General features: G+C 39.2%; 1 protein-coding gene across 1 annotated transcript; it reads right to left on the bottom strand.

Moving 5' to 3' along the window:
- Positions 1-46,466: 46,466 nt before the first annotated feature.
- LOC100618782 (mas-related G-protein coupled receptor member X1-like) lies at positions 46,467-47,447 on the bottom strand. The gene has a single exon (XM_003340793.1). It carries the CDS (start codon positions 47,445-47,447, stop codon positions 46,467-46,469), a length of 981 nt encoding a protein of 326 aa, XP_003340841.1.
- Between the last annotated feature and the right edge of the window lie 24,642 nt (positions 47,448-72,089).

The raw sequence follows: 72,089 nt of genomic DNA, 5'->3' as shown, positions 1-72,089 counted from the left end.
GAAGGTTCTTTCATGGGAAAGAGGAGTTTAGTGAACCATGAAACCCCCTTCCTACTCTATAGGACAGATTTCCATAGAGGATATAAAAGAAACCTACAAAACTTAAAGATTTCAGTGAAAACCAGTGGTGACTGTAGGAGTCATAGAAAATGCCACCAGATGACAATCCATCCTCTCTCCTACAAGACCTGTTCAATCCAAGTCAGAGGCAGGAACAGAGTACTTGCTCATCACTGCTTAGCTTTTGCTCACAGCTAACAAAGAAGAAACTTTCTATCTTTTTACCCCAAGTGTATTAATTTCCCAAAATTCAACTTCAAGATAACTGATGCCAGGAAATAACTCCTAAAAGGTGTGGGCATTGCACTTAATTCCCTTGAAACACCTCCTTCAGTTCAGAGATATCAGAAGGGAGCCTCAGTAATACACTGGTCCATTATACTCATTCTACTTGCCTTTCCCAGAATCTTTGGCTACCTCTGAATGTGCTCTGTCCTTCCATTGAGACAGAAGAAAAGTGTGTTGCTCGTGAGCCCCATTCTCTGTTAGTTCAGATTCCTGATCCTCACACAGCATTTCTGGAAATAAAAGTAAGCATTTTCAGGCTCTCCTGGAGAAATTGTGTGATCTTAGGTTCTGTTATTCTGAATGCAGATGAGGAGAGAAGGCCTTCACTACTGAATCATGCTAAAATGAATGGGGAGAATTTAAAGGTACACATTCAAGTTTCAGTTCTTGGAAAGTCAAGGTTCCTTCATCTTGTCTAGATGCCCAGGTTCGATGTCTTGTCTGACAGTCCAGACTTCAGCTCATCTTTCCTTCTCTTCCTTCCCATTAGGATTGACAGATTATAAAGCACTGATGTCCTCCAGACCCTTCTTTACCCATTTATGCTTTAAAATTTTCTGGATAACAATGACCCTTCCTTCTCTTCCTCCACAGTGACTTTCATAGACTTTCTGGCATGGCACCAGGTGTCTTAAGTATATCCATTACATAAACAAGGGAAAGGATGATGGTTATTGTCATTGCACAGGCCCTGGCAAGCAGGTGCATCCTTGTCACTCACTCTGACTCCTTCACCCAAGGTTACTCTTAAAGGTATTTTTTCTTTCATGTGAGAAGGGAGGAAATCTGACATTTTGTATATTATATTAATTCAAAATAAAATGAGATAAAGAAACTGATGTGCCATTGTTCCCCCTTAGGCCATGGGAGACTCATTATCAGAAAGCAATCCTTTACCCCTTAATAATGTCACAATAATAAGAGATCTTTCTCACATAGTTTAACATGGAAGGAAGATTATATCACCCTGAGTAGTCTTTTGAAAGCTGATATGGGGAAGGCAGGTCTCACTGGAGTGTACATTTTTCTAAACTGTTCAACAGTCCTTAGAGTGCATATATCTATTATCATTCTGTATTTCCTGCCTTCTTGGTCTATATTCTGGCAAGAAAACGGGGGGGCAGGGGGGCTGGCCCTAATCCCATTCCTTTTTACTTCAATTTTCCCAATCCTACTTTGGGTGTTAGCTCTATTATCTTCTGGGTAATCTTTGAGATCTGTCTAGCGGTTTCTCAGAGGGGGAGGGCGTATTCCATCTAAGTGTGAAGATCCAGTCAAGTAAAGGAAATGGAAAGTGCTATGTGCTCAGTCCCACATGCATAGACATCATGTATCATTCTGCCATTGCACAGTGGCTGATTTTTCATATAGTGTAGTAGCAGGGACAATAGGTTGATTACTACATATTTCTTTGGCACACAATCAATTTTATATATATATATATATATATATATATATATATATATATATATATATATATATGATTCCATGAAACTTAACAACAGACACATAACCAAAGAGATAGTCAACAAAACATGAATGATATGATGACTTAAGTTATCTAGTGGTTAGTTCCCCTTGACGTAGGAGAAATATTGTTACTTTTGGTCAGCATTCACAATCATTCACAATGACTCAGGAGATGTATAATAAAACATTTAGTAGCTAGGTACATGGTTAGAGGGCAATTAAATGACAGAGCAGATTTGGGATTTCCCTCAATTTTCAAGTTCTTATTTTTCTTGTGTTATTTTAAACCAGGCAATGTTGTCTGGTTTCTGTCTTCATTGGATTGTGTCTTGAAGGTGATTGATGTTCGTGGCTTGCCCAGCTTATGATGGGAGTGAATGTAAGTCTGTGGAGAGGGAAAGTAGGGGGTAGGGTGGGTAATGATCTTTAGGTTTTAATTTTGTGAATATAATCATTTAGGGAAACAATCTGGGGGCAATGCGATGAGATATGTGTGTGTTATCACTTTAAGTCTTTGCTCTCATATTATTTCTCTGATATTTGAGAGGGAACAATAATCAAAACAAGTCCATTAGTAAGAGAAGTTGGAGAGAGAGAGAGAAGTCCCAGAAGGGGATCAGTGGAAGCCCACAATTTCTGGGGGCTGCCTTGCAGCTCCCATTTCCCAAACTGTGACTTTGTCTGCCAGTAAGAGTTTGATGGCTCTGAACAGGTAATGAACATGGCTCAGTCTGATAACATGAGAGCATAACATGGTTGCCTATGGGCTCCTCTCATGTAAGTGCCTGGAATCTATTATGATATGGCTTGTATCAGGAGAATGAATTATAAAAACCCATCTCTGTGGTCAATCCAGCCTTCATGGAAGATTTTCTCATTTCTGTGATCTACCATGGTATACATGCTCCTTAAACAATGACCTATCAAATCCTGATTCTTCACCCTGCTGCAGTACTGGGGAAAGGAAAGACAAGAGAATAAATACATATGTGCTTCTCACTATGTGTCAGGCACTGAGCTAAGTCTTATTCAAATGTTATCTATATTTTATTGGAAGACCAAGAACATAAGTTTGGCAAAGGCATTTAACATGATGTTTAAATTTTCTGGGTAGGACCTGTCTTTGTTTACATTCTCTTCCATGGTGACTTTTCTACACATTTCAGGAAAGACTGTGGATATCCTCACTATACCCATGATGTAGACAAGTGGCAGAATGATGGTTTTTGGCACTGCACAGGCCATTTCATGCAGCTGAATCCTTGCCAATAACACTGGCTCCTTTAAACAAGGACCTCCCTAAAGGATTTTGTTTTGTTTTATTTTCTATGTACAAAAGTCACAGGGGGGTAGGTTTGTAATTAGAAAATATTGAAACCTTGCACTACATTTTCCAGCATCCTTTTCCTTTTGTTCACATAGCTTCCTTACTATATTTTTATATAATTGGGTGTGACTTCACTAGCTTTCTCTCTCTTCCATAGTGACAGAGGTGGGGTTCACTCCCTCTTTACTGTAGCTTTCTACTTTCCTTTTGCTTTAAGTTATTATTAATGAATTTTGTAAAATACAATATTTGGAGAATTTGGATATTAATTTTTAATATTATAGAATGTAATCCCAAAATAATATTTGAGTTATAATTTCAATTATATGTATTGCTAAGTATATGAATTAATTATAAACAAGTTACTATGTTAATCCTAAGTGGGTGGATCCACTTTATAATGTAATTTATATCAAATAAATTCTTTCTAGAAGTAAAAGGGACTGGAATGTCATCTAAAGGTCAAGAGGTTTAGAAATATTCTAGAAATAGTCTTGGGGACCAGAAGGTCTGTATATGATCTTAGAGATCTCTCAGAAACCTCTTGTGGGGGTGGGTTGTGGACAGACATGAAATTATATGTGTGAATATTTTACAAGATGGGGAATCCAGCAATCCTTTGGCCCTGTGATTTCTTTGTCACAAAAGACCCAGTTCTTCATCCAGAAGGGTCTCCCAGTCTTGTTTTTAATAGTATATAGTAGTTAAAAGTTAATATGATGACATGGACTGTGAATTTTAAAAGTACTCCACCCTACTCAGGCCATAGTTTAGAAGTTCTGATTTAGCTTTTTCCTGATTTGTAATAATGGTGATACTTAATCAAGCCTTAGGAACTCTATATTTTTCCTCCCTACTCAGTTTAACAAGGTCAGGATGCCTGCACCATACTCAAATATTTAATTATCTGACAAGGTGGCCTTTAACAGACATGTGCAGAAACAGCTGACAGACCCCTGGGCTGTCCTAAATCAAGCTAAACTTTCATTGAAACAAATGAGATGTAGGAAAGTGACATGAAACTGTCTATATAAGGCATGTCACTTCCTTTCTCTCCCTCTTTCCCCGGAGAGGCAACTCTGGCTGGCAGCGTGCTAAGCATTCAGGTATCTTGGCGTGGTGGCAGCTATTGTCTGGGTTTTGGTGGTGAGTTTGCCCTTGAGTTAATTCAGGTTCAGGTATCTTGGCTGAACCCTCTTGTAGTTCAGGCTGATTCCTTCCTCCTTCACACTCCAAATCCTTACTTTCTAGATCCCCTAATCTTCCTGCCTGGTTCAAGCCAGCCGGGAGAAATCCTTCACCCTTTCCTTCTCCCTTCTTCTTAATTACTTTCCATTATATTAATGAAATCACCATAAAATTGAAGACTGACTTGGGTATTTTATTTTATTGATTGATTATTGATAGAAACCAAAAATTAATATAATTTAGGTCACAATGCTAAAATTATCCTTTACAGTTTTGGCTGACCACATCATTTGTAAGAAAATACCCTCAATCTTCTTAGCATTCCTAAACCATTTCTCTACTGTGACTATCCCTTTTAATAGCTTATTTTGATAAGCTGTATAGGTAAGCATATTTTATTATTGTTTTTCCCCCTCTCTCCTTAAATTAGGTAGAATCAGCTGTTTTTCTTTTATTTAAATCCAAAGCTGCAGGACTGGGAAAATTGTTTAGTTAGGAATCACCTTTCCCTCAAAGAACAACTGCTTAAATTATTCTTAATTAGGAGTGAGGGGACCTTAATAGAGTTTTGGCCTTGTCCTTCTCCCCACATGTTTTGTGAACTCCGCTAGAAAAATAATTTATATATATATATATATATATGCATATATATATATATAAATGAATACTACAGTCTTCGACATTCATATGGTGGTTGAAGAATTAGGGACATTGAGAAATTAAACATACCTCCAATTTTTTTATATTATTAGTTAATTTCATTTTGTACTTCTCAATACTGTGGTTAGAGATGCTAAGATAAAAAAATATTTGAATCAATTTGATCAATTGGCAAATATCCACACCACCAGAAACAGGTCTGGACCTGACAGACCTGTTTCTAAACTTCTAAATGAGGAAATTTCTTTCTCTGAAATAGAGATGGAAAACACCTTCCCTATAGCTCATTTAAGACTTGTTCGCTCATGCTCTGCAAGTCTTGGCTGAACTTAATCCCCAAGACCCTTCCCCTGCAATCCCAGTTTCTCATGTTCCTTCTCCTACACAAAACCAAATTCCAACGCAAGGGAGATCTTGTCCTCCTAGAGAAACCTGTCCTTGTCAAACTGACCCACAGGTACCAAATTCAACTAGAGGACTGTTTACTCTAAGAGAAGTACCTGAAATAGGATGGAACGGGAATGTGGTGACTTTAAGGCACAATAAACCTTTTACTCCCCAGGAAACAAATGAATTTACAAGAAATATCCCCACATATAAACAAGATACCTTTCTAGTAACAGAAAATATGACAGACATATTTTTTTCAGGATAATCCATCTTACAAGGATGTTGAAAACTTGCCACCAGCTTTTTTAACTGAATGTGAGAAAAATAAAATAATTGATGATGTCAACAAAACCCAGGGGTGCAATGCAGCACTTTGGCCATCTCAAGATCGTGAATGGGACTATAATGATGCTGAGGATCTTTTACAACTATAACATTGGAGAGAGGCCTTCCTAACAGCAATGAGAGAGTTTGCAGACAGTACAGTTAAGTGGGCAGAATTTGAAAAAATTTAAGCAAAATGAGGAAGAGACACCCTCCAGATTCATGAACAGAATAATCAAGTTTGTAGGTAGATACTTGGATTTTGACCTATCTAAAGAAAATTGCATAAGACAAGCTAGAAGGTTCTCTGTCAATAACTCTTGCAAAGTGATTAGGGATTCTTTTATAACACATTGCTCAAGATGGCCAGAGATGGACCTTGAAGCATTGTGGAAAAAAAGCTCTATATATTTTGAAGGCAAAGAAAGAAAAGGAGGAAGAGAATAATGATCTCATGGGGAAAATGGAGAAACAATTGACACATTTAAGAGATAAGATTACCAAACTAGAAAGAGGGCATGATTCTCAACTAATGGCACTTGCCCCTCTCCAGGAATCTAATTATCCATCCAATACCTCCCAATTCTATTAGAAGAAGGGCCACAGAATGGTAGAGTGTAGAACTTTATTCAAGAACCTAAGAAGGAACCTGGAGTTTAATAGCAACTATAGAAGTGATCATTATAGAAATAACTATAATAATGATAATGGAAATCACACCTTTAGGAATGATAACTATAGGAATAGATATTGGGAAAATGATAACTCAAAACAAATGACTCCACAACAATAAAACTTAAGTAGTACTCATCTAAAAAACACTATGGGTGCTAATGCCCCTCAGGGGGGTGCCATTCAGGGGGAAGACCAATGAACATCCCAAATACAATAAAGGTGTCTGGGGGTGGGGCTGGGGCACAGGAATCAGAGGTTACGAAATTTAGTTTTCCAGATCCTGATATCCTACTACCTATTGTCCTTATCTACTGCCCCCTTATACTAATGAACCCCATGTCACCTTAAAGATGGGTAACACCTATTATGATTTTCTTTTAAACATTGGAGATTCCAGGTCTGTATTAAAGAGTACACCTGATTTACATTGTGATTCTGTTGGCTCAGAGAATGTAATGGGAGTGTCAGGAATACCCCAAAGGGTTAAAAAACTTTCCCCTAGAATGGTGTCTGTAGGATCCCTAGAGGTACAACATTCCTTCCTTTTGATGTCGGACTCCCTTTTAAATTTGCTGGGACAGTACCTTCTATGCAAACTCAGAGCCACAATAACTTTATCCCCAGATGGTTCTTTATCATTGGAAGTACCAGAGGAATCTTTAAATTTACTCCCTGTAATTCTCTCAGAGATTAGGAAGGGAAAGAGCACCCCACCTTTGTAATACCTGAAGATATACCAGAGTCTCTTTGGGCCACATCTTCTTTCCATGTAGGCTTAATTAAGTCGGATGTTTCTGTGCAGATAAAAACTAAATCTAGCCCACCTCCTTCCATTTCTCACTATCCCCTCTAAAAAAGAGTATTATATAAATAAATATAAATAAAGGGTATTACCTGAGTAATAAACTCATTAATTGACCAGGGGATAATAATATCTTGAAAATCTGAATACAACATGCCCTTCCTGCCAGTAAAAAAAACAAAAAGGGGGCACGATGACAAGCACCTCTATAGATTCATACAGGATTTGAAGTCTGTGAACAAAAACATTATAAAGACACACTCCATAGTTTCCAACATCAATACTATTATTCCTTCTATTCCTAGCACAGCCACATACTTTACAGTAGTGGAATTGTGCTCAACCTTCTTTTCCATACCCATACATGACAACTCCTGGCATATATTCACTTTCACCTGGAAGGATTTCAAGGATTCCTGGAGTCATCTGCCACAGGGTTTCATAAAAAGTCTGAGTATACTTGCACAAGTTTTGAGCCAAGATACAGCTAATATAAAATTTAAAAATAGCAAATTAATCAAATATGTAGATGATCAACTCTTGACTTCAACAGATGCAGAAGCATGTCAGGAAGATAGTAAACACCTTCTTTTGGAATTGGATAAAAGAGGGAATACGATCTCAAAGGATAAGTTTCAGTAGTGCCTCCCTAAAGTAGAATATTTGAGATTCTTCCTGACTTTAGGTGCCCACTTTATTTCTCCCAAACGAATTGAGAATATTTAAAATTTAAATGCTCCTACCACTAAGAATATTTGAGAGCAATTTTAGCAAAAACAGGGTTTTGTATTGTAAACCTTAAAATTTCCCAGACCCTACTTTATAAGATTGGATTAAGACCATTCCCCATTTGGGTAGTGAACTCTACTTAAAGCAGGAATGTGAGAAGTCTATTTTACCTACTTGGGTCTACCCTAGGGGAAGATAAAGTTGTAAACTCTTTTCTGAACAATGAAAAGTACTTAAACCCATACTTTTCTTAAGCTAAGTACCTATAAAGGTCAAGCAACTTATGAATTTACAAGGAACAAAGAACTGGAAAACTTACTCAGAGCTTTCCTGGTGTGAATTACTCAAAAATCCACACCTTCTTAGGTGTGGACTAAGAATGGGCGGTCCTTTAGAAACATCTACAGTGATTGGTAGATGTAAGGACTTAGGGGAGGTGACAGAGTAGATTTTGCCCTTAAAAATAAGAGCTCAGGGAAGAGCTGGAAGTCATTCTGAAACATTCAGATTGGAGAGACTCATTCTGAGGAGACTGATTCTGAAACATTCAGATGGAGGAGGGATCTGGTGAAAGCAGCTGAGATGCTGCTGGCCTGGTATCATTAGAAATCCTTACTTAGAGAGATCTTACAGTGAGTTATAAAAAAGTGACTGATTTTCTCTTTTAAGACTCAGGTCAAAACCATATTGGCTTGAGGCCCTTCATACTTATTCCTTTCTTACTCTCTCTCTCTTTCTTTGATTACTCATTGTATTGTTAATTAAAATCTCTATAAAACCCAATTGACTTGGGTATTTGAATAATTGGGAATATTCCCTGGTGACCACCTTATATTTGATTTTAAAACCCAAGACACATTTCTGCGGTCAAATTTCTTTTATCTATCACAATTTATATCTTCCACTATTTTAATCACTACAGTTTAAGACCTCAACCATTTTAAATCTCACAGTTTACAATGGATTCCTTGCTATGGGGAAATTATTAAAACCCTTATACCACTAACAAGGGATTCGGTCCCCGAGCCCCTAAAATTAGAGCCAGAACACTTGTCATCTCTATCAGATCTAAAAAAGGCTATCCTGTCTGCCCCTGTTCTAGGCATCCCAGATTACAACAAGCCATTTACTTTGTATGTACATGGGCAAAGTGGGGTAGCTTCAGGTGTTTGAACTCAGACTTTGTGGCCTTCTTAGTGCCCAATTGCTTATTATTCTGCCCAATTGGAGCCAGTAGCATCAGGAGAAACACCATGTCTTAGAGGAATTGCTGCTACAGCCCTACTAATGACAAAAACTGTTGATCTAGTATTAGGATGCCAATTAACAATTATGTGCCCACATGAGGTAGAAGCATTGTTGCTAAGACATAGAACACAAGCATTTTCTGATCAGCACGTTACAAGGAAAAAATAAACCTATTCAAACAATGAACATATTACCTTGAAATGGTTTTCAACCCTTAACCCTGCCACCTTGCTTCCACATTTACCAACTTCAGGAGAACTATTACATAGTTGTGAAACATTAGTGTCCATAGTAGAAAAGCCTCGAGATGATCTCTTGGACACTCCCTCAAACAACTCAGATCCGGTCTTATTTATTGATGGTTCTTCTTTTATGAGAGATGGCATATGCTACACTGGAGCTGCTGTAGTCACAGAATTTGCCACTGAGTTGTCAGCTTCACTGCCCTCTTACATTAGCGCTCAAGGGACAGAACTCATAGCTCTGAAACATGCTTGTATAATTGACAAGGATAAAAGGGCAATAATTTATATTGATTCTAGGTATGCTTTTGGCATTAGTCACTCTGTTGGGATGCTATGGCTCCAGAGAGGATTTTTAATCTCAGCTGGAAAGTCCATAGCTAATGCAGAAATTATTAATGAAGTTCTTTCTGCTCTCCAGCTGCCTGAACCTGTAGTTCATTGCTCTGCCCATACAGGTGGCACTGAACCTGTCTCTAGGGGAAATGATCAAGTAGATACTGCTACAAAACTAGCATCTATAGAAGGGCCTGAATTATTTTTAACATTAACAACCACTAATGACTTAAATTTGTCACTTTCCTGTAATGAAAATAAAGTGGAAAAATGGAAGCAAAAATTCAAAGCACAACAGATTAATGGAGTTTGGGTGTCATCTGAAGGAAAACCCCTGCTCCCTAGAAGTTTCTAGCACCAAATTTGCCAAATTTTTCATAAAAATGGTCACTTTGGTACCCAGGGCATCGTGGACTCTGTTAAGAGAGTATGGATATCCCCTGGTATAACTACCATAGCCTCTAAAGTGTGTTCAGCTTGCTCTACCTGTCAGGCATTTAACTAACATGCTTTTCATGGCAAAGACTTTGGTGGGCATCATCTGGCTTACACACCTTTTGAGCATCTATAGAGAGATTTCATATCAGTGCCAAAGGCCAGACATTATAAATTTTGTCTAGTCATATTAGATCAACTGAGCAGATGGCTGGAAGCATTTCTTGCGACCCGAGTGACAGTGGCTTTTGTTGCTAATGTGTTTTCAAAAGAAATTATTCCTCGCTTTGCCCTGCCAGCACATATTGATTCAGATAGAGGAAGTAATTTTACTGATTCTGTCCTAAATCAGATATATGCTTGCTTGGGGATAACTCCCAAATTCTGTGTTCCATATCATCCCCAGAGCTCAAGCGTAGTTGAGAGAATGAACAAAGAACTTAAAACAATGACTTGAAAATTATGTATTGAGACCCATTTAAAATGGTCTGAAATTCTCCCTCTGGCCCTATTTTATCTTAGAAGCAGTTCTAGAGGATACCTACACATCTCAGAATTTGAGATGCTCTTTGGACATCCACCTATACAGGCTAAGCCTTCCTTCCCCACATAAACATCACTATTAGGGGGAGATACTACTATTGCTTCCTATATACAAGAATTACAGCACAATATGCATGAACTCCATGAATCCAGAGCTGCAGTACAAGCCGGACCATTAGAGTTTTCACTTCATGACCTTAGCCCAGGAGACAAGGTGTATATTAAGAATTTCCAGAGTACTTGAGCAACTCAGCCTTCCTAGGAAGGACTATTCCAAATATTGTTAACTACTCCAATATCTATAAAGATTTGAGAGGAGGACTCTTAGAATCATTAGTCACATATATAGAGAGCATCTTCTGTTGAGACTTATTGATCCTATCCTATCACATGAATTGGAGATAATAATCCATTGATAAGTGGATACTGTTTTTTCGAGAACACATTAAATTCCTGATTTTTTTATTATTGCTTTTCTTTTATTTTGATTAGAATATTTGATTTTTTCCTATTTACACCTTTCTTCTATTAAAGGTACATACAATTAATATTTTTTTCTGCAGTAATATAAGTTAAATATATATATATATATGTGCATATATATACTTGCTATAATATCAATACATACCCAAAAGCTTTAAACTATGGGAACCTGCCACTTCTTGATAAAATGTTATGGGACTGTGATAAATGTTTGTGTCTGATTCCAGAAAAAGGGATAAAAACAAGGAACAAAGACTTAACCTGGATAGTGCCAAAAAGATCACACAAGAAAAACTAGTGTGAGACTCGAGGTTGTGACGCTTGACATAAGTTTAGTTGTAGGACTTCCTTGCATCTACACTCTTTGTGAAGTACTCAGACAAGTATGAAAATCTGATTATCATGCTGATTCTCTATATCCCTGAGAATGATAAAAATCAGACCAGGGAATCAGACTTCCATGTCAAAACAGAATTCTAGTTCCTTTCCTTCCGATAGTATGGTAAATTCCTGTAGTCTTGGCTGCAAATAAGTAAGTGAAATCTGCATTCTGTCCTACAGACTTGTGGGATAGAGATTACTTTAAATTGGACCTATACAAAGGCCTGTTATGAATTTATTTTTGCTTACTCAACTTTTTTATACATAGATTCTGGTATTTTGATTCTGATTTTGAATTTTTTTTCTCCCAAAAGTTTGAATTTCTTCCATTTTTCCTTTATATTTTTCTGTTCATTTGTTTTGGGTTTGTTGTTTTTTCAATCTTTTAATAATTGACTCATATACCCCCATAATTCAGCAATGCATCCTGAGGCTATCAGGGACACCAAAGGAGCACTCAGGTTCCACTGTGTCACTTTCTTTGCTCACAAGCTCATTAATTACATTTCCTTTCTCTGGGGCTGGAAAGCAGCCAACCAGGATTCTGGTTTTGCTCTGATTTTGTCAAATGATAGAGAATATCTCTTTAATTGGCTTGCTTTCACATCATCTACAGAAACATGAAAGAAATACACCTTTTGTGATAAGTTACCTTTGCTAAATTTTGAATATGATCTGGTCAAGTCAGGAACAAACATCTAATTGACCAACATTATCAAACTGCAGACAAAATGCAGGCAGATGTTCAAACAAATTTTATTATGACCTTCAGCAAGCTTTATTTCTTCTTTCCCTCTTTACCTCCCAGATGTCTTTTTCCTAAGCTATAGGGATGAAGGTGAGTGGGGGGTCAGACAAATCACTTAATCACTATCTTCATTTTCCCCAACTGTAAAATTGAGAATATAATAGCATATACTTCATACATTTATTGAAATGATATTTAATGGTAGCTAATATTAATTGACATTCATGTGGGGGTGTAAACCTTAAAATTTCTTAGACTTATAAATGTTGGAAATTTCACAATTGGGAAATGTCATACTTGAAAAATTTCCTATTGAGAGTGGGAACTCTATTGGAATGTGAACCCCATTGGCATGGGAGGTTCCTCCTCCTCCCTTCTTAAGATTACTTTAGGACAGAAACCTTTTGCTGAAAAATGGAAAGGGCTTTGAACTATGGTTAAGCATAGAACAGGAATTTCTTTGAGTCATGATTGATTTTAGAATTGATACAATAGAGATACTTGGAATGACAGAACCAGGTCTTGGAAATTACAATCTCCACCCTACTCAGGGTAACAGGATTTAGGAAGGGCTGCAGCAAAGGATCAAGATTTAATTATTTGAGAATATGACCTCCAACAGACATGTGCAAAGCCACAGACCTCTGGGCGGTCCTGGGTTAAGCTAGAGCCACCATTGGCACAGGGAAGACATGGACAGTGATTGGTAGATGTGAGAACTGAGGGGAGGGAACTTGGATGGTTTCCTTAAAGAGAGAAGATATTTAGAAACAGCTCTTCCAGCTGCGTAGCTCAGCGGATTGAGAGCCAGGCCTAGAGACAGAAGGTCATGGGTTCAAATTGGACCTCGGATACTTCCCAGCTGTGTGACTCTGATAGACAGAAAATAGCTGTTTTGAATCTCAGCAACAGGACCCTAAAGTCCTGGCTGGAAGAGCTGTTTCTAACTGTCATTCCAAGTATCTCTGTTGTATCAATTCTAAAATCAATCATGACTCAAAGAAATTCCTGTTCTATGCTTAACCATAGTTCAAAGCCCTTTCCATTGTTCAGCAAAAGGTTTCTGTCCTAAATTAATCTTAAGCAGGGAGGAGGAGGAACCTCCCATGCCAGTGGGGTTCACATTCCAATAGAGTTCCCACTATCAATAGGAAATTTTTCAAGTATGAAATTTCCCAATGGTGAAATTTCCAACATTTATAAGTCTAAGAAATTTTAAGGTTTACAATCACCCCTGATGATCATTGGGAGACTAGTCTCCCCATTGATCATTTAACATAATCATTTTGTAGTTCTAAATTCACTTCTAACTAAAGATATACACAATATTCAATTTTCTAAGAGAAATTAGAATAGTGAGAGAGGAAATAGAAAAGAAAAGAAAGCAAAACCAATGTTTGCTAGGCGCATTGACAGAAAGCCAAATTAGGGGCAGTCCCTTTTGGCATAAATGTGTACAGTTACAATAAATGTTCAATCAAAAGTTCAGTCCAATCAATCACATCCAAAGTTCATTCTTGATCTTCTTGATGAAGTGTAGCTTCTTGGCATCTTTCTGCAACAGTTCATTCTTTGGGTATAAAAGTTTCAAGCTTCTTTCTTGAAGATCTTTTCTCAAATAGAATCAAAATCTTTGAATTTTTTTTATAAAAGTAAAATCTTAAACAAAATTCTTGGATTTTTATAAAAATACAATCTCAAACAAAAAAAAAATTCAAAAATAAAAAAAATTCTTAGATTTTAAATTAAAATACAATCCCCCTTGAAGTAAGTATTTAAAAAAATATCAAGTGTAGCTCAGAATGCAATGTTCAGTTATGGGGGTGTATATGTCAATTATCAAAAGAATAGAAAAATAATCAAAAACATAAGAAAAATTCAAAATAGGCCTTGTATAGGTCCAGTTTAAAGTAATTTCTATCCCACAAGTATGTAGGACAGAATGCAGTAATATTTCACTTAGCCATTTGTAGCCAAGACTACAGGAAGTTGCCATAATATAAGAAGAAAAGAATTAGAATTCTATTTTGATGGGGAAATGTCATTCCCTTGTCTGATTTTTTTTCCTTCAGGGATATAGGGAGCCAGCATGATAGTCAAGCTTTGTACTTGTTTGAGTACTTCACAAAAAGTGTAGATACAAGGAAGTCCTACGACTTAAACATAAGTTAAGCGTCGCAAACTCGAGTCTCACTTTAATATTTCTTGTGTGCTCTATTGGCACTATTCAGGTTTAGTCTGTGCTCCTTGTTTTTATTCCTTTTCCTGGAATCAGACACAAACATTAATCACAGTCCTATAATATTTTATCAATAAATGGCAGGTTCCCATAGTTTAAAGCTTTTAGGCATATATTGATATTATAGCAAGAGTATATATATTAACTTGTATTACTGCATGGAAAAAATAATATTAATATTAATTATGTGTACCTTCTGTACAAAAAATGAGAAAAAATCAAATATTCTGATCAAAAAATAAAAGAAAAGAAATAAGAAAAAATAAGAAAAAAATCAGTAATTCAATATATTCTTGAAAAAAAACAGCATCCATTTGTCTATGGATTATTATCTCCAATTCATATGATAAGATAGAGTCACAATTCATATGATAGGATAGAGTCAATCAGTCTCAGCAGAAGATGCTTTCTTCACATGTGAGCAGTGAATCCAAGAGTCTCTTTCTCCAATCTTTATAGATGTTGGAGTAGTTAATAATATTTGGAATGGTCCTTCCCATGAAGGTTCAGTTGCTCCAGTTCGCTTGAAATTCTTGATATAAACTTTATCTCCTGGGTTCAGGTCATGCAGAGAAAAGTCTAATGGTCCAGCTTGTACTGCAGCTCCGGATTCATGAAGTTCACGTAGTTTGTGCTGTAACTCCTGTATATAGGAAGCAATAGTAATATCTCCCCCTAATAGCGATGTATAAGCCGGGGAGAAAGGCTTAGCCTGTATAGGCAGATGTCCAAAAAGCATCTCAAATGGTGAAATATGTAAGTCTCCTCTAGGCCTGCTTCTAAGATAAAATAGGGCCAGAGGGAGAATTTCAGGCCATTTTAAATGGGTCTCAGTGCATAATTTGCCAATCATAGTCTTAAGTTCTTTATTCATCCTCTCTACTTGGTCTGAGGACTGGAGGTGGTTGGTTGGAGAGGTTTTTGGTCTGAGAGGTGGTGCTTTGAGGGTCGGCTCTGAAGGAAGCTGGAGGTGGAGGCCCCTGAGACTGTTTCTCCATTTTGGTCACGTGAGTAATAGGGACTGATCTCCTTTCTTTGCCTCAGCTATCTAAGGGCTTGGGCCTTTTGGCCCAGCCTAAACAGAGGGGGTATTTAAGCCCTATTCCCTTCTCTCCCCTTTCTCTCTCCCTCTCTCTCTCTATCTCTAATACCTTTCTTCATCCTGTTTGTAATTAAACTCCATAAAAGGCTGACGGCTGACTTGAGTTTTCATTTAGGAATTACATAGCTGAATTCCTTGGTGACCTTAAGTTAATATATATCAGTCTTTTAAAGTGATTTCCTTGTCACAGGGGTTGCTTTGTGCCACACATTGGGTAACTAACTGCCTTTGCCAATCTTATATTCTTGGTCTTCCAATAAAAGTAAATAATATTTGAATAAGACTTAGCTCAGTGCCTGACACCTAGTGAGAAACACCTAAGAATTTATTCTCTTCTCTTTCCCTTCTCCAGAATAGCAGCAGGGTGAAGAATCAGGGTTTGATAGGTCATTGTTTATGGAGAATGTATGCCATGGTAGATCCAGTCACAGAAATGAGAGAATCTTTCATAAGGCCTGCAATGACCACAGAGATGAGATTTTATACTTCATTCTTCTGAGACAAGCCATATCATAATAGATTCCAGGCACTGTAAAGAATGGATTTGATCTCTGGACTTCACTCCCCACAATTCCTTGGTCTACTTCCCCAAAATGCTTTGTAATCTCACTGAATTCTCATATGGGCCGAGATCGAGAAGATATTTAACCTGATTGCAAAAGCTTTTGGGTCTCTTTTTGGACTTCTGTTTTGGAGCAGAGGCTTCTCTTCCATGATGTGGGGTTATCTTGTCTAGGCCTCATAAAAATATAATACTCCTTGCAGAGAGAAACTCATTTTTACCTGCCTCTGTCTCCCCTAAAGTTTAATCTTTACAGTTTTGGCGTAACCACTTTGGGAAAATGAAATATCTCAATCTTGTGATTCTTTTCTGATATTTAGTTAATCTTTAATAGCTAGCGCCTAGAAAAAGATTTTTTTTTGAACCACGTTTCTCTGGAAGAGGTTTTTTTTTTTTTTTTTTTAGCCCTGCAAAGCTGCTGCTCTTTCCAGCCATTAGCTCCCAGCCCTGCCTGCCTGCCTGCTGCCACCATCCTCTTTGGACGGCCGCTTCTCCCTTCCTGTGTTCCTGTTGTTCCTGGCCTACTCCACTGCACACGATCCTTGTTCAACCCAGATCCTTGGAGCAGATCGCTCAGGACTCATTTCTACCAGCTGGTAACACTATTCGCCACATGGGCGGAGTGGATCAGAGGAGGGGAAGAGACTAGAGAGAAGAAACAGATTTTTTAAACAGGAACTTAAAAAGCAATGGGCTATTTAAAAGGATACATTTTGACTGTTCTGGTAATTTTATTGACATCACCTGCATGTCAGGGAGAAGATTCAGCTAACTTTGGGGAGGCAAATGGGTGGCTCAGTGAACTGAGAGCCAGGCCTAAAGACATGTGGTCCTGGGTTAAAATCTGGCCTCAGATACTCCCCAGCTCTGGGGCCCTGAGCAGATCCCTTAACCCCCTGTGCTTAGCCCTTACCACTCTGCCCTGGGACAATAGACATTTAAATGGATAATTAATAACTTAAAAAAACACCTAAAGAACTTTAAAGAGACTAAAGGCTATATTTTAAGGAATTTCAGACTCCAATGGTTTATTAAAAATCTCTGTATTTCTATTGCATTTCCTGATTGTTTTGTTTAAGATATAACTTTGTGATTTTAAATTCCAGTATTATTCTGTTATGCTGTTCATTTTAATGTACTGAGTTTTAACTATTGTTAAATTCGGTTGCTTTTCCCCTATAAGGATATTGAAAAACTTCATAGGTTAATTAAGCCCACATATGAAAAAAAACAGCTTTTTTCTATTTTGCCTTTGTAAATTGTCCCATAGAGGATAGATGGACTTCAGAACTGGTTACGATTGTTTAACAACCTTTGGAAAATTTAATGTGCTAAATATCTCAAATGATTTTAAGGGTTTTTGAAACATGATTTTGGAATTTTTTTTAATAATCTCTGGTTATTTTTGCCTTCCCCTACCACGAGGTAAGGCCCATAGCTGAAGTGAAATATATTTTATAAACCCCAACCTTCCCACATGTGAATGGAAGTTGGAGCAGTTAAACTCAGGGCATCTGTGCCCCTAAAAAGCCTCCAAAAAAGGAGCATCCCTTTAGTTATACTCTTAGCTCACTATTTTACTTCCACCAGAATGATATATAGATTTCTTGATTATGTTCTTAACCAAAAAATGAGTTTTACTTTGTTTAAAAATATGTTTATTACCAAGGTTGAATGATTTGCTATGATTGTAAAACTTGTTACAAATATCTATCCATTCATAGGTTTTAAAAAATGCCATTCAGCAACTTATGTGAAATGTGAAAAGGTTTATTTTCTATTGTAATTAATTGGGCTATTGAGAATTTTAGGGATATTGATACCTACATATTTGTACTACTGCTAAACTCATTTGCTTGGATCATGGCCAGATATTGAAGAGGAAATGGATCTCGTTTTTGGTGAAAAAGCCTTGTATTTTATATTCTCTTATCTGACACAGAGTGTCAATGATTATAAGCTACATTTTTATTTTTAAAGCTCTTTTATTATTATATTTTTCTCGCATGTGCAATATACATGTTCAGGTTCTTTTATATATATTTCTCTCTTTTTTATATTTGAAGCACATGTCACCAGCATTAAGATTTTCTTTAACCTTTTGATTTTTCAGTAATATAAGTTTAAGATACTTTTGCTAATGCATGCCCCCAAAAGGTTGCGACTATAAAAACGATGCCACTAATTATTTAAATAAATTATGGGACTTTGCTTAATGATTCTGTCTGATTCCAGGACAAGAGATACACACAAGAGCCATTGCACAGGGCAAAAGAAAAGCCAATCCAGGATGAATTGATACACTTTTAGGCCAATACAAGGTTTGAACCTAGTGTGAGATTTGGGGTTGCTACACTTGACTTATGTTAAGATGTAGGCCTTCCTTGTGTCTACACTCACTCTGAAAATACTCACAGACGAGTATCTCAACCTTGGCTCATATAATCTGGTCCCTTTTCTGCCTCTCATAGTGTGGTACCTTTCTGTATTCCTGGCTACTGACTGGGTAAATGCATCATTGCTTAGATCATTTTTATTGGGCCCTGATTCAAGGACCTGTTATAGATTTATTTTTCTTTTACTTAGAATTTTTTCACATAAGACTTTGATAGTATATATTTTCATCCAGAGTTTTTTCTTTTTTTCTTTAGATTTTTTCTGATATCTTTTTAATATCTCTTGCCATTTGATTCATATACCTCATACCTCAGCCATGCATCCCTAAGTTATCCTGTTTTTTTAATCACCCTCTTAATGGAGGGGATGTAAATTTATTTATTTATTTATTTAATTGCAATTATTTAAATTGCAAAGTTTAAAATTCCTTTTGAGAAGAATTTTAGGTAAAGAAAGATGATACCTCTCTGAATCCAGAAACTGAACTGTTGCAGAAACCACCATGAAGAAGCCTCCAGACTACAAGCTGCACAAGATCAAAATGAACTATTGGTGTAGTTGATTGAACGTTTATTTGTATGTATACTTTCATGCCAAAGGGGACTGCCCCCCTAACTGGATTTCTGTCAATGCATCCAGCAATTATTGGTTTTGTTCTTTTTTTCTATTATCCTCACATTATTGTAATCTTTAAGTTGATTGTGTTTTTATGATCCTTTTGGGGAAAAATTAATTATTTTTCCAAAAATCAATCAAAGGGGAGATTGTAAAAAATGGATTTGAACTCTGGACTTCAATCCCCACAATTCCTTGGTCCACTTCCCCAAAATTCTTTGTAATCTCACTGAATTCTCACGTGGGCCAAGATTGAGAAGGTATTTACCCTGATTGCAAATCTTTTGGGTTTCTTTTTGGACTTCCGTTTTGGAGCAGATGTGGCTCTTTTCAAAATGTAGGTGAGGTCTTGTCTAGGCCTCTCTGACCTAGGCACATGTTTCTTATTGTGTATTTTCTTTAATCCTTCATCTTTAATAAACCTCATAAAATATAATACTCCTTGCAGAGAGAAACTCATTTCTACCTGCCTCAATCTCCCCTAAATTTTAATCTTTACAGTACTGACATGAGAGGAATTCATGGGAAACCTAAAATCTATGCTCTCTTGTTATCAGACTGGGACATATTCATTACCTGTTGAGAGCTATCAAACCATTATTGGCTGACAAAGTCACAGTTTGGGAAATGGGAGTTGCAAGGCAGCCCCCAGAAATTGAAGCTTCCACTGATCCCCTTCTGTGAATTCTCTCTCTCTCCAATTTCCCTTAGTAATGGATTGGTTATGATTATTGTTCCCTCCCCAATATCAAGAGAAATAAAACGAAAGCAAAGAATTATAAGGTTAACACACATATCCCATCTTAATCCTCCAGATTATTCCCCTATGTGATTATATTCACAGAATTAAAATCTAAAGATCATTACCCACCCTACACCCTGCTTTCCATCTCCACAGAGTTACATTCACTTCCATTGCAAGCCAGGCAAACCAAGAACATCAATAACCTTCAAGACACATTCCACTGCAGACAGAAACCAGGTAACATTACCTGGTTTAAAGTAACACAAGAAAAATAGAACTTGCAAATTGAGGAAAATCCGAAATCTGGTCTGTCATTTAATTGTCCTCTAACCATGTACCCAGCTATGAAATATTTTATTATATATCTCCTGAGTCTTTTTATGTCATTCAACTATAGCAACAATGTTTTGATGACTATCTCTTTGGTAATGGGTCCATTGTTAAGTTCCATGGAAACATATATGTAGAAAATTGATTGTGTGCCAAAGAAGTATGTAATAACCAACTAATTGTCCCTGCTACTACACTATATGATCAATGAGCCACCGTCGGATAGCATGATGCCTATGCATGTGGGACTGAGCACACAGCACTTCCCATCTCCATTACTTTACTGGATCTTTACACTTAGACAGAGAATGCCCTCACCCTCTGAGAGACCACCGGATGGATCTCAAAGATTATCCAGAAGAGTATAGAGCCCATATTAGGATTGGGAAAATTGAAGTAAAAGGAATCTGACTACAGGCAGCCTCCCTTTTTCTTTGCCAGAATATAGACCAAGTAGACTGGAAATAGAGAATATTATTAGATATGCACTCTAAGCAGTGTTGAACAGTTTAGAATCATGTACACAGCAATGAGACCTTTCTTCCCCATATCAGCTTTCCATGACTACTCAGGGTTATAGAACTTTCCTTCCATGTCACATTATGTGAGAAACATCTCTTATTATTATTGTGACAATTTTACTGGGTAAATGATTGCTTTCTGATAATGAGTCTCCTATGGCCTGAGGGGGAACAATGGAATATCAGTTTCTTGATCTAATTTTATTTTGAATTAGTATAATTTATGAAATGCCAAATGTCCTCCATTCTCACATGAAAGAAAAAAGGACCTTTAAGGGTAACCTTGGGTGAAGGAGCCAGTGTGAGTGACAAGGATACATCTGCTTGCCATGGTCTATGCAATTCCAATAATCCTTATCCTATCCTTTGTTTATATCACGGATATACTTAAGATACCTGGTGCCATGCCTGAAAGTGTACAAAAGTCATTATGGGTAGAGGGTAGAGTAGAGAAGGAAGGGTCATTGTCCTCCAGAAATTTTTAAAGCCAAAATGGGTAAAGAAGTGTCTGGTGGAAATCAGTGCTTTATAATCTGCCGACCTTAATGGGAAGGGAGAGAAGGAAAGAAGAGCTAAAGTCTGGGGTGTCAGGCCAGACATCGAACCTGGGCATCTAGACAAGATGAAAGAACCTTGACTTTCCAAGGACTGAAACTTCAATGTGTACCTTTAAATTCTCCCCATTCATTTTATTCTCATCCAAGTGGTAGAGTTTCCAACTAGCCCCTAACATGGGCCACTCTCCCAGGTCACATGGGACACAGGTGGGTGAGTTAATGATCTTTAGTGCTAGGCAAGACTGGGTATTTCACAAATTCTTCTTCAATCCCTTAATGCCCATTGGACAGATGAGAAAAAGGAGACTTTTATTAAGGAAGTAATTTGCTCACATTGTGAGAGATAAGAAGTATCTGGATGGGATTCTACCCTGAATGTAAGCATATGTAAGGACCCCAAAGAAATGAAGACACCTATCCAGAGTTATTCTGTGACTAATGTCAGGGGAATGGGACAGCTGGGAATTTTCTCCAAATAGTGTGTATTTGCATGTGTATATAAACACATATTATTTCATGTGTAATTCGTTTGTAGAGCTGAAGTACACAATGTAGTGTATCTCTTGTATATATTAGTGTTAACAGTGATTCCCAAATATCTTTGTTTTTTTGTCTATAAACTGTGTATACATATCCACATGTACACAATCATATATATATATATATATATATGTGCTAATTCTTCCTCAGTAAAGCCTTAGCATGATTCAGTAGTTCAGGATTTCTTTCCTCATCGGCATTCAGAATAACAGAACTTCAGACCCCACAATCTTCTCCAGGAGAGCCTTAAAGTCCTAAATTTCATTACAAGTAATATTGTGTGAAAATCAGGAATCTGAGATAAAAGAATGGGGCCCAGGGCCAACTCTCTTGTCTCTTGTCTCAATGGAAGGACAGAGCATTTTCAGAGGTAGACAATAATTCTGGGAAAGGAAAGTAGAATGAGGATAATGGACTAGTGTTAAACTAAAGCTCCTTTCTGATGTCTCTGAACTGAAGCAGGTGTTTCAAGAGAATTAAGTGCAAAGCCCACACCCTTTAGTACCTATTTCCTGGCATCAGTTATCTCGAAGTTGAGGTCTGGGATATTAATACTCATGGGGGTAAAAAGATAGAAATTTTCTTCTTTGTTAGCTGTGAGCAAAAGCTAAGCAGTGATGAGCAAGTGCTTTCTTCCTGCCTCTGAGGTGGAATAAACAGGTGCTATAGGAGAGAGGATGAATTGTTACCTGGTGGCATTTTCTGTGACTTATACTGTCACCATTGGATTTGCTGAAATCTCTACATTTTTGTAGGTTTCTTTTAGATCCTCTAGAAAAACCTGTCCTATAGGGTAGGACATGAGTTTCTTGAATCACTAAAGACCTCTTTCCCACTGAAGACACTTCTGGGACTCTCCTGAAAGAGAAATGTGCCTGAACTACCATGAGAAGATCTAAGGATTTGAAGGATCTAAAATTAGGGAAGGGACAAGTTATATCAATAGGTTCAATGACAATTTCAGACACTTCTCACTGGCTCCCTATCACAGCTCTTTCCCATTTTCTTCTTTTTCTTCTCCTCTTGGCAGGTGCCTGCTTTGCCCACCACTTGTAACCACATTGCTGTATGAGACCACTTTGCAAGAACAGCTCATTCCCTCTTCTGTGTCCCTGGGCAGCCACTCTATGGACTGATAAGGAAGATAGAAAAGGTTAAGGAGTCTTCTCAAGGGAAATAAGGGTAATGAGTAGGTGCAGAGATTCTTTCAACTCAAGTGTGAATTTCTTTTCAAACTGCCCAAAAGAACTCTGCTTCTCTTTGGATGCTCCATGGCTGCACCTATGTGGCTTTGCTGGTTCTAGAGACTGATGACTGCTGAGGAGATCATCTCTTCTGGCATACTAGGATTCTGGCAATGGGTTAACAACTCCAGGATCACAGTGACCAGCACAGAGATCATGGCATTAAACTGATTCACCAATTGAAATTCTTTCTGAATGATGAATAAAGAGTCATTCTATATTATTGACTTATAGAGGACTTTCAGTTCAATACACATAAATACATGCAAACACACCCACATCAACAATATACTATGAAAAGGGATGAAATAATAATTAGGGATCACTCTGTTCCAGGAAGAAAAAAAAAACTATTGGGATGAGGATCTGAGCAACCACATGGGGGAAGGAATCAAAAATAATAGGTGTATGCCAGAATGAGGTTTAGGGAACAATAGGGGCCTCAGCAATATGAGATTCATGCAACATTCCATCATCTAAGTTCTAAGTAGTATCTTCCCTCATCTGATCAAAGTCTTCCTTCCAAATCAGGATCTCACCTGAAGCAGGGGTCTTAGAGAGAAATCCTCTTTATTACATAGACCTTGAATTATTTAAAATCTTGTTTGAAACCTTAAAATGTTAAACAGTGTGGCCATATGAAGTGAAAGTGGGGAGATCACAAGGCATCAGAGGAAGTGGAATATAAGTAAAGTCATGAGGAGATGCTGATATAATTCCCCTAAGAGAATATCATAATATATATGCACTCTGATTGAACAGTTCTAGCAAACCACAAAGTACAAGGATCTTGATTTCACTTGCAGTACCCAAATTTACCATTTAGAGGTTTTCAAAGCCAGGGATCCACACCAAAAAATCACCTCCAGGTAAGTCTCCTGAAGGACATGATTTCCCTTGAGGACAGACCTGTTCCTTTTGTCATTGACAAAATGGTGTAAAAGGGAGTAGCAGGAATACTTTGTCACCTTTGGGGATTGTGGTATTGAGAGAGGTTGGAATCACAGGTGGACAATTTTGAGGGAATAATAGAGGACTAAATAATTCTTCTGTTGCTGCTCTCATTCCCTTATCCCAGCATCCTTTCCTTTCCCATTGCTTTCTATGTGTCCTATTTCAGTTGTCCCTTCCTTCTCTGTGTGTGAAATAGGACAAGGCATATTCATTTTGAATGGAGTGGTGGTAAAAGAATTACTTTTGCAGGCAGCTGGGTGACTGAATGGATTGAGAGCCTGACCCAGAAATGGGAGGTTCAAATCTTGCCTCAGACACTTCCTAGCTGTGTGACTCTGGGCAAGTCACTTCACCCCCGTTGCCTAGCCTTTACCACTCTTCTACTTTGGAACTAATACATGGTATTGATTCTAAGATTGAAGGTAAGGGTTTAAAAAATAATGACTCTCAGCACATCGTGAAAGCTGAATAATTTGAATATGGAAGGGGTAATTTACAGATATCAAGGCAGATTTTAACATGTGTAGAAAAAATATGTACCTGATTCCTGTCTCATTTGTTCATTTCAGGAATCGGTTTAACACTAACCACTCTGCATCTCTTTTGAAAATTAAAAAGGCTTTGAGTTAGTGAAGAGTTCATTAACATTTTCACACAATCAAGAAATCTCTTTTTTATCCTACAGATCCTACCAGCAAATCTTTGGCCTCCCTAATTTCATAGGTGGAAGAGATTAGTCACTCATGAGAAGCTTAGCCTCTCAGGATCATAGAGTAGAAATTGGAATGGACCTCAGAGGAGATGAATGATGCTCCATACTCTTTGACTCCTTATGTAACAATAATTGTGTATCTTTCAAGGTAATAGATAGGAATTATATTGTCATGAAGTATTACTTTTGTACTGTAAAAAAGTGCTATACTGCAGTATTTAGAAGGCTGTCAATTAGAAGAGGGATTTGTATTTACCTTCTTGACCCTAGAAGGTATTCCAAGGGGAATGGCTACAATTAACTAAAGTAAAATTGTGGTTGGCTATCAGGACATGGTATTTAACAATGTCTCTCCCTCAAGACAGCCTCACGGGCTGGATCCTGCTATCCAAGTCTCAGTGAAAGTCTGTGCTCTCGGAGCTTGGGGAAGCGGCAGCCCATCCCCCCGCAGGCCGACGAAACAGCCTCACGGCCAGGGATTCTGAAGGCAACTTCCGGAAATCGAGCCAGGGGGAGAGTGTGGCTTCGTGGTCCGACCCTTCCATTCCAGTTCCAGTGAGGCATATTCAGTTTAACCCAGGGAACGCTCATAGAACCAACATCTGCCCAGGACTAAAGCCTCTGATCACCAGACAAAGACAAGAAAAGCCAATCCTCCACGTTCAGAGATGACAAACTCTACAGAAGCACAGAAGCCCCAAAATACCAAGAAAAATAAGAAGAAAGGGGCGACTCTGGACACATTCTATGGAGCCAAAATACAAAATACAGAGCAGATAGAAGAAGATATACAAGAAAATTCTCCAAAATCTTCCAAAGGAAATAGAAACTCTCCACAAACACATGAAGAATTTGAATCAGAAAGGACCAAAAAGATAGAAGCCCTCTGGGAGGAAAAGTGGGAAATGATGCAAAAGAAATTCACGCATCTACAAAACCAGTTTGACCAAACTGTAAAAGAAAACCAGGCTTTAAAGCAAGAACTAATAAAGCAAAGCCAAAACACCAAGAAATTAGAAGAGAACATAAACTATCTCACCGACAAGGTGATAGATCTGGAAAACAGGGGGAGAAGAGAAAATTTAAGAATAATTGGACTCCCAGAAAAGCCAGAAATAAACACCAAACTGGACATGGTGATACAAGATATAATCAAAGAAAATTGCCCAGAGATTCTAGAACAAGGGGGCAATACATCCACTGACAGAGCTCACAGAACACCTTCTACACTAAACCCCCAAAAGACAACTCCCAGGAATGTAATTGCCAAATTCCAAAGCTATCAAACAAAAGAAAAAATCCTACAGGAAGCCAGAAAAAGACAATTTAGATATAAAGGAATGCCAATCAGGGTCACACAAGACCTTGCAAGTTCTACGCTGAATGATCGTAAGGCATGGAACATGATCTTCAGAAAGGCAAGAGAGCTGGGTCTCCAACCAAGAATCAACTACCCAGCAAAACTGACTATATACTTCCAAGGGAAAGTATGGGCATTCAACAAAATAGAAGACTTCCAACTTTTTGCAAAGAAAAGACCAGAGCTCTGTGGAAAGTTTGATACCGAAAATCAAAGAGCAAGGAATACCTGAAAAGGTAAATATTAAGGAAAGGGGAAAAATGTTATCTTCTTTTACTCAAACTCTCTTCTATAAGGACTACATTTATATCAACCTATGTATACTAATATGTGGGGAAAATGTAATGTATAAATAGGGGGTAAAGAAAGACCAAATAGAATAATGGTTCTCACACAAAGATTCACAGGGGAAGGGGAGGGGAAGAAAACTCCTATAAGAAGGAGAGGAAGAGAGGGGGGGGTTTACTTAAACCTCAATCTCAGGGAAATCAACTCTGAGAGGGAAAAACATCCAGATCCATTGGGATCTTGAATTCTATCTTACCCAACAAGGGCAAGGAGAAGGGAAAACCAAGGGGGGGAGGGGGAGAGGGAGAACAAAAAGGGAGGGAAAGAGAGGGGGGAGGGGGAGGGAACAAAAAGGGAGGGATTAAAAAGGGAAACATCAAGGGAGGGGACAAGGGGCACTGATTCAAAGTAAATCACTGGACTAAAAGGTAGAGCCGAAGAAGAAAAGGTTAGAATTAGGGAACGCAATCAAAATGCCAGGGAGTCCACAAATGACAATCATAACTTTGAACGTGAATGGGATGAACTCACCCATAAAACGTAGACGAATAGCTGAATGGATTAGAATCCAAAACCCTACCATATGTTGTCTTCAAGAAACACACATGAGGCGGGTTGACACCCACAAGGTCAGAATTAAAGGATGGAGTAAGACCTTCTGGGCCTCAACTGATAGAAAGAAGGCAGGAGTGGTAATCATGATATCTGATAAAGCCAATGCAAAAATAGACCTGATCAAAAGGGACAGGGAAGGTAATTATATTTTGTTAAAAGGGACTCTAGACAATGAGGAAATATCATTAATCAACATGTATGCACCAAATAATATAGCACCCAAATTTCTAATGGAGAAACTAGGAGAATTGAAGGAAGAAATAGACAATAAAACCATACTAGTGGGAGACTTAAACCAACCATTATCAAATTTAGATAAATCAAATAAAAAAATAAATAAGAAAGAGGTAAAAGAAGTGAATGAAATCTTAGAAAAATTAGAATTAATAGACATATGGAGAAAAATAAATAGGGATAAAAAGGAATACACCTTCTTCTCAGCACCACATGGCACATTCACAAAAATTGACCATACATTAGGTCACAGAAACATAGCACACAAATGCAAAAAAGCAGAAATAATGAATGCAGCCTTCTCAGATCACAAGGCAATAAAAATAATGATTAGTAATGGTACATGGAAAACCAAATCTAAAACCAATTGGAAATTAAACAATATGATACTCCAAAACCGTCTAGCTAAAGAAGAAATCATAGAAACAATTAATAATTTCATCAAGGAAAATGACAATGGCGAAACATCCTTTCAAACCTTTTGGGATGCAGCCAAAGCGGTAATCAGAGGCAAATTCATATCCCTGAAAGCTCATATTAACAAACAAGGGAGAGCAGAGATCAATCAATTGGAAATGCAATTGAAAAAACTCGAAAGCGATCAAATTAAAAACCCCCAGCAGAAAACCAAATTTGAAATCCTAAAAATTAAGGGAGAAATTAATAAAATCGAAAGTGATAGAACTATTGATTTAATAAATAAGACAAGAAGCTGGTACTTTGAAAAAACAAACAAAATAGACAAAGTACTGGTCAATCTAATTAAAAAAAGGAAGGAAGAAAAGCAAATTCACAGCATTAAAGATGAAAAGGGGGACAGCACCTCCAATGAGGAGGAAATTAAGGCAATCATTAGAAATTACTTTGCCCAATTATATGGCAATAAATACACCAATTTAGGAGAAATGGATGAATATATACAAAAATACAAACTGCCTAGACTAACAGAAGAGGAAATAGAATTCTTAAATAATCCCATATCAGAAATTGAAATCCATCAAGCCATCAAAGAACTTCCTAAGAAAAAATCCCCAGGGCCTGATGGATTCACCTGTGAATTCTATCAAACATTCAGAGAACAGTTAACCCCAATACTATACAAACTATTTGACATAATAAGCAAAGAGGGAGTTCTACCAAACTCCTTTTACGACACAAACATGGTACTGATTCCAAAACCAGGCAGGTCAAAAACAGAGAAAGAAAACTATAGACCAATCTCCCTAATGAATATAGATGCAAAAATTTTAAATAGGATACTAGCAAAAAGACTCCAGCAAGTGATCAGAAGGATCATTCACCATGATCAAGTAGGATTCATACCAGGGATGCAGGGCTGGTTCAACATTAGGAAAACCATCCACATAATTAACCACATCAACAAGCAAACTAGCAAGAACCACATGATTATCTCAATAGATGCAGAAAAAGCCTTTGATAAAATACAACATCCATTCCTATTAAAAACACTAGAAAGCATAGGAATAGAAGGGTCATTCCTAAAAATAATAAACAGTATATATCTAAAACCAACAGCTAATATCATCTGCAATGGGGATAAACTAGATGCATTCCCAATAAGATCAGGAGTGAAACAAGGATGCCCATTATCACCTCTACTATTTGACATTGTACTAGAAACACTAGCAGTAGCAATTAGAGAAGATAAAGAAATTGAAGGCATCAGAATAGGCAAGGAGGAGACCAAGTTATCACTCTTTGCGGATGACATGATGGTCTACTTAAAGAATCCTAGAGATTCAACCAAAAAGCTAATTGAAATAATCAACAACTTTAGCAAAGTTGCAGGATACAAAATAAACCCACATAAATCATCAGCTTTTCTATATATCTCCAACACAGCTCAGCAGCAAGAACTAGAAAGAGAAATCCCATTCAAAATCACCTTAGACAAAATAAAATACCTAGGAATCTATCTCCCAAGACAAACACAGGAACTATATGAACACAACTACAAAACACTCGCCACACAACTAAAACTAGACTTGAACAATTGGAAAAACATTAACTGCTCATGGATAGGACGAGCCAATATAATAAAAATGACCATCCTACCCAAACTTATTTATCTATTTAGTGCCATACCCATTGAACTACCAAAATACTTCTTCACTGATTTAGAAAAAACCATAACAAAGTTCATTTGGAAGAACAAAAGATCAAGGATATCCAGGGAAATAATGAAAAAAAACACATATGATGGGGGCCTTGCAGTCCCAGACCTCAAACTATATTACAAAGCAGCAGTCATCAAAACAATTTGGTACTGGCTAAGAAACAGAAAGGAAGATCAGTGGAATAGACTGGGGGGAAACGACCTCAGCAAGACAGTATACGATAAACCCAAAGATCCCAGCTTTTGGGACAAAAATCCACTATTTGATAAAAACTGCTGGGAAAATTGGAAGACAGTGTGGGAGAGACTAGGAATAGATCAACACCTCACACCCTACACCAAGATAAATTCAAAATGGGTGAGTGACTTAAACATAAAGAAGGAAACCATAAGTAAATTGGGTAAACACAGAATAGTATACATGTCAGACCTTTGGGAGGGGAAAGGCTTTAAAACCAAGCAAGATATAGAAAGAATCACAAAATGTAAAATAAATAATTTTGACTACATCAAACTAAAAAGCTTTTGTACAAACAAAACCAATATAACTAAAATCAGAAGGGAAACAACAAATTGGGAAAAAATCTTCATAGAAACCTCTGACAAAGGTTTAATTACTCATATTTATAATGAGCTAAATCAATTGTACAAAAAATCAAGCCATTCTCCAATTGATAAATGGGCAAGGGAAATGGATAGGCAGTTCTCAGATAAAGAAATCAAAACTATTAACAAGCACATGAAGAAGTGTTCTACATCTCTTATAATCAGAGAGATGCAAATCAAAACAACTCTGAGGTATCACCTCACACCTAGCAGATTGGCTAACATAACAGCAAAGGAAAGTAATGAATGCTGGAGGGGATGTGGCAAAGTAGGGACATTAATTCATTGCTGGTGGAGTTGTGAACTGATCCAACCATTCTGGAGGGCAATTTGGAACTATGCCCAAAGGGCGACAAAAGAATATCTACCCTTTGACCCAGCCATAGCACTGCTGGGTCTGTACCCCAAAGAGATAATGGACACAAAGACTTGTACAAAAATATTCATAGCTGCGCTCTTTGTGGTGGCCCAAAACTGGAAAACGAGGGGATGCCCATCAATTGGGGAATGGCTGAACAAACTGTGGTATATGTTGGTGATGGAATACTATTGTGCTCAAAGGAATAATAAAGTGGAGAAGTTCCATGGAGACTGGAACAACCTCCAGGAAGTGATGCAGAGCGAGAGGAGCAGAACCAGGAGAACATTGTACACAGAGACTAATACACTGTGGTATAATCGAACGTAATGGACTTCTCCATTAGGGGCGGTGTAATGTCCCTGAACAACTTTCAGGGATCCAGGAGAAAAAAAACACCATTCATAAGCAAAGGATAAACTATGGGAGTGGAAACACCGAGAAAAAGCAACTGCCTGAATACAGAGGTTTAGGGGACATGACAGAGGACAGACTTTAAATGAACACTCTAATGCAAATACTATCAACAAAGCAATGGGTTCAAATCAAGAAAACATGTAATGCCCAGTGGACTTACGCGTCGGCTATGGGGGGTGGGGGGGAGGAAAAGAAAATGATCTATGTCTTTAACGAATAATGCTTGGAAATGATCAAATAAAATATATTTAAAACTCTTAAAAAAAAAAAAAGAATTACTTTCAAGGGCAGATGGGTGACTCCGTTTATTGAGAGCCAGGCCCAGAAATGGAAGGTCATCGGTTCAAATCTTGCCTCAGACAATTCCTAGCTGTGTAACTCTGGGCAAGTCACTTTACCCCCATTGCCTAGCCCTTACCACTCTTCTACCTTGGAACCAGCTCATGTTATTGATTCTAAGATTGAAGGTAAAGGTTTTAAAAAATAATTACTCTCAGCACACACTGAAAGCTGAATAATTTGAAATTATGGAAGGGGTAATTTACAGATATCCAGGCAGATTTTAGTATGTGTAGAAAAAAATATGTATCTGACTCCTGTCTCTTTTGCTCATTTCAGGAATCAGTTTAACACTAACCACTCAGCTTCTCTTTTGAAAATTAAAAAGGCTTTGAGTTAGCAAAGAGTTCAGTAACATTTTCACACAATCAAAATATCTCTTTTATATCCTACAGATACTACCAGCATCTCTTTGGCCACTATAATTTCATAGGGGGAAGAGATTAGTCACTCGTGAGAAGCTTAGCATCTCAAGGTCATAGAGTAGAAATTGGAATAGACCTCAGAGGGAATTGACTTCTTCTCTAACAATAATTTTATAACTTTCAATGTTGTGGATAGCAATTATATTGGCATAAAGTATTACTTTTGCATTGAAAAAGTGCTATACTACAGTATTTAGAAGGCTGTCAATTAGAAGAGGGTTTTTTTTATCTTCTTGACCCCAGAAATTAGCCCAATGGGAATGCCTACAATTTACTAAAGTAAAATTGTGGATGGCTATCAGGACATACTATTAAACAATGTCTCTCCCTCAGGACTCGTGGGAAAGAGAAAGCTGACATTTCAAAGAAGAGCCAGATTGGCAAGCATATGAAGCAGGAAAATCTATTTGTGTAAAGTACCTCACAACTTTCTGAACCAATTCTCAATGATTAATATACTTTTACATCATATACCAATCCCATCTTGATGAAACTAACCATCACATTGCCATTGTTCAAGTGCCATCCTCAATTTCCCACTTCCCATTGCTTTAGGTGTATCTTCTTCCTCCCATACAGACACACACAAATACACACACACACAAACACACAAAGAGAGACACTACTAACCTCTTTCTTGATGTATATTCTCTCTTTATCAATGGCTTTTTAAACTTTGAACTCAATGTCCCAGAGGTGTCTTAAAATGTTTACAATTGAACATGATGTCCAAACTCTACACAAATCCAAAGATCCCCTGGACTTCCACTTTGTTATAGTTTCATCTTCAACTGCTCTCACAAACACACACCAACTAGTCATTCAATTGCCAAATTTGCTGCTTCTATGCTCCTCTCATCTCATTTATATGTATTTTCCCTCAAATCTCAGCTAAAGTTCCATTTTCTATAAGAATCCTTTCCCAGTTTCCCTTCATCTTCCTGTCTTCCCCTTCTTCTTCCTCTCTTCTCTCTGTGACTATCCCCAATATGTCTTGTCTATATCTTGTTTGTGCATGCATGATGGCATTTTATCTGCTTCATTATAGTGAGAGCAGGAACACGCTGCATGTGTGTGTGTGTGTGTGTGTTTGTGTGTGTGTGTGTGTGTGGGTGTTTCCTTGTATCCAAGATTTACCATAGGTATAACTGTGGGCCTGGGACATAGCAGTTGCATGGTAAAGGCTGTCTGACTGGCTGACCAATAAAGAACCCAGAGGAATGGAGAACTGATTGGTCCTCTCTGTAGAGCCCAGGAATCACCAGTCTGATGAGGTTTGCAAAACCGCCTTTCAAGAATAGTGGCCACATGAAGAGGCAAAATATCTTAAGCTCTCCTTTAGGCATCAATATGAATTGAATGAGTTTATCAATGCTTTTTTAATATAAAGAAATCTGTCTCATTGATAGTAGTGAGCATTGGAAGTCATGTGATGAGTAGAGAAACACCTTCAAGTGATTCAGGGCTTTCTGAATAGATGGAGGATATCAGAGCCTTAAGCCCCCAATTGGGAAATGTTCTCTTTCACAGGTTTTCCAGCCAAGATCCTCTAAATGCCTGCCTCCACTTCCCTCAGATATTGAATGCACTGAGGGCTGAGGCTCACCCAGTTAGACCAGTGAAGTTGAGGGCAAGTAAGAAGGAGCAAGTCAAAAGGGAGAAAAGGTAGACAGTAACACATGTATGGGAAATTGTGGTCTTTGAGGGATGTGGCTGTGAGCATAAGAGGACTCATTTCTACTTCAGCAAATCATTTTAAAGTCTCCTTTTTAAGATGAAGAGTCGTATGATTGATAGCCCTGTTACATGATTCCAACCCTTAGATCTCAGACACAAAAGAAATCATTATTAATCTTTTGACATCAGTTTGATAGGAAGTGTCCAATGAAGAGCACCTGAGCATCTCTTGCCTAGGAACTTTGTTATTCATTTTTAGAGTTTAAAGAAAGGCACACCGGACATGTACAATTCTGGTGAAACAATGATGGGAGAAGAGGCAACATTGTAAAGAGAACAACAGGAACTGGAGCCATCTTTGATGTCTAAAAAAGGAACTGAGCTTCTGTACACTGAACACTCTAAGAGAATGGCTCAGCTCCTTCTCCTGCTCTCTATAGTAGACCTGGGAAATAAATTATGTAGGATATTTTCTCTTCTTTTCTACATCAGGTTCTGATTGGGTTCTCACACATGATCTCCAGATTGGTGATCAGTAAAAAATGAGCACGCAGGCAGGAAGAAGAATGAGAAGATTAAAAAATTGAAGCAATATTTAAGGAGATGTTAAAGGGCCTCAGCTTCTGTCCAGGAGAGAATTAAATCCCTCAGTTAACCCTTAACAGGGTTCAAAAAGTCTCTCCTTGGGGGCAGCTGGGTAGTTCAGTTAATTGAGAGCCAGGCCTAGAGAGGGGAGATCTGGGATTCAAATTTGACCTCAGACACATCCCAGCTATGTGATCCTGAGCAAGTCATTTACTCTCACCACTCTTCTACCTTGGAATGAATACACAGTATTGATTGCAAGATGGAAGGTAAGGGTTTAAAAAAAGTCTCTGATTGGAGTGAACTCATGACCACTCTGACTCTTTTGTCCTAGTCCTGTGTTTGTCTCAGACAGGCTATATTCTAGTCAAACAGAGGCTGATGCAAGAGGCAGGAGAAAGTAAAATCAGATATTCCATGGGCGCATCTTCCCTTTGGAGCCCATGGAACCCTGGAAGAGAAAAATGGAAAAATTTTCCCAGAGTCTCTCTTAAACAGAACAGTGAGCAATCCCAGAGGCAACCTCCCTGGACTACTGAAATAAAGGTAGAACAAGACAATTTGACTTGACCTGTGGATATGAGTATAGTGGTCCCTATTCCAATCCTTGTATAAAAAAGAATTCATGGGGAGATAGGTAGCACAGTGGACAGAGTGCCAGGCCAGGAGGCAGGAGTAAAAGCATTCAAATGTGACCTCAGACACTTCTAAGCTGTGTGACTCTGGACAAGTCACAACCCCAATGGCTTAGCCATGACTGATTTTCTGCCTTCAAAATAATACTTAGTATCAATTCTAAGAAAGAAGATAAATTTTTTTTAACCTTTACCTTTTGCCTTAGAATCAATACTGTGTATCCATTCCAAGGTAGAATAGTGATGAGGGCTTGACAATAGGGATTAAGTGCCTTGCCCAGGGTCACCCAGATAGGAAGTGTCTGAGACCAAATTTGAACCTAGAACCTCCATCTCTAGGCCTGGCTCTCAATCCACCCAGACAATTAGCTGCCCTCCCCCCTTCCTTTTTTAAAAATAGAAAACTCTTTCTTCCATCAATAACTCAATCAATAACTCTGGATCAGACTCTCACCAACTTCCATGTTTTGGTGTCTCCAGGTCAACTGAGAGGAGCTGAGCTTTCTGAGGCTGGAACCACCTACCATGGCTGAGTCCCCCACAGCTGAGCAGCGGGAATCTGTTCTTGACACCACGTTGGAGACGAGTACAAATTCGAGTTTAGATCATCTATCTGAGGAATATCGAGAATCTGTCTTAGACTACAGGATAACAATCCTCTCTCTGGTCATTGCCCTGGTCGGGCTGGTGGGGAACAGCATCGTCCTGTGGCTGCTGGGCTTCCGCACCCGGAGGAGCCCCTTCTCTGTCTACATCCTCAACCTGGCCGCGGCCGACGCCCTCTTCCTTGGTAGCTACTTTTTGGTTCTGATTGTTGAGAACTGTTGTAGATTTTGACGGCCTTGTCAGGAAGCTGCTATTGCCCTGCATCCTAGTCCTGCCTTACTCTGTGGGCCTGAGCTTGCTGGCAGTGATCAGCACCGATCGCTGTCTTTGTGCTCTTCCCCATCTGGTACAGATGTCACTGGCCAAAGCACACATCTGAGGTTGGATATGCCATCCTATGGGCTCTGCAGGGCCGGTTCTAGGGAGAAATTGTGGCCCCTTTTTTCCTTAAAAAGGGCAAATGCTTCCTTTTCTACTTCTTTCTGTACTTTGTCAGGTTCAGCAGGTTCCTCCTCCTCACCTGTGTGCTCTCCATGTCCAGCCTGACCCTGGTGCTGAGGGTCCAGTGCAGCTCCCAGCACAGGCGACCACCCAGGCTCTACCTCCTGGTCCTGCTCTCAGTCCTTGTGTTCCTGCTCTGCTGCCTGCCCTGGGGGATTGTTGATGCAGTTTTTTTTTTTTAACATTATTTGATTTGGTCATTTCCAAACATTATTCATTGAAGACAAAGATCATTTTCTTTTCCTTCCCCCCCACCCATCCCCACCTCTCCCATAGCTGACGCACGATTTCACTGGGTATCACATGTGTTCTTGATTCTAACCCATTTCCATGTTGTTGGTATTTGCATTAGAGTGTTCAATTGGAGTCTCTCCTCAGACATGTCCCGTCAACCCCTGTAGTCAAACAGTTGCTTTTCCTCAGTGTTTTTACTCCCACAGTTTATCCTCTGCTTGTGGGTAGTATTTTTTCTTCTAGATCCATGCAGAATATTCAGAGACGTGATATTGGCACTAATGGAGAAGTCCATTACGTTTGATTATACCACAATGTATCAGTCTCTGTGTACAATGTTTTCCTGGTTCTGCTCCTTTCACTCTGCATCACTTCCTGGAGGTTTTTCCAGTCTCCATGGAATTCCTCCACTTTATTATTCCCTTTAGCACAGTAGTATTCCATCACCAACATATACAAGAATTTGTTCTGCCATTCCCCAATTGAAGGGCATCCCCTCATTTTCCAATTTTTGGCCACCACAAAGAGTGCAGCTATGAATATTCTTGGACAAGTCTTTTTCCTTATTATCTCTTTGGGGTACAAACCCAGCATTGGTATGGCTGGATCAAAGGGCAGACATTCTTTTATCGACCTTTGGGCATAGTTCCAAATTGCCCTCCAGAATGGTTGGATCAATTCACAACTCCACCAGCAATGAATCAATGTCCCTACTTTGCCACATCCCCTCCAGCATTCATTACTTTCCTTTGCTATCATGTTAGCCAATCTTCTGGGAGTGAGGTGATACCTCAGAATTGTTTTGATTTGCATCTCTCTGATTATAAGAGATTTAGAATAGTTTTTCATGTGCTTATTAATAGTTTTGATTTCTTTATCTGAGAACTGCCTATCCATGTCCCTTGCCCATTTATCAATTGAAGAATGGCTTGATGTTTTGTACAATTGATTTAGCTCTTTGTAAATTTGAGTAATTAAACCTTTGTCAGAGGTTTTTATGAAGATTGTTTCCCAATTTCTTGCTTCCTTTCTGATTTTAGTTACATTGGTTTTGTTTGTACAAAAACTTTTAATTTGATGTAGCCAAAATTATTTATTTTACATTTTTTGACTCTTTATAAGTCTTGCTTGTTTTAAAATCTTTCCCTTCCCAAAGGTCTGACATGTATACTATTCTCTGTTCACCTAATTTGCTTATAGTTTTCTTCTTTAGGTTCAAGTCATTCACCCATTCGCAGTTTATCTTAGTGTAGGGTGTGACGTGTTGATACAAACCTAATCTCTTCCACACTGTCTTCCAATTTTCCCAGCAGTTTTTGTCAAATACTGGGTTTTTGTCCCAGAAGCTGGGGTCTTTGGTTTTGTCATATACTGTCTTGCTAAGGTCACTTATGCCAAGTCTATTCCACTGATCCTCCTTTCTGTCTCTTAGCCAGTACCAAATTGTTTTGATGACCGCTGCTTTATAATACAGTTTGAGAATGGGGACTGCAAGGTCCCCTTCCTTGAATTTTTTTTTTCATTATTTCCCTGGAAATCCTTGATATTCTGTTCTTCCAAATGAACTTTGTTATGGTTTTTTCTAAATCAGTAAAAAAAAATATTTTGGAAGTTCAATGGGTATGGCACTAAATAGATAGATGAGTTTGGGTAGGATGGTCATTTTTATTATATTGACTTCTCTGACCCATAAGCCGTTAATGTTTTTCCAATTGCTCAAGTCTAGTTTTAGTTGTGTCGAGAGTGTTTTATAGTTGTGTTCATATAGTTCCTGTGTTTGTCTCGGGAGATAGATTCCTAAGTATTTTGTTTTATCAAAGGTGATATTGAATGGGATTTCTCTTTCTAGTTCTTGCTGCTGAGCTGCTGAGCTGTGTTGGAAATATATAGAAATGCTGATGACTTTTGGGGGTTTATTTTGAATATTTATTAAATATTATATTATTGAATATTCATTTTTATGGTTTTCCTTATATTGAACCATCTCTGCCACCCCGGTAGAAATCCTACTTGATCATGGTGAATGACACTTGTGATCACTTGCTGGAGTCTCTTTGCTAGTATCCTATTTAAGATTTTTGCATCTATATTCATTAGGGAAATTGGTCTATAATTTTCTTTCTCTTTTTTTGACCTGCCTAGCTTTGGCATCAGTACCTTGTTTCTGTCATAAAAGGAATTTGGTAGAACTTCTTCTTTACTCATTATGTCAAATAGTTTGTATAATATTGGGGTTAGCTGTTCTTTGAATGTTTGATAGAAATCACTAATTTGTTAATATATGCACTCAGGGATATGAATTTTCCTCTGAGTATTGCTGTGGCTGCATCCCATGAGGTTTGAAAGGATGTCTCACCATTGTCATTTTCTTCAATGAAATTATTAATTGTTTCTATGATTTGTTCTCTAACTAACCGATTTTGGAGTATCATATTATTTAATTTCTAATTAATTTTGGATTTGGTTCTCCATGTACCCTTACTGATCATTGTTTTTATTTCCTTATGATCTGTAAAGGCTACATTTATTATTTCTACTTTTCTGCATTTGTATACCATGTTTCTATGAGCTAGTGTATAGTCAATCTTTGTGAATGTGCCATATGGTGCTGAGAAGGTGTATTTCTTTTTGTCCCTATTTATTTTTCTCCATATGTCTATGAACTCTAAATTTTCTAGGATTTCATTCACTTTTTTTACCTCTTTCTTATTAATTTTTTATTTGATTTATCTAAATTTGATAGTGGATGGTTCAAATCTCCCACTAATATGGTTTTACTGTCTATTTCCTCCTTCAATTCTCCTAGTTTCTCCATTAGAAATTTGGGTGCTATACTATTTGGTGCATACATGTTGATAAGGGATAATTCCTCATTGTCTATATTCCCTTTTAAAAGAATATATTTACCTTCCCTATCTCTTTTGATCAGGTCTATTTTTGCTTTGGCTTTGTCTGATATCATGATTGCAACTCCTGCCTTCTTTCTATCAGTTGAGGCCCAAAAGGTCTTACTCTATCCTTTAGTTCTGACCTTGAGTGTCTACCTGCCTCATGTGTGTTTCTTGAAGACAACATATGGTAGGGTTTTGGATTCTAATCCATTCTGCTATTAATCTTTGTTTTATGGGAGAGTTCATCCCATTCACATTCAAAGTTATGATTGTCACTTGTGGATTCCTTGGCATTTTGATATCCACTAGCTTGCTGAGGTCATTTACCGCTAGTCTATTACTTTGATCCATCCTTCTGTTTGTATTCAGTACCATATTGTTTTGTTGACTGGTGCTTTATAGAACAGCTTAAGATCTGGTACTACAAATATATATTTTGTTGACACGCTTTGATGATTGCTCTGATATCAGTAAAATGACCCCCCTCAATTCAGATTATTAAGTGTTTCCGTCTGAACTGAGAGTAGAAACATTTATTCCACTTTCTATGACTCCCTTAGAATTCTCCCTCAAATCTTGGGAGTCCAGAATCTGTGTAACTTAATATAACTCCCAAAGATATTGAGGAAAGATAGCCACTTCCCTATATTCCCTTTCCTTTAGGGCAGAATGAAGAGTTTGACCCTGAAAAGAAGGCATAACCCTGGGAGACTGGCCTGGAGATGTTATTCTTTTGTCTGGATCTGGGTCTATGTTGTGTGAAGGAAATTTTCTCTTCTGGGGTCACACACCTGACCTCACCTCCTGCCAAACATTTGGCCCAGAAATCAGGACTATGTGAAGGAAATCATTGAGTAAATTAGGTCACTTGAGTCTATGTGAGTTTTCATGAATTTGTGTCACCTACATCACCTAACATAGGTCATGGGAATGTAACTTCTGAACTGCCTATGAGCATGACTCTGAGTTTCACCTGTAAGTGAGAGAGGAAAAAAGGAAGAATGAGGAAAGTGCTCTCACTCTCTCTGTCTCTGTCTTTAGTGAGAGACCAAAAACTCTATTGTTGGGGGTCAAGTAAAAGCACTCACATTAGAGCTGGATTAGACTATTTTATTCTTATCTTTCTACCTATTTCAAGTTCATTTTGGAAAATCACAGAGATTCTGCTTTATGTTGTTCAGCATTTGGTTATAATTTCCTTTATTTTATTAAATGTTCTTGTTATCTTTTGTTTCTATAGTTCTTGTCTAGATACGCTTCCATTTCCTACAATATAAGTTATATCTAAAAGAGGTTCCATTAAAGGGGAGGAATAGAAGGTGTTGACACGGAATCTAGAAACCTCCAAACATATACCTAGTAAGATCTGATGAACCAACATACAAGTTAACCCTAAGTCTTTGAGTCAAAGATCTTACTAGGCTATACGTTTGGGAGTTTCTAGATTCCAGGTCAACCTAGGGAACACATAGCAGCTCTATTTTTATATTTTAAAAATCAATTAACAAAATGCCCCACCACCTGTTCTATGTCCCCACTGGATACCATTGTAAAAGTAGAAAAATATAAAAACAAAATACTCTAGCAAGAAAAAATTCCTCTTTGATTTCATTAACTGCCTAAGAGGATATAGGCAATCCATGTCACCACTGTTCCTCCAATGTTTGATTCTTTAATTTTGGTTGTTTCTATTTACTGCCCTTTTAACATTTCCTTGGGATGCTTTTGTGAGATCTCAGCTCTTCTGGGACCTTCCTTCTTACTGCATTATCTGAGAATTAGACTTTTGCTTGCTTTCTTTCTTATTTAATTGTATTTTGGTCCAAATCACAAACATTTAATTTTTCCTCACCCACCATTCTCTCTTCCCATAAAAGATAGAAGAAATAAAAGAAAAGAGGGAAGAAAGGGGGAAAGAAAGGAGAAAGGAAAGAAAGAGGGAAAGAATGAGGGAGTGAGGGAGTAGAGAAGGGAGGAAAGCAGATCTTGTTAAAGTCTTCCCTTTGAATTATTTCTGTTGAAATTTTTTACTATCTTATATTCCATAAAAATTTATTAGATTTTATACTTCTATAATATACTTTAGTAGTTTAGTTATACTGCTGAATAAATGATTTTAGACAGTATTATTATTTTTGCCTTGGTAAAGTCTTCCTGTAGAAGTTGCTTGAGTCAAGAAGCTCAGAGTTTTCAGAAGTGGAATGGAAGATAGAGTACATTAAGGTTGGCCTGTACAAAGGTGTAGAGATGAGAGATGAAAAGTTCTGTAAGGGGCAGAAGGATTAGGCTAGTTGACTGGAATATAATGTGTGGAAGAATAAAAACATTCAATAAGACTAGGAAAGAAAATCTGGATTCATAAACATTTTAAAAGTAGACAGGAAGAAACACCAGTAAGGAGGCATAGATGAGATGGTAGAGGAAAGGCAAGGACTAACCCAAACTCTCTTGAATTTCTCTCCCAATGACATTAAAATAACACCTTAATTATGATGGAAAGACTCTAAAACTGTGTATACCTTTTGATCCAGTAATACCACTTCTAGATCTATATCATGAAGAGATAAAAATGTAAGAAGGACCTACCTCTACAAAAATATTTATTCCAGTTCTTTTTGTGGTAGTAAAAAATTGGATATTTAGGTGATGTCTATCTATTGGAGAATGTCTGAATGAGTATATGATTGCGATGGAATATTAAGAAATGCTGAGCAGGATGATTTCAGAAACAGCTGGAAAAGATCTACAGAGACTGATACAAAGTGATGTGAGCAGAACCAAGAGAATATTATACACAATAACCAGTATATAGTATGATGAACAACTGTGATAATTAATGTAATAGCTATTCTTACCAATACAGTGACTCAAGACATTCCCAAGGACTCCTGATGAAAAATACCATCAGCCTCCAGAAAAAGATCTGGTGGCATCTGAATACAGACAGAATAGCTGGAATTACATAAATGTCTTGCTTCCTAACTTTGGGGAAGGATCTCCTATCCAGTAGGATTCTCTTTCTGAGAGGTTGGTTATATCTATCAAAGTGTTGAACACATCACCTACCATGGGAGGAGGCAAGGAAACAGACAATCAATAGGAGAGGTTTACAGTGTCATAACTGAGGAAATTTGGGTGCCAGGATTACTCCATCATGCTACCTGCCTTGGTGACTCTTGATTCTGAAAGAAAAAGATGGAGGAAAGCACTTATTGAGCTAAGTCTGACTTTATTTGGTGGTTGAGGCAAACAAGTGAGAGGTCTATGGATCAAATTTTGTAAAATGCACACTCTTTTATAGATTCACATCTGTTCTTTTTAAATATTTATTAGGATACTAACAAAAGGACTCCAGCAAGTAATCAGGAGGGTCTTTCACTATGATCAAGTAGGACTTATAAGAGGAATGCAGGGCTGATTCAATATTAGGAAAACCATCCACATAATTGATCATATAAACAAGCAAACCAACAAAAATCACATTATAATTTCAACAGATGCAGAAAAAGCCTTTAATAAAATATAACACTCATTCCTATTAAAAATCCTAGGAAGCATAGGAATAGAAGGGTCGTTCCTAAAAATAATAAACAGTATATATCTAAAACCATCAACTAATATCATCTGCAATGGGGATAAACTACATGCATTACCAATAAGATGAGGAGTGAAACAAGAATGCCCAATTATCACCTCTATTATTTAAAATTGTACTAGAAACATTAGGAATAGCAATTAGAGAAGAAAAAGAAATTGAAGGCATTAAAATTGGCAATGAGGAGACCAAGTTATCTCTCTTTGCAAATGATATGATGGTCTACATAAGGAATCCTAGAGAATCAACCAAAAAGCTAGTCGAAATAATCAACAACTTTAGCAAACTTACAGGATACAAAACAAAACCCCAGAAGTCATCAGCATTTCTATATATTTCCAACACAGCTCAGCAGCAAGACTTTGAAAGAGAAATCCCATTCAATATCACCTTAGACAAAATGAAATACTTAGGAATCTAATTCCCAAGACAAACACAAGAACTATATGAACACAACTACAAAACACTCTCCACACAACTAAAACTAGACCTGAGTATTGGAAAAATATTTATTGCTCATGGGTAGGTTGAGTCAATATAATAAAGATGTCCATCTTACCCAAACTTATTTATCTACTTAGTACCATACCCATTGAACTTCCAAATTTTTAAAAATTATTTAGTAAAAACCATATCAAAGTTCATTTGGAAGAATAAAAGATCAAGGATATCCAGGGAAATAATGAAAAAAAAATACAAAGTAAGGGGGCCTTGCAGTCCCAGATCTCAAACTCTATTATAAACCAGTGGTCATCAAAACAATTTGGTACTGGCTAAGAGACAGAAAGGAGGATCAGTTGAATAGACTTGGGGTAAGTGATCTCAATAGGACAGTATACGACAAACCCAAAGACCCCAGCTTCTGGGACAAAAACCCAGTATTTGACAAAAACTGCTGGGAAAACTGAAGACAGTGTGGGAGAGATTAGGTTTGGATCAACACCTCACACCCTACACCAAGATAAACTGAGAATGGGTGAATGACTTGAATATAAAGAAGAACACTATAAACAAATTAGGTGAACAGAGAATAGTATACATGTCAGACCTGTAGGAAGGGAAAGACTTTAAAACCAAGCAAGAGATAGAAAGAGTCACAAAATGTAAAATAAAAAATTTTGATTACATCAAATTAAAAAGTTTTTGTACTAACAAAACCAATGTAACCAAAATGAGAAGGGTAGAAACGAATTGGGAAAAAATCTTCAGAATAAAAAATTCTGACAATGGTCTAATTACTCAAATTTATTAAGAGCTAAATCAATTGTACAAAAAAATCAAGTCATTCTCCAATTGATAAATGGGTAAGATAAATGAACAGGCAGTTTTCAGATAAAGAAATCAAAACTATTAATATGCACATGAAAGTGTTCTAAATCTCTTATAATCAGAGAGATGCAAATCAAAACAACTCTGAGGTATCACCTCACACCTAGCAGATTGGCGAACATGATAGCAAAGGAAAGTAATGAATGCTGGAGGGGATGTGGCGAGGTAGGGACATTAATTCATTGCTGGTGGAGTTGTGAACTGATCCAACCATTCTGGAGGGCAATTTGGAACTATGCCCAAAGGTCGATAAAAGAATGTCTGCCCTTTGATCGAGCCATACCAATGCTGGGTTTGTACCCCAAAAAGATAATAAGGAAAAAGACTTGTCCAAGAATATTTATTGCTGTGCATTTTGTGGTAGCCAAAAATTGGAAAATAAGGGGATGCCCTTCAATTGGGCAATGGCTGAAAAATTCTGGTATATGTTGGTGATGGAATACTACTGTGCTAAAAGGAATAATAAAGTGGAGGAATTCCATGGAGACTGGAAAAACCTCCAGGAAGTGATGCAGAGCGAAATGAGCAGAACCAGGAAAACATTGTACACAGAGACTGATACAATGTGGTATAATCGAACGTAATGGACTTCTCCATTAGTGTCAATATAACGTCTCTGAATATTCTGCAGGGACCAAGGAGGAAAAACACTAGTCACAAGCAGAGGACAATTTGTGGGAGTAAAACCACTGAGGAAAAGTAACTGCTTGACTACAGGGGTGGAGGGGATATGACTAGGGAGAGACTCTAAATAAACACCCTAATGCAAATACCAACAACATGGAAATGGGTTCGAATCAAGGACACATGTGATATCCAGTGGAATCGCGCATTGGCTATGGGAAAGGTGATGGGGGAGGGAGGAGGAAAAGAAAATGATCTTTGTTTCCAATGAATATGTGTGAAAATGACCAAATAAAATAATGCTTAAAAATAAATAAATATTTATTTAATTAATTTAGAATCCTTTTCCATGGCTACATGGTTCATGTTCTTTCCCTCCCCTTCATGTGAAGCCGATTAGCAATTCCACAGGGTTTTACATGTATCTTTGATCAAAACCTATTACCATTTGCCATAGACAAATATGTCCTAATAGGACAGCCCCAAACCTCATTTCTGAGACATTCTCGATGTCCTCAATACCTTTCTAGACCTTTCTGGGCTCTGAGAACTTTTCAGATCTTCTTGGTCTCTGAGACCTTCTTCTATGAATCAGTTTAACACAAAGAATATTGTAAGGTATGACACACACTTTGGAATAATACAGTCACACACATGATTCTTAATCGGCTCCTAGTCTGGTTCTCTACTCTTAATCTCACTGCATGCACAGACTGCTATCTGAGTCCATGTTCTGGCTATAATTCACACATTTGAAGGTATCACATGAAGGAGATTCTTAAGCTAAGACAAATGAGGGGAGGCTTACTTAGATTTCCTTCATGTAAGGCTCATGACATGCCTGGACATAAGCAACAATTAGGGAAGCTGAGGCTGCCCTGCCTCCATGAGGTGAATATGGGCCTGAAACCCCAGAGAAGAGAGTGAGGTCATTGTCCCTGGAGGATCCCAGTGTGAACTGGATTTTACATTCTGGGAGTTCCAGAAGAGATTATGATTCAGTGCACATGTGTGTGTGTGCAATCATTTGTATTGTCTTGTATGATATATTCACATATGTTTTTCTGTACTGTGTTCATATATGGGTGTTGAGAATGTGTGTGTGACAGGGGTCATCCTTTCCCTTTCTCTGGCCTCAATAAGTCATATAATTCAATCTGTCATGTGACACCCCTGTAATAACTCCCTTCATTTAGACACCTCTTCAGGAACTAAATCATAAAGAGTGAAAGTTTGGACTAGAGGCAGTCAGAGACAAAAAACAAAAAACAAACAAAAAAAAACACATAAACAAGGAGAGAAACTGAGACCTAGAGGAGCAGATAGAGAACCAGTGAGGATCCTGAGCCCCAAGCTTGACCTTGAGAGGCAGGGAAGTATTGAGCTCAGCTTCTGTGATAAGAGTGAGAAGGGAGTAACAGTAGGGGAAGGAGAGGAGACAGAGCTGAGGAAGATCCTCCTCTGGTTTGGGCAAGAGGAAAGAAGGAGGCCTCCCAGGCTATGTTGTGGATCAAGATTGAGGTAAGAGAAAGTGGGGGATCATGACCCATAGAACCTGGAGGAGTCTGGTCCCCAAAGCTATCCCTTCTTTCACAATGATTAACAAAGGCAGAACAGGGAGACATGGGGTGTTAGAGGGTGATTTTATTCTTCCTCTACCTTTAAAGACAGAGTCATTGGCATTATTTGGAATGACTTTCCTGCACACTTGTGACACCAGATTCCTGGATCTCCTCCCAGTAAATCCTGAAGCCTCCAGCCAATAGGGGTTCCTGAATGCAGGCAACATTGATCCTGGAGTCAAGAAGACCTGAGTTCAAATCCCGTTTCAGACACCAGCTTTGGGACCATGAGGAAATCCCTGAAACCCCAGTTTGCCTCAGTTTCCTGAAGCATAAAGTGGGGATCATGAGAGTACCTCCCAGGGATATAGTGAGGATTAATGAGATATTTGAAAGGCTCTTAGGAAAGCGCCTGGCATATAGTAGGCAGTTAATAAATGCTTATTCATTACAGTTCAAACCCCAAGAACCACCATAAGGGATGGGGAAGGATCTTGTCTCCTCTCCTAGATAGGTGAGAGGCGGCTCCTGCCCTCTGCAGGGGTGGAGGAAGGGGGGGTCATTGCATGGGATCCCTTGTCTGAGCATCTTGTTTTCATCCTCAGGATAATTCATCCAGAGTGTTAGAGTGGGAAGTGTCCCTCGCCCCATCCCCGGCCACAGGCTCCTCCCCCAGGGCCCTCTGCAGGACCACCCTGAGCGGCTCCCTCCCTCTTCTACGCCATTGCCTGCCCAGGAAGAAGTAAATGAAAGGGTTTGCGCTGCTGTTCACACAGGCCAGGAGCCTGGAGAGCCCATGAGACATTAAAGGGAAGCGACTAAAAATCCAAACTACATAAAAAAAACCCCAGGGCAGGCCGCAGAGAAGGAACAGGAGGACTGAGAGCAGCACCAGGACGTAGAGCCTGGGTGGGCGCCTGCGCTGGGAGCTGCACTGGACCCTCAGCACCAACGTCAGGCTGGACACGCCCAGCACACAGGTGAGGAGGAGGAACCAGCCGGACTGGACGAAGGAGAGAACGAGGTAGAGATTGTCCAAGTGGTTCTTGTTAAGGAAATAAAGCGCCACAAATGCTCCCCTGATCAGGCCCTGCAGAGCCCATAGGAAGGCGCACACAGCCGCAGACGTGTGCTTGGGCCGGTGACATCTGTACCAGGTGGGGAAGAGCACAGACAGGCAGCGCTCGGTGCTGATCGCAGCCAGCATGCTCAGGCCCACACAGTAGGACAGGTTTAGGATGCAGAGCTCTAGCAGGTCCAGGATGAGAAAGTCTAAATCTCCAACAATATCCCACAGGCACAACACAAAGTGGCTACCAAGGAAGAGGGCGTCGGCCGCGGCCAGGTTGAGGATGTAGACCAAGAAGGGGCTCCTCTGGGTGCGGAAGCCCAGCAGCCACAGGACGATGCTGTTCCCCACCAGCCCGAACAGGGCAATGACCAGAGAGAGGATCTCCGTCCACTTGACTGAGACAAATTCTTCAGCTATCTCGGTCAGAAGATCTAAGCTCCAATTTGTACTCGTCTCCACTGTGGTGTCAGGTACAGATTCCAGCTGCTCAGATGTGGGAGACTCAGCCATAGTGGATGTTTCCAGCCTCAGAAAGCTCTGCTCCTCTCAGTTGCCCTGGGGACACCAAGACAGGGAAGTGGGTGAGACACTGTTCCAGAGATATTGATTCCAAGATGGAAGGTAGAGTTTTCTATTTTTAAAAAGGAAGGGAGGGTGCAGCTGGGTGGCTCAGTGGATGGAGAGACAGACCTACCTATGGGAGGTCCTGAGTTCAAATTCAGTATCAGACATTTCCTAACTGGGTGACCCTGGGAAAGTCACTTAACCCCTATGGTCTAGCCCTCATCACTATTCTACTTTGGAATTAATACACAGTATTGATTCTAAGGCAAAAGGTGAAGGTTAAAAATAATTTATCTTCTTTCTTAGAATTGATACTAAGTATTATTTTGAAGGCAGAAAATCAGTCATGGCTAAACCTTTGGGGTTGTGACTTGTCCAGGGTCACAAAGCTTAGAACTGTCTGAGGCCACATTTGAATGCTTTTATTCCTGGCTCCTGGCCTGACACTCTGTGCACTGTGCTATTTATCTCCCAATAGGATTCATTTTAAAACATGGATTGGAATAGGGGACCACTATACTCATTCCCACATGTCAAGTCAAATTGTCTTGTTATACCTTTATTTCAGTAGTCCAGGGAGGTTGCCTCTGGGATTGCTCATTGTTCAGTTTAAGAGAGACTCTAGGAATATTCTGCCATTTTTCTCTTCCAGGGTTCCATGGGCTCCAAAGGGAAGATGCGCCCATGGAATATCTGATTTTTCTTTCTCCTGCCTCTTGCACCAGCCTATGTTTGACTAGAAAATAGCTTGTCTGAGACAAACACTTAAAGGACTGGGACAAACCAGTCAGAGGGGTCATGAGTTCACTCTAATCAGAGATTTTTTTTAAACCTTTACTTTCCTTCTTAGAATCAATACTGTGTATTGGTTCCAAGGCAAAACAGTGGTGGGGTAAATGACTTGCCCAGGGTCACATAGCTGGGAAGTTTCTGAGACTAGATTTGAACCTAGGACCTCCCACCTCTACGCCTGGATCTCAATTAACTGAATTACCCAGCTGCCCCCAAGGAGAGACTTTTTGAACACTGTTAAGGTTAACTGAGGGATTTAATTCTCTCCTGGACAGAACTTGAGGTCCTTTAACGTCTCCTTAAATATTGCCTCTTTTTCTGAATCTTCACATTCTTCTGACTGCCTGCTCATTTTTCACTAATTTCCCAATCTGGAGATCATGCATTAGAACACAATCAGAAAGTGATGTAGAAAAGAAGAGAAAATATCCTACCTCATCCCCCACATCTACTATAGAGAGTAGGAGAAGGAGCTGAGCCAATCTCTTGCAGGGTCCAGTGTACAGAAGCCCGGTTCTTCCCAACTGTTTTTTCCTTTAAACGTTATTTTATTTAGTCATTTCCAAACATTAATCATTGGAAACAAAGATCATTCTCTTTTCCTCCCCCCACCCCCTACCCACCACCTCTCCCATAGCTGACACACGACTCCACTGGATATCTCATGTGTTCTTGGTTCAAACCCATTTCCATGCTGTTGGTATTTGCATTAGAGTGTTCATTTAGAGTCTCTCCTCAGTCGTATCCCCTTCCCATCCTGTAGTCAAACAGTTGCTTTTTCTTGGTGTTTTTACTCCCACAGTTTATCCTCTGCTTGTGGATAGTGATTTTTAGATCCCTGCAGATTGTTCAGGGACATTGCATTGAAACTGAAGGAGAAGCCCATTAACCTCGATTGTACCACAGTGTATTAGTCTCTGTGTATAATGTTTTCCTGGTTCTGCTCCGTTCTCTCTGCATCACTTTTTGGAGGTTGTTCCAGTCTCCATGGAATTCCTCTACTTTATTATTCCTTTTAGCACAATAGTATTCCATCACCAACATATACCACAATTTGTTCAACCATTCTCCAATTGAAGGGCATCCCCAGCATTCATTACTTTCCTTTGCTATCATATTAGCCAATCTGCTAGGTGTGAGGTGATATCTCAGGGTTGTTTTGATTTGCATCTCTCTGATTATAAGAGATGTAGAACACTTTTTTCATGTGCTTATTAATAGTTTTGATTTCTTTGGCTGAGAAATGCCTGTTCATGTCCCTTGCCCATTTGTCAATTGGAGCATGGCTTGATTTTTTGTACAATTGATGTAGCTCTTTGTAAATTTGAGTAATTAAACCTTTGTCAGAGGTTTTTATGAAGATTGTTTCCCAATTTGTTGCTTCCATTCTGAGTTTAGTTACAATGGTTTTGCTTGTACAAAAGCTTTTTAATTTGATGTATTCTAGATTATTTATTTTGCATTTTGTGACTCTTTCTAATTCTTGCTTGGTTTTAAAGCCTCTCCCTTCCCAAAGGTCTGACATGTATACTATTCTGTGTTCACCTAATTTTCTTCTAGTTTCCTTCTTTATGTTCAAGTCATTCAAGCATTTTGAATTTATCTTGGTGTAGGGTGTGAGGTGTTGATCTAAACCTAATCTTTCCCACACTGTCCTCCAATTTTCCCAGCAGTTTTTATGAAATAGTGGATTTTTGTCCCAAAAGCTGGGATCTTTGGGTTTGTCATATACTGTCTTGCTGAGGTCACTTACCCCGAGTCTATTCCACTGATCCTCCTTTCTGTCTCTTAGCCGGTACCAAATTGTTTTGATGACCACTGCTTTATAATATACTCTGAGATCTGAGACTGCAAGGCCCCCTTCCTTTGTATTTTTTTTATTATTTCCCTGGATATCCTTGATCTCTTTGTTGCTCCAAATGAACTTTGTTATGTTTTTTTCTAGATCAGTAAAAAAATTTTTTGGAAGTTCCATGGGTATGGCACTAAATAGATGAGTTTGGGTAGGATAGTCATTTTTATTATATTGGCTCTTCCTACCCATGGGCAGTTAATGTTTTTCCAATTGTTCATGTCTAGTTTTAGTTGTGTGGCGAGTGTTTTGTAGTTGTGTTCATAAAGTTCCTGTGTTTGTCTCGGAGAGAGATTCCTCAGTATTTTATTTTATCAAAGGTAATTTTGAATGGGATTTCTTTTTCTAGTTCTTCCTGCTGAGCTGTGTTGGAAATATATAGAAATGCTGATGACTTATGTGGGTTTATTTTGTATCCTGCAACTTTACTAAAGATGTTGATTATTTCTGTTAGCTTTTTGGTTGAATCTCTAGGATTCTTTAAGTAGATCATCATGTCATCCGCAAAGAGTGATAACTTGGTCTCCTCATTGCCAATTTTAATGCCTTCAATTTCTTTTTCTTCTCTAATTGCTACTGCTAGTGTTTCTAGTACAATGTCAAATAATAGAGGTGATAATGGGCATCCTTGTTTCACTCCTTATCTTATTGGGAATGCATCTAGTTTATCCCCATTGCAGATGATATTAGCTGATGGTTTTAGATATATACTGTTTATTATTTTTAGGAAAGACCCTTCTATTCCTATGTTTTCTAGTGTTTTTAATAAGAATGGGTGTTGTGTTTTATCAAAGGCTTTTTCTGCATCTATTGAGATAATCATGTGATTTTTGTTGGTTTTCTTGTTGATGTGATCAATTATGTAGATGGTTTTCCTAATATTGTACCAGCCCTGCATCCCTGGTATAAATCCTACTTGATCATGGTGAATGACTCTTCTGATTACTTGCTGGAATCTTTTTGCTAATATCTTATTTAAAATTTTTGCATCTATATCCATTAGGGAGATTGGTCTATAATTTTCTTTCTCTGTTTTTGGCCTGACTGGCTCTGGAATTAGTACCATGTTTGTGTCATAAAAGGAATTTGGTAGAACTCCCTCTTTGCTTATTACGTCAAATAGTTTGTATAGTATTGGGGTTAGTTGTTCTTTGAATGTTTGATAGAATTCACTGGTGAATCCATCAGGCCCTGGGGATTTTTTCTTAGGAAGTTCTTTGATGGCCTATTGGATTTCTGTTTCTGATATGGGATTATTTAAAAAATCTATTTCTTCTTTTGTTATTCTAGGCAATTTATATTTTTGTAGATATTCATCCAGATGATATACCTAGGTTGGTATATTTATTGCCATATAATTGGGCAAAGTAGTTTTTAATGATTGCCTTAATTTCCTCTTCGTTGGAGGTGAGGTCCCACTTTACATCCTTAATGCTAGTAATTTGCCTTTCTTCTTTCCTTTTTAAAATTAGATTGACCAGTACTTTGTCTATTTTGTCTGTTTTTTTCAAAGTACAAGCTTCTAGTCTTGCTTATTAGCCCAATAGTTCTATCACTTTTGATTTTATTGATTTCTCCCTTAATTTTTAGGATTTCTAGTTTGGTTTTCTTCTGGGGGTTTTTAATTTGTTTGTTCTCAAGTTTTTTGATTTGCATTTCCAATTCATTGACCTCTGCCCTCTCTAATTTGTTAATATATGCACTCATGGATATGAATTTTCCTCTAAGTACTGTTTTGGCTGCATCCCATAAGGCTTGAAAGGATGTCACACTATCGTCATTTTCCTCAATGAAATTATTAATTGTTTCTATGATTTCTTCTCTAACTAACCAATTTTGGAGTATCATATTATTTAATTTCTAATTAATTTTTGCTTTGGCTCTCCATGTACCCTTACCGATTGATATTTTTATTGCTTTGTGATCTGAAAAGGATGCATTTATTATGTCTGCTTTTCTGCATTTCAGTGCCATATTTCTGTGACCTAGTGTATGATCTATTTTTGTGAATGTGCCATGTGGTGCTGAGAAGAAGGTGTATTCCTTTTTATTCCTATTTATTTTTCTCAATATGTCTATTACCTCTAATTTTTCTAAGATTTCATTCACCTCTTTTACCTCTTTCTTATTTATTTTTTGGTTTGCTTTATCTGAATTTGATAGTTGTTGGTTCAAGTCTCCCACTAATATGGTTTTACTGTCTATTTCCTCTTTCAATTATCCTAGTTTGTCCATTAAAAATTTGGATGCTATACCATTTGGTGCATACATGTTGATGAGTGATATTTCCTCATTGTCTATATTCCCTTTTAAAAGAATATATTTACCTTCCCTATCTCTTTTGATCAGGTCTATTTTTGCTTTGGCTTTGTCAGATATCATGATTGCAACTCCTGCCTTCTTTCTATCAGTTGAGGCCCAAAAGGTCTAACTCCACCCTTTAATTCTAACCTTGTGAGTATCAACCCTCCTCATGTGTGTTTCTTGAAGACAACAAATGGTAGGGTTTGGGGTTCTAATCCAATCTGCTATTTGTCTGCGTTTTATGGGTGAGTTCATCCCATTCCCGTTCAAAGTTATGATTGTTACTTGTGGATTCCCTGGCATTTTGATAACTTCCCCTAGTTCTGACATTTCTTCTTTAGCTATATCCTTTTGAACCAGTGATTTACTTTAGGTCAGTCCCCCTAATTCCCTCCCTTGATGCTTCCCTTTCTGGCCCCTCCCTTTTTATGCTCCTTTCCCCTCCCCCCTCTCTTTCTCTCCTTATATATACTCCCTTCCCCCACCCCCTCCTTGATTTTCCTTTCTTTCTTACCCTGTTGGATAAGATAGAATTCGGGATCCCACTGGATCTGGATGTTCTTCCCTCTCAGATTTAATTTCACTGAGAGTAAGGTTTAAGTAATACCACTTCACGCTCTCTTCCTATCCTTCTCATATGAGAGTTCTTCCCCTCCCCTTCCCATGTGTATCTTTGTATGGGAAAGATTATTCTATTTCATCCCCCCTCCATTTCTTGAAGTAAATGTTAGTATTATCGACGATTCCTCCCTCCCTTTTTCTTTCTTTGCCCCCCCTTTTACCAAATCTTCTTGATGCCCTAATTTTTCCCTATGTATGATTCTACAAACTACTCTTATGATACATACATTTTTTGCAAGTTAAACAATACATTTTTCCCACATATTAATATATATAATTTGATATAAATGTAGTCCTTATAGAAGAGAGTTTGACTTAAAGAAAAAGATAAGATTTATCTCCTTTTCCCTTTCTTTCATATTTACCATTTCATGTTTCTCTTGCTTTCTGTGATTGGATGTCAAATTTTCCACTAAGTTCTGGTCTTTTCTTAGCAAATGCTTGGAATTCTTCTGTTTTGTTGAATGCCCATACTTTCCCCTGGAAGTATATAGTCAGTTTTGCTGGGTAGTTGATTCTTGGTTGGAGACCCAGCTCTCTTGCCTTTCTAAATATCATGTTCCATGCTTTGTGGTCTCTTAGTGTGTTAGCCGCTAAGTCCTGTGTCATCCTTATGGGAGCCTCCCTATATCTGAAGCTTCTCTTCTTGGCTTCTTGTAGGATTTTCTCCTTATCTTGGAAGCTCTTGAATTTGGCGATTACATTCCTGGGGGTTGTCTTTTGGGGATTTAATATAGAGGGTGTTCTATGAACCCTTTCTATTTCTATTTTGCCCCATTTCTCCAGAATATGTGGGCAATTATCTTCTATAATCTCCTGTAGAATAGCATCAAAGTTTTTATCTCTGGTTTTTCGGTGAGACCAATAATTCTGAGGTTGTCTCTTCTTCCTCTGTTTTCCAAGTCTGTGACCTTTTCAGTGAGATATTTCATGTTTTCTTCTAATTCATTAATTTTTTGGGTTTGCTTTATTGATTCTTGCTGTTTTATGATCTCACTTTCTTCGAGTTGCTTAATTCTGGTCTTTAGGGACTGGTTTTGCTTTTCAGCTTTGTCTGCCCTTCTATTAGATGCTTCCAGCTCTTCCTCCAATTGTGAAGTCTTGTCTATCAGACTGCTGATCTCTTTCTCCCATTTTTTTTCCAAAAGGTTTCCATCTTTTGGTTAAGTTCCAGTTTGAAATCTTCCAGAGCTTGTGGATAGTTTCCATTTTGGGAGGCATGTTCTGATTTTGTTTGGATTTTATCCTCATTCTCTTCTTTTTCTTGGGTACTCCCTCCATAAAAGTTTTCAATAGTCACTTTTTCCCCCTTTTCTTCTTGGAAGCTTGATTTTGGGACATGTGAGCCATCCCTTTAGTGGTTTTATAACACTTTCTTTTTTTGGTCTGGGGTCTGGGTGATATGGGTGGGTTTTCTGCGAATTTAGGTTGCCTCAGACTAGTTCTTTTTGGCCTCTGAGGTTTTTTAGAGCAGCGGGTTCAGCCCAACTGCCATGGCAATCAGCACCGCCCGGCAAGGTGTTTAGCTCCACCCAGATACTCAGAGCAAATTCCCCGATTTCAGCTCCTCAGCCCCCTGCCCTCAATAAAGAATTCTCCCTTGAAACCGCCCTGAGAGATCGTTTCCTTGCAATCTTTAGATTCGAAGGACCCTGGTGTGCCCCCCCAGACAAAGACACTCCTCACTCACTCGCTGTCTCATTGAGCACTCTGATAGCTTACTCTGGTTTGGAGGGGGGGGTAGAGGGGGAAGGGCGGCTCAATTCACATTTTTGTGCGAGCTTTTCTTCCTCCTCATAGTGTGGGAATGTTCAAATCCCACATACCTTCGTTTCTTTGGGGTAATGCAGAGTCCCTCCTTTCTTTCAAAGGTGATTTTTATGCTCTTTTGAGGTAGTCTATTTCATTCGGTGCTGGGGAGGGGAAGCGAGTCGCGTCTAGATTGCAGCCATGTTTACCAAGAAGTCTTTCTTCCCAACTTTTACTTCAAGGTTTAGACTTCAAAGATGATGGTTCCAATTTCTGTTGTTCTCTTTAGAATGTTGCTTCTTGAGGGCAGCGGGGTAGTTTAGTGGATTGAGAGCCAGGCCTAGAGATGGGAGGTCCTAGGTTCATATCTGGCCTCAGACACTTACCATCTGTGTGACCCTGGGCAAGTCACTTAACTCCCATTGCCTAGCCCTTACCATTCTTATGCCTTGGGGCTGTAAACCTCAAAATTTCTTAGACTTATAAATGTTGGAAATTTCACCATTGGGAAATTTCATACTTGAAAAATTTCCTATTGATAGTGGGTCTTGACTATTGGAATGTGAACCCCATTGGCATGGGAGGTTCCTTCTCCTCCCTTCTTAAGATTACTTTAGGACAGAAACCTTTTGCTGAACAATGGAAAGGGCTTTGACCTATGGTTAAGCATAGAACAGGAATTTCTTTGAGTCATGATTGATTTTAGAATTGATACAATGGAGATACTTGGAATCAATCTCCACCCTACTCAGTCCTAACAGGATTGAGTAAGGGCTGCAGCCTAGATCAAAATTTAATTATTCCAATCTCTACCCTACTCAGGTTAACAGGATTTAGGAAGGGCTGTAGCAAAGGATCAAAGATTTAATTATTTGAAAATATGACCTTCAACAGACATGTGCAAAGCCAGAGACCTCTGGGCGGTCCCGGGTTAAGCTAGAGCCTCCATTGGCACAGGAAAATTGATGGACAGGTGATTGGTAGATGTGAGGACTGAAGGGAGGGAACTTGGATGGTTTCCTTAAGGATAGGGGGGTCTGAAACCTCGAGGAGGGTGGAGGAGTTTGTCGGAGTGGTTGCGGTGTGCTCTGAGAAGCTTGCGCTGAAGGAAGCTGAAGGTGGGGGCCCCGGAGACTGTTTCTCCATTTTTGGTCACGTGAGTAATAGGGACTGATCTCCTTTCATTGCCCCAGCTATCTAAGGGCTTGGGCCTTTTGGCCCAGCCTAAACAGATGGGGTATTTAAGCCCTATTCCCTTCTCTCCCCTTTCTCTCTCCCTCTCTTCCTCTATCTCTAATTCCTTTCTTCCTCCTGTTTGTAATTAAAACTCCATAAAAGGTTGATGGCTGACTTGAGTTTTCATTAAGGAATTACATAGGTGAATTCCTTGGCGACCTTAAATTAATATATATCAGTCTTTTAAAAGAGATTTCCTTGTCACAGGGCCAATAAACAGTATTGACTCCAAGATAGAAGTAAGGGTTCATATGAATAAAAAATAGAATATTGCCTCTTCTCCGATCATGGTTTCACCTGAATTGTTCATGCTCAATGTGCCTTTCTTTAAACTCTAAAAATGAATAACAAAGTTCCTAGGCAAGCAATGTCTCAGGTGCCCTTCAGTGGACACTTCTACCAAGCTGATATCAAAAGATAAATAATGATTTCTTTTGTGCCTGAGATCTTAAGTTTGAAATCATGTAACAGGTTATCAACCAGATGAATCATCATGTTAAAAAGGAGACTTTAAAATAATTTGTTAAAGTAGAAATGAACCCTCTTGTGCTCACACCCACACCCTTAAAGGACCCCAATCTTCACCTACATGTGTTACTCTCTACTTTTTCTCCCTTTTGACTTGCTCCTTCTTACTTGACCTCAACTGAGCTGGTCTAACTGGGTGAGCCTCACCCCTCAATGTATTCAGTATCCTAGGGAAGTGGAGGCAGGTGTTTAGAGGATCTTGGCTGGAAATCCTTTGAGGGAGAGCATTTCCCAACTGGGGGCTTAAGGCTCTGATGTACTCCATCTATTCAACAAGCCCTGAATCACTTGAGGGTGTTTCTCTGCTCACCACATGACTTCCAATGCTCACTACTATCAATGAGACAGATTTCTATATATTAAAATAGCATTTATAAACTCATTTAATTTATATTGATGCCTAAAGGAGAGCTTAAGTTACTTTGCCTCTTCATGTGACCACTATTCTTGAAAGGCGGTTTTGCAAACCTCATCAGACTGGTGATTCCAGGGCTCTACAGAGAGGACCAATAACTTCTCCATTCCTCTGTGTTCTGCATTGGTCAGCCAGTTAAACGGCCTTTACCAAGCAACTACTATGTCCCAGGCCCATAGTTATACCTGTAGTAAATCTTGGAAACAAGGAAACACCCACACACACCCACATACCCACACAAACACACACACACACACACACACACACACACAGAGTGTTCCTGCTCTTAGTATAATGTAGCCAATAAAATGCCATCATGCATGCACAAACAAGATATAGACATCACATATTGCGAGTAGTCACAGAGAGAAGAGAGGAAGAAGAAGGGGAAGACAAGAAAGATGAAGGGAAACTGGGAAAGGATTCTTATAGAAAATGGAACTTTAGCTGAGATTTGAGGGAAGAATACATACAAATGAGATGAGAGGATCATAGAAGCAGCAAATTTGGCAATTGAATGACTAGTTGTTGTGTGTATGTGAGAGCAGTTGAAGAAGAAACTATAACAAAGTAGAACTCCAGGGGATTGTTGGATTTGTGTAGAGATTCAACACTATTTTCTATTTTAGACATTTTAAGACACCTCTGGGACATTCAGACCAAATATTTAAAAGCAATTGATAAAGAGAGAGTGTACATCAAGAAAGAGATTAGAGGTGTCTGTGTGTGTGTTTGTGTGTGTGTGTGTATGTGTATCTGTATGGGAGGAAGAAGATAGAACCAAAGCAATCAGAAGTGGGCGATTGAGGATGACCCTTTGACAATGGCAAAATGATGGTCAGAATCACCAAGGTGGGATTGGTATATGAAGTAGAAGTGTGTTAATCACTGAGAATTGGTTCAGAAAGGTGTGAGGTACTTTAGACAAATAGATTTTCCGCCTTCATATGCTTGCCAATCTGGCTCATAATTTAAATGTCAGTCTTGTCTTTCCCATGAGTCCTGAGGGAGAGACATTGTTAAATAGTATGTCCTGATAGCCATCCACAATTTGACTTTAGTAAATTGTAGCCATTCCCCTTGGGCTACTTTCTGGGGTCAAGAATATCAAAAAAAATCCCTCTTCCAATTGACAACCATCTAAATACTGCAGGATAGCACTGTTTTACAATTAAAAAGTAATACTTTATGACAGTATAATTCCTATGTACATCCATGAAATATACACAATTATCGTTACAGAAGGAGTAAAAGTGTATTGAGCGGCATTCATCTCCTCTGAGGTCCATTCAAATTTCTACTCTAAGATCTTTAGATATTAAACTAACCATGAATGACTAATCTCTTCACCCCATGAAATTAGGGAGAACAAAGTGATGCTGGTAGGATCTGTAAGATATAAAAGAGATTTCTTGATTGTGTGAAAATGTTACTGAACTCTTTGTTAACTCAAAGCCTTTTTAATTTTCAGAAGGGGGACCAAGTGGTTAAGCTGATTCCTGAAATGAGCTAAAGAGACAAGAAGCAGATACATATTTTTTTTCAAAACATACTAAAATCTGCCTGGATATCTGCAAATGACCCCTTCCATAATTTCAAATTTGTCAGCTTTCAGTATGTGCTGAGAGAAATTCTTTTTGATAACCCTTACCTTCAATCTTAGACTTTGGAATCATTACCATGCATTGGTTCCAAGGCAGAAGAGTGGTAAGGGCTAGGCAATGGTGGTGAAGTGACTTGCCCAGAGTCACACAGCTAGGAAGAGTCTGAGGCAAGATTTGAATTTTTGACTTTCCATTTCTGGGCCTGGCTCTCAATCCACTGAGTCACCCAGCTGCTCTTGAAAATATTTTTTTTTGCCACCACTCCATTCAAAATGAATATGTCTTGTCCTATTGCACACAAATAGAAGGAAGGGAAAACTGAAAGACAAAAAGAAGGCAATGGAAAAGGAAAGGATGCTGGGATAAGGAAATGAGAACAGCAACAGAAGTATTTATTCCTCTATTATTCCCTCAAAATTGTACCCCTGGGATTCCAACCTCTGTCACATACCACAATCCCCAAATGTGACAAGAAATCCCTTCTACTCCCTTCCTCAACATTTCCTCAAGGACAGAAGGAAAAGGTTTATTCTCAAGGGAAGAGATGCCCTTGGGAAGACTTACCTGGAGAAGTTTTTTTGCATGGATCTGGCCTGTGAGAAACTCTGAATAGAAATTTAGGGTACAGCAAGTGAAATCAAGATCTTATATAAGTCCTTGTACTTTGTGGTTTTCTAGATCTGCTCAATCAGAGCACAGAAGTATTAAAATATTCTCTTAGGGGAATTATCTCAGCATCTCCTTATGATTCTGTTTATATTGCTCTTCCTCTGATGCTTTGTGATCTGCCCAGTTCTACTGCATATGGCCAAATGGACTAAGATCTTAAGGTTTCAGACAAGATTTTAAATAATTCCAGGTCTATGTAAGGAAGAGAATTTCTCTCTGATCCCTCTGATTCAGATGGGATCACGATTTGGAAGGAAGAGTTGGATCAGATGAGGGAAGACACTACTAAGAACTTAGATGATGGCATGTAACATGAATCTCACATTCCTGAGAGCCCCTTAGTTCCCTAAACCTCATTCTGGCATACACTCAATCTTTTTGGTTCCTTCCCCCATGTGGTTGCTCAGATCCTCATGCCAAAAGCTGTTTCTGGAAAAGAGTGATCCCTAATTATTATTTCATAGTGTATTGTTGATGTGGGTGTATTTGCATGTATTTATGTATATTGAACTGAAAGTCCTCTATAATTCAGTAATATAGAATGACTCTTTATTCATCATTCAGAAAGAATTTCAATTGGTGAATCTGTTTAATGTCTTGATCTCTGTGCTGGTCACTGGGATCCTGGAGTTGTTAACCCATTGCCTCAATCCTGGTATGCCAGATAAGATGGTCTCCTCAGCAGTCATCAGTCTCCAGGACCAGGTAAAGCCATTCAATATGCAGCCATGTAGCATCCAAAGAGAAGCAGATTTCCTTAAAGCAATTAGAAAACAAACTTCTATTTGAGTTCAATGACTCTCAGCTCCTACTGATGACCCTTATTTCCCTTTAGAAGAATCCATCACCTTTTCTCTCTTCCTTCTTAGTCCATTGAATGGCTGCCCAGGGACCAAGAAGGGCAAAGAGCTGTTCTTGCAACAGTGTCTTATGCTGCAATTTTGATACAAGTGGTGGGCCAAGCAGGCTGCGGCCAAGAGGAGAAGAAAAAGAAGAACATGGAAAAGATCTGTGATAAGGGGTCAGTGAGAAGTGTTTGAAATTGTTCCATAGAAACTGTTGATGTAATGTTCCCCCTCCCTCATTTTAGATCCCTCAAATCCTTAGATTTTTGTCATTGTGTAGTTCAGCCTCATTCCTCTTTCAAGAGAGACCCAGAAGGGTCTTCCATGGGAAAGAGGCATTTAGTGACCCATGAAACCCCCTTCCTACTCTATAGGACAGATTTCCATAGAGGATATAAAAGAAACCTACAAAATTTAGGGATTTCAGAGAAAACCAGTGGTGACTATATGAGTCACAGAAAATGCCACCAGATGACAATCCATCCTCTCTCCTCCAAGACCTGTTCAATCCAGGTCAGAGGCAGGAACAGAGCACTTGCTCATCACTGCTTAGCTTTTGCTTACAGCTAACAAAGAAGAAACTTTCTATCTTTTTACCCCAAGTGTATTAATTTCCCAAAATTCAACTTCAAGATAACTGATGCCAGGAAATAACTCCTAAAAGGTGTGGGCATTGCACTTAATTCCCTTGAAACTCTTGCTTCAGTTCAGAGATATCAGAAGGGAGCCTCAGTATCACACTGATCCATTATCCTCTTTCTACTTGCCTTTCCCAGAATCCTTGGCTACATCTGAAAGTGCTCTGTCCTTCCTTTTAGACAGAAGACAAGAGCATTGTCCATGGGCCCCATTCTCTGTTAGGTCAGATCCCTGATCCTCACACAATATTTCTGGAAATGAGAGTCAGCATTTTCAGGCTCTCTTGGAGAACATTGTGTGATGTTAGGTTCTCTTATTCTGAATGCACATGAGTATAGAAGGCCTGCACTACTGAATCATGCTAAGACTTTGCTGAGGAAGGATTAGCATATACATATGATTTGGTTCATTTGCTTATATGTGGAGAAAATTCCCAGCTATCCCATTCCTCTGACATTAGTCAGAGAATAACTTTGGATAAGTGTCTTTCATCTCTTTGGGGTGCTTACATAGGCTTCCTTTCAGGGTATAATCCCATCTAGATAAGATATTTCTTCTCTAGCAATGTGAGCAAATTTATTCCTGGATAAAAGTCTCCTTTTTCTTATCTGTCTAATTGGGATTGAGAGATTGAAGAAGAATTTGGGAAGTACCCAGTCTTTCCCAGCACTAAAGACCATTAACTCACCCACTTATGCCCCACTTGACCTGGGAGAGTAGCCCATGGTAGGTGATAGTTGGAATCTCTACCACTTGTATGAGAATAGAATGAATGGGGAGAATTTAAAGGTACACATTCAAGTTTTAGTATTTGGAAAGTCAAGCTTCCTTGATCTTGTTAGATTCACAGGTTCGATGTATAGTCTGATACCCCAGTCTTCAGCTTATCTTTCCTTTTCTTTTTTCCCTTTAGGATTGGCAGATTATAAAGCACTGATGTCCTCCAGACTCTTCTTTACCCATTTATGCTTTAAAAATTTCTGGATGTCAATGACCCTTCCTTCTCTCCTCCACAGTGACTTTTATAGACTTTCAGGCATCGCACCAGGTGTCCTAAGTATATCCATAACATAAACTAGGGAAAGGATGATGGTTAATGTCATTGCAGAAGCCCTGGCAAGCAAATGCATCCTTGTCACTCATACTGGCTCCTTCTTCATCCAAGGTTATCCTTAAAGTTCTTTTTTCTTTTATGTGAGAAGGGAAGAAGTTTGGCATTTTATAAATTATACTAAATCAAAATAAAATGAGATCAAGAAACTGATACACCATTGTTCCCCCTTAGGCTATAGGAGACTCATTATGAGAAAGCAATCCTTTAAGAGATGTTACTCACATAGTATGACATGGAAGGAAGATTCTGTAAGCCTGAGTAGTCGTTGAAAGCTGATATGGGGAAGACAGGTCTCACTGCTGTGTACATGATTCTAAACTGTTCAACATTCCTTAGAGTACATATCTAATATCATTCTGTATTTCCTGCCCTCTTGGTCTATATTGTGGCAAGGAAAGAGGGAGGCTGGCCCTAATCAGATTCCTTTTTATTTCAATTTTCCCATTCTTAATTTGGGAGTTGGCTCTATCCTCTTCTGGGTAATCTTTGAGATCTGTCCAACACTTTATCAGAGGTTAAGGGTGTACGCCTTCTAAGTGTGAAGATCCAGTAAAGTAATAGTGATGGAAAGTGCTATGTGCTCAGTCCCACATGCATAGGCATCATGTATCATTCTGCCATCGCACAGTGGCTCATTTCTCATATAGTGTCATAGCAGGGACAATAGGTTGGTTATTACATATTTCTTTGGCACACAATCAATTATTTATATTTATACATACACACACACACACACACACACATATATATATATATATATATATATATATATATATGTATATATATTTCCATGGAACTTAACAACAGACACATAACCAAAGAGATAGTCAACAAAACATGAATGATATGATGATTTAAACAGTGGGGTGTATCGGTTGCTCAGGGAGGGGTAATATCTCTGGTATGGAGGGCTTTTCGTGCCCTTCTAGGGCTCCTCTCCAGCCACTGACCCTCACCTGACACCTAGCTCTCACTTGTGGCTCCCAGTAGCTGCTAGCATGCGGCAGCGGCCACACCCCAAGCAACGACTTCGACAGGCCCGCTAAACCTTGTGAAAGTAACCATCGGGTCGACGTCGACCCCTGGTGAACCAGGGCTTTGCTCACCCAGCATGTGAAGACTGCTTTGGAGGAACAGGCGGAAGATACCAACAAGAAGGTTTAACGGCTGAGATGGCGATGCAGCAAGGCACTGTGGAGTGCTTAGGGCATGATGGAGCACAAAAGACAACACGGCCATCCAATGAAGCTGAGGAAGTCTCCAGGTGTAACGACTTTTCGTGCCACTGGACCCAGGCTTCCAAAGTCGAGAGAGTGGGACTGTCTCTGTGCATCGGCTTTTCCACTTAACATGCACAGGTGTGTTTGTGCACAAAAACGCACAAAGGGTATCATCATCCTCGGTTCGAGAGACAACCAACATCTAGTGGTTAGTTCCCATTGACCTAGGAGAAATATTGTTACTTTTGGTCAGCATTCACAATCATTCACAATGACTTAGGAGATGTATAATAAAATATTTTATAGCTAGGTACATGGCTAGAGGACAATTAAATGACAGACCAGATTTGGGATTTTCCTCATTTTAAAAGTACTTATTTTTCTTGTGTTACTTTAAACCAGGCAATGTTGCCTGGTTTCTGTCATCATTGGATTGTGTCTTGAAGGTGATTGATGTTTGTGGCTTGCCCAGCTTGTAATGGGAGTGAAAGTAAGTCTGTGGAGAGGGAAAGTAGGTGGTAGGGTGGGTAATGTTCTTTAGGTTTTAATTCTGTGATTATAATCATTTAGGGAAACAATCTGGGGGCAATGCGATGAGATATGTGTGTGTTAACCCTATGTCTTTGCTCTCATATTATTTCTCTGATATTGGGGAGGGAACAATAATCATAACAAGTCCATTAGTAAGAGAAGGTGGAGAGAGAAAGAAGTCACAGAAGGAGATCAGTGGAAGATTCAATATCTGGTGGCTCACTTGCAGCTCCCATATCCAAACTGTGATTTTGTCTGCCAGTAAGAGTTTGATGGCTCTCAACAGGTAATGAACATGGCTCTGTCTGATAACATGAGAGCATAGATTTTAGGTTGCCTATGAATTCCTCTCATGTCAGTGCCTGGAATCTATTATGATATGGCTTGTCACAGAAGAATGAAGTATAAAAACCCATCTCTGTGGTCAGTCCAGGCCTCTTGCAAGATTCTCTCATTTCTGTGATCTATCATGGCATACATGCTCCTTAAACAATGACCAATCAAATCCTGATTCTTTACCCTGCTGCTGTTCTGGGGAAGGGAAAGAGAAGAGAATAAATACTTATGTGCTTCTCACTATGTGCCAGGCACTGAGCTAAGTCTTATTCAAATGTTATCTACTTTTATTGGAAGGCCAAGAACATTAGATTGCAAAGGCACTTAACACAATGTTTAAATTTTCTGGGTAGGACCTGTCCCTGTTTACATTCTCTTCCACAGTGACTTTTGTACACATTTCAGGAAAGACTGTGGATATCCTCACTATACCCATGATGTAGACAAGTGGCAGGATGCTGGTTTTTGGCACTGCACAGGCCATTTCATGTAGCTGAATCCTTATGAATAGCACTGGCTCCTTTAACCAAGGACCTCACTAAGGGGTTTTATTTTGTTTTCTGTGTACAACAATCACAGAGATAAATGTATAATTAGAAAATCTCGAACCTTTGGACTACATCTCCCAGCATCCTTTTCCTTGGGTCCACATAGCTTCCTTCCTATATTTGTATATAGTTGTGTGTGACTCCTCTCTCTTTTGCTCTCTTCTCTTGTGACAGAGGCTGTGTTAACTCCCTCTTTCCTCGAGCTTTTTAGTTTCTTTTTGCTTCAAGCTATTATTAATAACATTTGTAAAATATAATACTTGTAGTGGTTGGATATTAATTTTAATCTCATAAAATGTAGTCCCAGAGTAATATCTGACTTCTAATTTCAATTATGTGTATGGCTAATTGTATGTATTAATCATGAACAAGTTACTATGTTAATCTTTAGTGGGTGGATCCACTTTATAATGTAATTTATATCAAATGAATTCTTTCCAGAAGTTTAAGGGACTGGAATGTCATCCAAAGGTAAAGAGGTCAAGAAATGTTCTCTGGTTTGGAAATAGTCTTGGGGAAAAGAAAGTCTGTATATAATCTTGGAGATCTCTTAAGAGACCTCTTGTGGGTTTTAGGGACAGAACTGAAATCATATGTGTTTATATTTTACAGGTTGGGGAATCCAGCATCCTAGATCTACATCCAGAAGGGTCTCCCAGCTTCTTTCATTTTTAATAGTGTGTAGTAGTTAAAAGTTATTATGATGAAGAAGTGGACCACCTGAAGCTAGCCTACTTCAAACCTTACATCTCTTAGAGCAGGAGTCCCCAAACTATGGCCCGCGGTCCACATGTGACCCCCTGAGCCCATTTATCCTGCCCCCACTGCAGTTCTGGAAGGGGCACCTCATTCATTTGTGGTCAGTGAAAGGAGCATTGTATGTGGCAGCACCAAAAAGTACAATGTTGCTCCCTTACAGTACTACTTCCAGTGACATAAACCTTTGCTTGGTGCCTAATTCTGAGTGTAATTGAACAAGAAGAAGGCACCACACAAAAAGTTATGTGGCTTCACAGTGGAAGATGTCATCATGGTGATCAGTGACCTGGGGGAGGGGATTCCACACTGTGTATACTACTTCCCTGGTATAGTGGTGGCACAGATTGACCTATGCAAGGTGTGACAGTCTCCTCACAACCAGTTCTGCAGCCTCTGGTAACCCAGACAGATGTATAGAGTTATTTTTTTTTAGTCTGGCCTTCTAGTGCTCTGAGGAACAGTGAACTGACCCCCTGTGTTAAAATTTAGGGGAACCCTGCCTTAGAGACTCAATAATCTTCTATACTTCCTGTCTTCTCAGTTCATGTTCTGGTAAGTGAACAGGGAGGCTACTCTTTGCCTTGTTTATTTATCCCTCAATTTGCTTAATCTCCACTCAGGGGTTGACTTTATGCCTCTCTGACATATGAAGAAGAACCATCTGATCACAAAGACAGCATAGAACTGTAAGGAGAGTAAATGGACTAGACTTTGGCATTATAATGATGGTAAAGTGACCTAAAGGGAGCTTCTTGGAAGGGTAAATCTTGAAATCTCTCAGACTTGTGAATGTTAAAAATTTCCCCATCAGGGAATTCTTCATTGGAACAAATTCCCTACTGAGAAACATTTCCCATTTTGATGTGAGAACTCGCCAGGATCAGAAATGGGAGGACCTCTACTCCACCCATACTTAAGACTGCTTTAGGGGAGAAAACTCCTTGCTAAACAATGAAAGTACTTGGACCCATGCTTATAATAAGGCAAGGAGTTCTTTGAGCCAGGCCTGTTTTTAGAATTGATACAATGGGATGCTAGGTACCTAAAAGGGTCGGGCAAGTTTTCTCTTAATGAGATTAGTCGACTCAGCTGTGTTTTCTCTCCTTCAGACTTACTGAGGATCTTGGTCGACTTAGCAGGAATTCAGATGGGCTGTCCTTTGGAAAGCATCTACAGTGGTTGGGAGATGTAGGGACTTAGGGGAGGTGACATGGGAGAAAAACCCCTATATAAGAAAAAGCAGAATCTCTTCAGGGGATATATCCTTTTGGAGAAATCCTTTTGGAGAATCTCTGATGAGGATCACTTGGGAAGAATCTCTTGAGAGAGGCTCTGGAGAAGGGAAGCTCTTGGAGGACAATCTCTAAGGAGGTCTCCCTGGAGCTCCTCTGAGGGGACTCTGTCCCTCTGGAGGCTTTGGAGAGAGGCCCTTTGGAACACTCTCTGGATGGAAGGCTCTCTGGTGAAGTCAGCTGAGATGGAGCTGGCCTGGTGTTACTAGAATCCTTGTTTAGTCAGACCTTGTGGTGAGTGTTAAAAAACTGACTGATTTCTCTTTTAAGACTCAGGTCTAGGCCATATTGGCTTGAGGCCCTTCATACTTATTCCTTTCTTACTCTCTCTCTCTCTTTCTTTAATTCCTCATTATATTATTAATTAAAAAATCTCTATAAAACCCAGTTGACTTGGGTATTTGAATAATTGGGAATATTTCCCTGGTGACCACCTTATATTTGATATAAAAACCAAGACACTGTAGTGAAACATATTTGCTGCGGTCAAATTTACTCTCTTATATCTATCACAGTTTATATCTTCCACCATTTTAATTACTACAGTTTAAGACCTCAACCAATTTAAATCTCACAAAGGCAACAGAGTGTTCTGAAAGAGGAGTCTTGATGGGTTGACTCCTATTTTCCCTCACTCCTCCTAGGTGTGATAAAGGATGGAAAGGGTTGCGATTTGCAAAACTGTGCAAGAACTGAAAAGTGCAAACCTAGGTATGATTGACAGTGGCATGTGATCAAGGGTCACATGGGAGACTGAACTGGAGGATCTGGGAGGTTCCATCTTGCCCCAATGGACTTTTCTTCTGGTCTCCTGAGCAAGTCAAGAGGAAGGTTTCCAGAGGATTTCCCTGTGCTGAACTGAGGAAGGGTTCCTGTATGTAGCTGCTGGCAGCATTCAGGCTCACTTGGACATCAGGACTTGCTTGGACATCTAAGAACAACAGATCCTGGCTCTAACTGGCTTTGGAGCCCTGCTGTGATATTTGGGTATTTTGTTAAGTTCTTTTAGTTTAGTAACCTAGTTAGCATAGTTGGTTAAATTTTTAAATAAGAATAAGCACAAATTAATCCTTCAGCCCTTATTCTTTCCCTTCCAATACAATAAAGTAGATTTTTATATGTTTTTCCTCTTCTGTTTCCCTTATCCAAAATCCTATCTTAACAAAGGAGATGCTGTGACAGAGTGCTAGGAAATAAGGGAGCCCCATTAAGTGAGGGTGATGGGACATTGAAGGAAAATATCCCCTATCAAGAGGAGAAAGGGATATCCCCAAATTCCCTGGCAAGAAGAGGTTGGGAGACAACCTGCCCCCAAGTCCATTGACTCAACAGTGGAGGGGTCTTGATTAACACTGTGCTGAGGCTGAACTATAGCTTCAGCAAATTACCTTCCCTTGGTTCCAGGTAAGAAACCAAAGAAAGATCTGACTGTTATTAAATACAGTTTAATAAGCAATAGCCATAAGGCTTGTAGGGGAGTTGGAAAGATGGAGTCAGAGTCCCTGTTTATGTCCTGCAAGGCCTGCCTTACAGGCAGCTACCAAGTCAAATTGAGTTTCTCCTTCCCAAACCCAACTAATTCCTTCACTCCTATTTTTAATACCATTAGGCTAAGGAATAGTCTGAGCAGGGACAAAAGGCAAAGGCCAGGTTCTGTGGTAGAGAGTTGAAGACCCTCCCAGGTCAGGAGAGTTTTGATAACTGGTGAGATGTTTCCTTTAAGTATAATGTTACTGGAATGACTTAGTAGCAGTAGCCTCAGGGCAAAGCTCAGGAGAAACCTTGATTTGACTCTTGGCAAGATCCCCAGCAAAGAAACACTTCCGGCCTCTTTGGGAATCTCCTTTGGAAAGCCCAGAATTCCACCCAGAACTTTGCCAAGTCCCTTCTTCTCTCCCAGCATCCTCTGCTAGCAATGATCTTTGCTATGACTCAACTCTTCTTGCAAAATTCCATCTTTCCTTTTGCAACCCTTCCTTACAGAACTCAGTGGAAGATTTTCTCAAACCAATACCCAGAATGCATTATTGCATGCATTGTCTCTGTAAAAATGGACTTGAATCCAGGACTTCAATCCCCAGAAGTCCTTGCTCCACTTCCCCAAAATGCCTTGTAATCTCACCTGGGCTGAGAGCGAGATGGAGTATTTAACCTGGTTGTGAATAGGCTCTGCCCTTTTTTTCTATTTCCACTTCGAGGCACATGCAACTCTCCACATAGCAGGCAAGATGTGAGTGGTCATAAATAGGCTCTCTGGGCCTAGACACGTGCTTTTCTTACTTGTATTTTTCTTCCAACCAGATCGTAGCACCATCGACATGGTCTTCACGTTGAGGCAAATGCAGGAAAAATGCCTTGAGCAGAACCTGAGTCTCTACATTGTCTTCATAGATCTTACAAAGGCATTCGACACAGTGAACAGGAATGCATTGTGGGTGATCCTTAGCAAGCTTGGTTGCCCAGGAAAATTCGTCAAACTAATTCAGTTCTTTCATGTTGACATGACAGGGGAAGTCCTATCTGGTGGAGAGACTTCTGATCACTTCAACATCTCCAATGGTGTGAAACAAGGCTGTGTCCTTGCTACAGTACTATTCAACCTATTTTTCACCCAAGTATTACGACATGCTGTGATGGATCTAGACCTGGGCGTCTACATCAAATACTGACTGGATGGCTCACTATTTGACCTTCGCCACCTGACTGCAAAAACAAAGACAACAGAGAGACTCATCCTGGAAGTTCTCTTCGCAGATGACTGTGCTCTCATGGCCCACCAAGAAAAGCATCTCCAAACCATTGTGGACAGGTTCTCCACTGCAACAAAACTATTTGGCCTGACTATCAGCCTCAGCAAAACAGAGGTGCTGTTCCAACCTGCACCAGGGAGGCCAAAGAACCAGCCGTGCATTACAATTGACAGCACGCAGATTTCTAATGTCAACACTTTCAAGTACCTGGGCAGCACCATCACCAATGACGGGTCCCTAGGCCACGAGATTAATGCCAGGATCCAAAAGGCCAGCCAGGCACTCAGGTGGCTGCGCTCCAAAGTCCTCCAACACAGAGGTGTAAGCACTGTGACGAAGCTCAAAGTGTACAACACAGTGGTCCTCAGCTCGCTCCTGTATGGTTGTGAGACATGGACACTGTACCGGAAGCACATGAAGCAGCTGCAGCAATTCCACCAACACTCTCTCCAGTCAATCATGAGGATCAGATGGCAGGACCGAATCACCAACCAGGAAGTCCTCGACAGAGCCAACTCCACCAGCATCGAAGTCCTGGTCCTCAAAGCCCAGCTACGGTGGTCTGGACACGTCATCCGCATGGACCCACAGCGAATACCAAGACAGGTATTCTATGGTGAATTGTCAGCTGGACTCAGGAAACAAGGCCGACCAAAGAAAAGATTCAAGGATCAGCTAAAGTCCAACTTGAAGTGGGCTGGCATTACACCAAAGCAACTAGAACTTGCTGCCTCTGACAGAAGCAGCTGGCGAACCCACATTAACCATGCCGCTGCCACCTTTGAAGATGAACAACGTTGACACCAGGCCACAACCGCACCTCCCATAACAACTGGCGTCCCATGCCCCATGTGCCACAAACTCTGCTCCTCAGCCTTTGGACTCCAAAGCCATATGAGGGTACATCAATAGATGATAATGCACAAAGACAATCGTCATTCTCGGACACTGAGAGATTACCACTATTTTTCTTAAATTCTTAACCTTTAATAAACCTCTAAAACTATAATACACCTTGCAGAGAGAAACTAATTGCTACCTACATCAGTTTCCTAAATTTTTAATCTTAACATCTCTGAACAATGATCTATCAATGACTGCCTCTGTATAATGCTGCTTCTCTGGGGAAAGGAAAGGAAGAGTCATGCAAATATATGACTGACATTGTGCTAAGCATTTTAGAAATGTTTTCTCTTTTGGTCCATACGACATCCACGTCAGGTAGGTGTTATTATTATTCCAATTTTCTACCTGGAAAACTGAGGCAAAAAAGTTTTATGACTTATGTAGGGTCATACAATTTAGATAACAGCTGAAACTGAATTTAAACTCAGGATTTCCTGACCCCACATCCAGATCTCTATCTAATATGCCATCAGTGGCTTCTGATAGGCTTAGACCCAGGTATGGCTCATCTCTGGCTCCTCCAAGTATTCTATGGTTGACTTGAATTCTCTATGCATGACACAGCTTTAAGTCCCTGCAGACATCTGGCTATGTGTTCTTTCATAGCATAATGACTATGTGTAAGAAGCAAATTTAATTAAGCAGACCCTCATTTATAGCAGCTGAGGAACCCTTTAGTTTGATATCTTGTACCCATGTGAATTGTAGGTACAACATAGTACTAGGCAAGAGTCTGTATGTATAAATAAATATTAATCAGATTAGGGAAATATCTGAGTTATAATTTCAAGTGTGTGTATTGTTATAGTAATGTTAATTGTGTGTTATCATATGAAACCTAAGCAAGTTACTATGTGTTATGGGAAAATTTAGGGCTGAGACTGAATATATTATTTAATGGTCGCCAGGGATTTAAATTCTAAAACCCAATGAAGTACTCAAGTCATAATGGGATATTATGGTGGTTTATTTAAAATAGAAGGAAGAAATTAAGAAGAAGAAGAAAGAGATAAAAGGGTAAATATCTTCTCTGGCCTGGCCTGACCCAGGGGGAGTTCAGAGGGTCTCTCAGCCATGGGATCTTCCCAGAAGATTAAATCTAACTTGGCTTCCAGCTAGGAGGCCTGTTACAAGATGAGGGGCCTCCTTGGAGGCTGGAACCTTCAGAAGGGTAAAGGGAAAGGAAAGTCAACCTTAACAGTCACCACATGGTTGCCTAAGGGAAGCAGTCCCTTCACCTACACCCCTGCTTCAGAGCTCCTCCAAGTCAAATTCCACCAAATTCCACCATCCAAGTCTGCAAAAGACATAAAAGCCACAAAAGCCCCCTCACAGGAATATAACACACACACACACACACACACACACACACACACACACATATATGTTGTTAGTAGTTTCTCGGTAATCAAGGATGACGATTGCCTTTGTGCGTTTTCATCTATAGTGTATAGATGAGTGTGCACAAAGACACTTGTGCGTGAAGGAGATTTAAGTGGAAAAGTCGATGCACAGAGACAGTCCCACTATCTCGGCATTGGAAGCCTGGGTCCAGTGGCACGAAAAATTGTTACACCTGGAGACTTCCTCAGCTGCATTGGGTGGCCGTGTTGTCCTTTGTGCTCCATCACACCCTAAGCAATCCACAGTGCTTTGCAGCATCGCCCTCTCAGCCATTGAACCTTCTTGTTGGTTTCTTCTGTCTGTTCAGCCGAAGCAGTCTTCACATGCTGGGTGAGCAAAGTCTAGGATTCTGACCCTAACCTGACACCCAGCTCTCACTTGTGGCTCCCAGTAGCTGCTAGCATGTGGCAGCAGCCACAACCTGGGCAACGGCTTCGACAGGCTGACTAAACCTTGTGAGGGTAGCCATCGGGT

The sequence above is a fragment of the Monodelphis domestica genome, chromosome 3, assembly GCF_027887165.1.
Source record: "Monodelphis domestica isolate mMonDom1 chromosome 3, mMonDom1.pri, whole genome shotgun sequence".
Classification (NCBI taxonomy): domain Eukaryota; kingdom Metazoa; phylum Chordata; class Mammalia; order Didelphimorphia; family Didelphidae; genus Monodelphis; species Monodelphis domestica.
Note: the sequence above shows the minus strand (reverse complement) of the source record. Positions and strands in the feature narration are given on the sequence as shown.

What these genes read in the sequence shown, in the direction of transcription:
- LOC100618782 (XM_003340793.1), bottom strand. Translation starts at nt 47,447, where the DNA reads ATGGCTGAGTCTCCCACATCTGAGCAGCTGGAATCTGTACCTGACACC.